The sequence below is a fragment of the Talpa occidentalis genome, unplaced genomic scaffold, assembly GCF_014898055.3.
Source record: "Talpa occidentalis isolate TD23 unplaced genomic scaffold, MPIMG_talOcc4v2.1 talOcc4.17, whole genome shotgun sequence".
Classification (NCBI taxonomy): domain Eukaryota; kingdom Metazoa; phylum Chordata; class Mammalia; order Eulipotyphla; family Talpidae; genus Talpa; species Talpa occidentalis.
Window position 1 is genome coordinate 39,314,087 of NW_023601754.1, and position 55,386 is coordinate 39,369,472.

Below are 55,386 nucleotides of genomic sequence, written 5' to 3' on the forward strand. Positions count from 1 at the left end.
CAGAAATGACCCTACCTGGGACTTTGCTTCTCTGTGCAGTATCCACAGCAGGTCTTTTGCAGCTATTTTCATATTATTCAAAATTGGGAAGTATGCAGTATGCATTTGAATTGGTTAATTAACCTATGCAGTTGTTGGTATGTAAAGTTTACAGCCATAAAATGAGAAAGAGCTCTGCACCATGTATGGAGTCGTTATATAGATATTTAATTATAACTAAGTAATATGCGCAGCTTTATCTCAGGGCCAGTTTTTATTCATGTCCAGTCATCTCGCAATAACCACACTTTTGCTCATTGACTCTGGAATCCAAACATTCATACCTTTATTTTTTAAAGATTATTTTATTTATTTATGTATACAAGAGCTGGGGTGTAGGCCAGAGGTGTGGGGGTGTAAGAGGATTACTAGAGACAGAGTGGGGAGCAGAACAGGCAGATTTACTGAAATACACTGCTGAGGGGAGCAGTGGGCGTGGCAGGAGAGGTTGCTCCCTGGCCAGCTGGGGATAGAACTCAGGCTGCAGTGGCTGGCTATACCTTGATAGCACTGTGTTTAACTCCTCTGACACCAGGGAGGCCCATGCCTAGTTAATTTTACAATCCTTTCATATAAAGAGTTCTTAGCCAATATGAATTCTCTGGTGTTGCATAAGATTTGAGCTATGTCTATATGCTTTTCCATATTCATCACTCTGCTATAATATAGGCCATGAATAAAGGTTATCCCCATCATTGTACTCACAGTGTATTTCTCTTGTTAGAATTCTCTAATATATTGAACAAGGAAGGGCTTGATACTCTCCCTTTTTTATTTGAAATAAAAGTCTGGCATTAACGATTAAGATTTGGGTTGTAGCCAGATATTTGCACACCCATTTTCCTCAACATAATTTACAGAATTTCCCTCTTGCATGAAATTTCTGGTTGAGTCATCACAGTATTGATGATGTTGGGTTGTTTCCCTTCAGGGTGAATTATTCTATGCTGTGACTGTTCTGCGTTTTACCAAAGCTGACTGAGCATACATATATCCAGGATCCAGCAATTCTACTCCTTAATATAGACACAAAGGCGGTGAGCATATGATACCAGAAGACAAATGTGGTCATAGGAGCATTATTTATTCTGACCCAAAGCTGTAAACAATGAACAGGTCCATCAAAAGTAGACTGGATAAATTGTGATATAATAGAATTCTATACAGACTGAAATACATGAACTTCTGCCACATGCACTAATGATGAGCTTTAGACATGATTAATGAAACAAGCCATATAGGAAAGAATACTTGATATATAATCCAATTTATATGAAGATTTATAATATGCAAAAACTAATTCATAATGTTAGAATTCAAAGCTGTGGTTAACTTTGAGGAGGGAGCAACTAATTTGTATTCTATATTTGTAACGAGAAATATAATTCACACCTCCTTTTTGTTTTAAAGCACTTCTGCTCACAGTGTGGCCCTTGGACCATGCCAGCAAGCTGTTTATTATGGGTTTACAAGTATGTACTGAAATTGAAAATAAGCACTTTTACATGTGTGTAACAACCTGACATAGGAAGTTGACGTCTGTTGACTTTAATAATTGTAATCTAGGCTTGTTTTTCCAATGACTTTTGTCATGTCGTTTGTCTAGTAATTCCCCGTGTGTGTTTTATAGGCTAGCAAACAGTGGGTAAATATGTGATATCATACTTGAAGCTGCTGACTACTGTTACACTTATAATCAATATCATATACAGGGTTTACCATGACTTGAAAAGTTTTTACCAAAAAAGTCACATCCTTTACTGAATTATCATGGTTTCTACCTTGTGAGTTTTCTGATGGACAATGACATTTGACTTACAGCTGAAGAACTTCCCACATTCTTTACATTCATAGGGTTTCTCTCCAGTGTGAGTTTTCTGATGACGAATGAGATTTGACTTCCTACTGAAGGCTTTCCCACACTGAGGGCATCCATTGGATTTCTCTCCTGTATGTATTCTCTGATGGACTGTGAGGATTGCCTTCTGGCGGAAGGACTTCCCACATTCGTTACAAATATAGGGCTTTTCTCCTGTATGAATTCTTTGATGGAGAGTGAGGGTTGTCTTTTGGCAGAAGGATTTCCCACATTCATTACAAATGTAAGGTTTCTCTCCTGTGTGAGTTCTCTGATGTACTGTGAGGGTTGTCTTCTGAATAAATGCCTTCCCACATTCATTACATTGATACGGTTTCTCCCCCGTGTGAGTTCTCTGATGATCAATGAGGTATGACTTCTTTCTAAAAGCACTTCCACACTGAGCACATTCATAGGCTTTCTCCCCGGTATGTGTTTTGTGATGTCTAGTGAGGGTTGCCTTTTGGCGGAAGGACTTTCCACAATCCAGACAAATGTAGGGTTTCCCCTCTATATGAGTTTTCTCATGAAGAGTAAGTGCTGTCTTTTGACGGAAAGCCTTCCCACATTGACTGCAGACATAAGGTTTCTCGCCTGTGTGAATTCGCTGATGTTCAACAAGATACGACTTCCTCCTAAAGCTATTCCCACAGTAAGGACACTGAAAAGGTTTCTCTTCTGTTGGAGATGGCTGTTGCATAATAAACATGGACTTCCTGCAGAGGAACTTTTCATATTTGTTGTAAGCATGGGGCTTCTTTTCCATAAGGTTTTGTGGATGAACACTTAGATTTGACTTTTCTATGAAAGCTATTCCATCTTTATTGCATTCAAAAGGTCTTTCTCCTCTAAGTGCTCTTGTGTGTGTAAATAACATTCCCTTCATCAGGAAGGATTTTCCACAGTCAATATGTTCAAATGATTGTTCTGGAGCTTGAAATTTCTGATGCTGGTTAATTTCTTCCCCGTTGTGACTCCTTTCTGTTTGTTTACAGAGATTTCCTGCAGGCTGAATTTTCTCATGCTTGGTATTGAGGAGTGATTTCTCCCATCCATTACACTCACCAAACTTCTCTCTTACGGGACTGATATTTCTAATGACTAATTCTGAAATATTTTTTAAAACCTTTCCATCAGGTTTATACTCACATAGTGTTGCTTTTGATATAATATGGTTGTTGCCTATGGCTAATGCTTTCCCCAAAATATTACTTCTCTCCTTACTTAGTCTTTTGTGGTTAATGAATACAACTGATCCCGAATGCCTGTCTTGGTATTCTTTGAATTTCACTAAAACATCTTCAGTGTCTCCATCTTCTTCTAGAAAAGAATACAATTAACAACATTGTAAGTCTTCACACAGAAAGGCCAAAATAACCTCTTGGAAGGGAAAACACAGAACAAAAACATAAATCCTGCTATTCTATTAAAATTAGGAAAAACTGAGGACTCCCTGGTGGCTTAGCGGTTATAAGTCTCAGCGCTATCACCCATGACAGCCTGAGTTCAATCCCCGGCCTGGGAACTGACCCACAGGGTGCAGCAGACCTCTCCTGTCTCACCTGCTCCCTCAGCAGTGTATTTCAGTACATTCGCCTGTTCTGCTCCCCACTCTGTCTCTGTTGAGTCCTCTAACCGCTCCCCCTCACCTCTGGCCAGCACCCCAGTTCTTGTATGCATAAATAAATGATTCTTTAAAAAAATATAAATTTTTCTGACCATCAGTTCTAACTTCCCTCATTTGAACTTGTTGAGATACTTTTTCAGTTTTAGGGAGCATGGGTTCAGGTTTTCTTCCCAGTGACGTAAGAGACCTTACCCTCACTATTTCCTATTGGGCCGCTAAAGGCTTGGATTCTTCGTTATGTGTATATGGCACTGACTGACCTTGACTGTAATCTTTCTTAGAAAATTCTGACTATAACTTACTGTTGTTACCATATGTGGTAGGGCAATTTTAAAGCTGGATTCATCTTACCATGACTTGCATTTTATGTACAATAGCCCTAAACTGGAATTATCCATCCACAGATAAATAGGTAATACTGTGTCATATATTTAGTGAATGGAGTATTATTCAGAATAAAAAGGAAAAAAGCTCCTGATACACAATGACAAAGGGGGTGAATCTCAAACATTTTTCAGAGTGAAGGCTTTATGCAAAAATGTATATCTTGTGCAGCTCCATTTATATGCACTTCTAGAACATGCAAAACTAATCTGAAGTAAAACTGCCTTCCTGAGAAACTCAACCGCATTTAGGGACATGCCACTATCCAATTTCTCCAAAAGACTTCATGTATCGTTTCTACCCTCTAATCGCTAATGTTTAATTTGATGACATTGGAATATAAATATACTCTGGACCATCCTTTTCAAGAATTCTTTCAACAACCTGTTATTTTACTATAAATATTCCAAGCAAGATACCTGGTAATATATCCTTCTGAACTAAAACATATGTTTCTAGAAGTCAGTCTCTTATTGACTAGCTCCCTTGGAATCTGAATGTGGATTAAAGGACGTGATTTTTTTTTTTAAAGATTTATTTATTTATGCATACAAGAACTGGGGTGTAGACCAGAAAAGCAGGGAGTGAGAGGTTTCACCAGAGACAGAGTAGGGAGCAGAACAGGCAGACTGACTGAAATACACTGCTGAGGGGAACGATGGGGAGACAGGAGAGGTCTGCTGTGACATGTGGGTCAGCTCCCTGGCCAGGGATCAAACTTGTGCTGCAGTGGCTTGTGATAGCTTGATAGCACTGTCTTTAACCCCCTGTGCCATGGGGGAGGCCCCTAAAGGACGTGACCTTGCCATGTGTATCTAGAAGAACTTAACAGTAAGTGAGTTTTGCCAAGTCCAAATTGTAATTACAGCAGTTCACACCAAGATAATAAGGCTCCCATTTTGGAAGATATTATTGGCAAATGAGAATATGAGAGGATAGAAAGATGTCTCTCACAGCGTGAAACAAAATAATGGAGAGATGATTAAGTAAGTATAACAGGGCTTCCCTGGTCCCCTAGGGGTAAAGTCTCAGTGCTATCACCACTAAGGCCTGAGTTCAATCCCCGGCCAGGGTGCTGACCCACATATGGCACAGCAGACCTCTTAACCCCAACCCTAAAAAGAAAGAAAGAAAGAAGGAAAATGAAAACTACCAGGAAGACACATATTAGACAATGACATCTCTTTACTTTTTTTTTTTTAAACTTCCATTTCTTTTTTTTTTAAGATTTATTTATGCATACAATAACTGGGGTATATAGGCCAGAGGTGTGGGGAGGTAAGAGGATTCACCAGAGACAGAGTGGGGAACAGAACAGGCAGAATGACTGAAATACACTGCTGAGGGGAGCAGCGGTCAAGTCAGGAGAGGTCTGCTGCGCCATGTGGGTAGCTCCCTGGCCGGGGATCAAACTTGTGCTGCAGTGGCTGCGGATAGCCCCATAGGTTGTGTCTTAACCCTTTGCGCCACAAGGGAGGACCTCTCTTTACTTTTTGGATAGATTTAAGAATGCCTGTAAGTAGGAGACCAGAACAAAAGCAGGAAGGTAGAGGACTGAAATGTAAAGAAAAAGGATGAAGAACACCAAAAAAGAGCACCATTAGCAGTTTCCCCAGTACTTGTATGGCACCTGAGACCTCAGAGGGGGATCCACAAAATCAAAACTATTTATTAATAATAGCAACACTTCATTTGTCTTTTTTTTCGCCAGAGATATCAAAACATCGTGAAATATAGAAAAATGATTAATACAGTGGGTAAAATGCTGGCACATTAGTATACATCAAAGCACTGCACTAATCTGTAAATCACTGCATTTCTCACTATCATATACTCATAGGAGAAAAAAGGTTTGCTTAAGACTGTTCTTGAGGGGCCTTCCTGGTGGCCTAGGGGTTAAGTCTCAGCACTACCACCATGAAGGCCTGAGTTCTATCCCTGGCCAGGGAGCTAAACCCCATGGCACAGCAGACCTCTCCTGTCTTGCCCGCTGCTCCCCTCAGCAGTGTATTTCAATTGATCCACCTGTTCTGTTCCCCACTCTGTCTCTGGTGAGTCCTCTCACCACCCCTGCACCTCTGGCATATACCCCAGTTCTATAAAAAAAATTAAGAAAAGAAAGAATGAAGTTGCTGTTGATCAACAAAGTGGGTTTGGGTTTTTTTTTCTAAAATATTTTTAATTTTTAATATTTTAAAATATTGTAAATTAATATTTAATTTTTAATATTTATATAAAAATATCTATATAGAAAGGTATCAAAATTTGGAAGATCTATAAGTCAGTAACTGTTACTTTCCAAAAGGTAAATACACAGTATTACCCCAAAATGCATGGCTGAAAACAGGTCCCTAAAATCACTCCAGGGGTCACCTATCTGTATCTAGACGGTACCTGAAGAGACTCACCTAGGTAGAGCTGACTTGGAAATATTCTCTCTGGTGTCCACAGTTCTTCTCCCTGTTCCAACTTGCGGATCATATCAGGTTTAGCCATATGAAACCCTGATAATAAAAAATGAGATTTGGTCTCAGCTGCTTGGGTTTTGAAACTATTGAAGAAGAGAAAGTATCCGTTTTGAGGTGTCAGATGAGGTACACATTCATATTTTACCAATGCTTTGCATTAGCAAGTGAGGACATATTCAGACTTTCTGCTAAAAAAAAAGGGGGGGGGTTCATTACCTCTCATCCCTGAAATTCAAAGTCCCATGTACTCTGGAAGTTCATGCCGGGAGGTGCATGACACTGAAAGGTTCACGAGTCTTCCTTACCCACAGAGATGAGGTGGCAATAGTTTTCTAACATGACGTCCCTGTAGAGGGCCTTCTGAGCAGGGTCCAGGTGCTGCCACTCCTCTTGGGTGAAGTCCACAGTCACATCCTTGAATGACACTGCTCCCTGTAAGGGCACAGTCTAGTTCATCCTAAAGTGATTGGAACCAGTGAGAACTAGATATTGGAGCCCTAGTTCAGACAATGATCAGTGGTCAAACTTGTTTTCCTGCTGTATACTGTAGAAAATTCTCTCTGAGGGCCTCCCCTGGTGGCGCAGTGCTTGAGCGCTGGGCTGCGAGGCTGCCCGCAACCTCTGCAGCGACGCTTCGTTCCCCGGCCGCTGGCGAGGGTCCCACAAAAAAAAAAAGAAAATTCTCTCTGAAAATACTCAACTGTATTGACTTATTATTTCATGCTAAAGATAGGAAGTCATACTATTTGCCTTGAGGTCCTTAATTGCCTGATGGTGCAAAATAAACAGGAACTGGATCCTGCGAGAGAGGCATGCATGTAAATACACATGGTAGGAATTACAGCTGTAAAGGCAGAAATATACACCTGGGAAAGTGCTACAAAGTGAAGAAAAATTTCATTTTGTATTCCAAGGCTGCATTGAAGACAAATGTACTCACAATGAATCTGTTTTGTGGAAATACAGAGTAGCTTTTAAAATTCATGGGGAGAAAGAAACTGGTTGGAAAATTCAGGAAATAGCAAAGGAACAGTATATTAGCAAAGAGCCTTTGAGTTTTAAAAAAAAAAAAACAGGCCTGTAAAAGTAGGCAGTGGGCATGTTTGTTTATGGAATCATTCTGGAATTTTACCTTACAAAGTCGTGGTCTTAAAATGTACTGAGCACATTTCAACATATTTGTATTGACTTATAAACCATCAGCAGGCAGGGTCCTCTGTGGTGGCCTAGGGGTTAAATCTCGGCCAAGGAGCTACCCACATGGCGCGGCAGACCTCTCCTGTCTCACCTGCTGCTCTCCTCAGCAGCTATTTCAGTAGATCTGCCTGTTCTGCTCCCCACTCTGTCTTTGGTGGATCCTTTCACCCCCGCACCTCTGGCCTGTACCCCAGTTCTTCTGTGCATAAATACATACATACATGCATACATACGTACAAACATAAATCTTTAAAAAAAAGTTTTAAACTGTCAGTAGGCATTACTGGTAATCACCGTTAATAAGTACCTTTTCTGAATATAAACTTACTATTTTTCTCCCTTCCTATAAACTGTCTTTATACATTACATTGTAAAGCATACCCCATTTTGGAGCTGCTGCTTAATGGACGATAAAGAACATTAAGGCAGCACATGTATTAGTGATAAAAGTTTTAGTTTAAAAGCCACACGCTTGGAGACTAAAGATTGATTGAGGTGTTTTAGGATGGAAAGACAATCACTATTAGATATGTCTCCTAGATTAAGGTGTTATGAGTGGTCTAGACTGGACAACGGGTTACTACATGATGAATTACAACAGATGGGTCACAAGTTGGTTGCAGAATGGTAAAAAAGGCATAGTTCTTGGGTTATCTACACAGGCAAGTGGGTGGGTGCTGGCAGTAGAAAATGAAAATGGAGAAAGAAAGAACAGACTAAATCAAAGGAGATAATGAAGTAAATCTTGGAAATATACTGGAAAGCCTGTGGAACATATAGGTGGCAATAACTGTTGGAGGCTGGGCATACAGAGGCCAAAGATGGAAAGAGGTATTTGAGAGTCACTAGAATCAGTTTAATGTAGCCCTTACAGTGAGTGTGTTTGTGACGGAGGAAATAAGATAGTGAAGAGAAAAGAACGAATTAGTATCTAGAGAAAGGTAATATTTAAGTATTGATAAATGAAGTGTAATTTTCTGAAAGACTTGAAAAAATTATTTTATATGTAGAAAAAAGGACAAAGTATCAGCTTTGATTGAAGAGTAGAGTATTTCAAGAGGGAAATAACATACACATTTACTTCTTCTGTACCAACATATAAAGATTAGAAGGAACAGAAAAAGATAAGAATAAATATTTAACAACATTGAAACATTGCAAAGGTTTTACTGGCAGGCCAGTTTGTAGGAATTATAGGAGGATCAGATATGAGAAGTGGAAGATCTTACTTTTGTTTGAACTTATAATCAGGGGCCTCCCTGGTGGTATAGGGGTTAAGTCTCAGCACTATCACTACTATGACCTGAGTTCTATCCCCGGTCAGGGAGCTACCCACATGGTGCAGTAGACCTTTCCTCTCTCACCCACTGCTCCCCTCAGAAGTGTATTTCAGTAGATCTGCCTGTTCTGCTCCCTACTCTCTCTCTGGTAAATCTTCTCACTCCCCACATCTCTGGCCTGCACTCCAGTTCTTCTATGCAAAAATAAATAAACAGGTATTTAAAAAAAAAGAAACTTATAATAAAATCCCTATCCTGAAAACCACAAAAGAACATCTCACCACAAATGATTGGTCTATAATTTACTTGATGTGTAAAATCTAGGTCAGTGGACATGATCAAGCTAGTACTTGATCATGCGTCCTCCCAGCTTAGATTTCAAATCAGCATCTAGACAAGGTAGACTCATTCAAGCAAAATATTCCTATCTACATCAAGATAATACATTTCTGTGCTAAGTTGCATTGTGAGAAGACTGACAAAGGAGATGATCCACCCAACCAAGAAGAGAACTAGAAGGTGCACTTGGAGAAGGCTTAAGTTATTCCGACTGGAATAAGAAAAACTGGGAACAGGGCTGAAGCTAGACTGAGAGTATTAGAGGCACAGGGCCTCAGAGCTGAAATTTCACATCATAGGTCACTTGCTTCCCACCCCCTAATCCAGGCCCTGCCACAGACCAGTTCCATGGCAGCAGATCCCAGCATTCAGGAAATTTCAGGACAGGGAAACAAATGCTCAGATAACCCAAAAACAAGTTATTTCAGAAAGAAAAGGAACATCGTCTCACCTGAGGCATGGCTTTGAGATCTGCAAGAGGTGAACTTCCTGTTTAGAGCTCTTCTTTTGAAAAAGGAAAAAATCCTGAGAGGGCAGAGAGGGAAAGGTGCCATGTGAATCCAGTTTGAGATCTCCTAGAATAGCTCAGTTAAGTCTGCATGAGTTACCACTTTCAACGCTTGCCCACTGTGTACCCCACTGAATGCAAATTGGTGATAAAACAGACAAACTGCTCCCTCATCAGCTGCACAAACCAAGTCTGTTAGTGAAGTAGGATGGATTCTGGGAAATCCGTAGCAGCGTGCAGAGGAGGCACATTGTGCCTTCCATCTCCCATGGAGGACAGGCCTATTGCATTTTTCCAGACTGTCACTTCCTAGCAGTTTATCCTGTTATCAATGCGCAGAATACCTCCCACACCTGGCATATGCAGTCAACAGTAACTTTTTAAGCTCTGCTATCAGATTGTATTGTAGTTCTGATGAACACTTTGCTTATTATGAGAATAAGCTCCTTTTAGTAAATTTGAAGTAATTTTTGTTTCTTTTCTGGGAAGGCATCTCCTCTTTTTTGAATTTTTATTTCCTAATTGGTTAATGTTGTCTTCCTTTTTTTTTTTTTAATGTAGTAAAGTTGTTCATGTTTTGCTTGTGAAGTTTTTTTTTCCCCGTATGTTTTTGTTTTTAGCAATACTACATATTTATGGAAATGTAATCCTCACATTGATATGAGGATATCCTCCATTGATATGAAATGCTATCTCTATATAACATGTTCCTAGATGCTTAAGAATATCTGGACTTTCTTTTTAATTTCATTACTTCATCTTTTTACTGACTTACCTGTATCACATTACTTAATAAAGCTAATTACTGAAATTAATTAATAGGTAAGTATTAATTATTGAGTGACACTTTTTAGTAGTCCCTATATGCAAATAGAAAAAAAGATATTTCCACTCTGTAGACTTCTAGGCAGACAGGATAATATTTTTTCTTTTTTTGTAATTTCTTTCACTTGTAGCCATTGACTGCTCCAATGAATATATGAACAAAATAACTATTTAACTGTGAAAGTGAGGCTGGCCTAGTGATTAAAAGTGTTCCAAACACTTTTATTATCTTAGAATGCCTGAAGAAGGTGCTGACCTTGCCGGTGTTGTTATCCAGGAACAGGAAATTTCAATCATACAGCAGTGTAGAAAACACTAGTTATGCCTAGGTCATGTTTACCCAAACATTATTCCTGCATACTACCTGGGAACACTATTTCTCTCAATGCTTGGTTTTGGTTTATGGTGTTGTCCTGTAATGAATCTTCTTACCACGTGGGAATTATGAAAACCTTACCTCTTCCTTTCCAATATTTATACCTCTATTTTATTTGCTAAACTGCTAGTGAGTTACAGCTTTGGCGGCAGGCTTAGCAGCCACTGTCCAGATCATCAGATCTTCCACACCCAAGCAGACGTGGTCATACAGCGCTTCCCAGTCACAAAATCATCCCACATCATAATAGGCGACAAACACATGCAGTTACATTTAATCTAACTTACTTCGGAAACCCACCTCCCACGGCCCCGGGAAGTTCTGCACCCCGGGCGGCAGACTGCACAATCCCATCACACACCCCACTTTCCCTTTCCCCTGGGCACTTACAGTCTCGAACCCGGTTCGAGCCCAATCTAACGAGAGACACATGCAGAAGCGGCCCCGCGCAGCAACGCGACTCCATCCACTGCCCGCACGAGCCGCCGCGGCACCTCGGAGCAGGGGCACGCGGGCGCCCCGCCGGGACTGGGGGCGCAGCGCCCCGCCGCGGAGGCCCTGCCCCGGCACCCGCGCGCCCCCCGCGCCAGCCTCGCCCCCGCCACACCCGGGGCCCCGCGGCCCGGCCCCGCTCCCCGCCCCGGATTACCAGGCCCGCCTCGGACTCCGACTTTCCTCCCCGCTGGGCCCCGCTCCCCGAGTGCGCCCGCCCGGGCCCGAGATCCCGGCTCCCTCCGGCTCCTCAGCCTCCTCCTCTTCCTCTTCCGAGCCCCCGGCCCCGCCGGCCTCATCCCGGGCCCCGCCGCCGTCTGCGCCTGCGCACTGCGCGGGTCGCGGCTCCCAGCAGTCAGCGCGGCCGCGGGTCGCCGGCGGCGGGTCCGGGCTGCGCCCCCGCGGGCGGCCGCGTCTCACAGGCCCTGGGGCGCCCAACGAACGTCGTCTTCTGGCTCATTTTCCCCCAGCCTCGCGGCCGCCGCTCTCTATGTGGTGAGTGGAGGCGGTGCTGGCCCGGGTGCGGGAGGCGCTCGGCGGGCGGGGGCCGGGGTGTCGCCTGGGAGGGGCCCGGGCCGGGCGCGGGCGCGAGGCGGCGTCTGTGAGTGTTAACCTCGGCGATACCAGAGGGTGTGTGAGTGTGTGTGTGTGTCTGTCTGTCTGTCTGTCTCTCTCTCTCTCGGCTGCGGTGTGTGCGCTGGGGAGCCCCTGACCGGTTCCCACTGGGCTCTGGGGTTGTGATTTGGCGCGGCGCCTTTTGTAGGACCGTGTGTGTCAGACGGCGATGGATCCGGTGACAGCCCGCTTGTGACCCACCTGAAATTGACAAAATTGGTCTAGCATAGCTTTTCAATTTTTTTTTTAACTTTAAAGGGTAGAGTTTCGGGCCTCCCTGGTGGCGCAAGGGGTTAAACACAACACTATGAGGCAATTCACAGCCTCGGCAGCACAGATTCCATCCCTGGCCGGCCAGGGAGCTACCCACATGGCGCAGCAGACCTCTCCTGTGTCTCCCACTGCTCCCCTCGGCAGTGTATTTCAGTCACTCTGCCTGTTCTGTTACCCACTCTGTCTCTGGTGAGTACACACACACACACACACACACCCCGCCCCACCTTTGGCCTGTACCCCCCAGCTCTTGTATGCATAAATAAATAAATCTTTAAAAAAAAATGAAAGAACAAAGAAACACAGAACTAAATATTGATAAACCCAACATTGTAATTAAACTGAACAAAAAATGGACTAAAGACTCCAATAAAAAGACTGTGCCAGATTGGATGAAAAGCACAAAATCAACCAACAGCTGACACACATAATGACACAGAAAAGTTGAAAGTAAAAGTATGAAGGAAACAAAATACATATATTAACCAAAAGAAATTTGCTGTCACTATATTAATATGAAAAAGGAAAAAAAAAAAAAGGACTGTATTGTGTTGTTGCCGCTGCCACCACAATCTGCCAGTCTCTTTGGTCTCAGCAAAAGCCTGGTGACCCTGTAGAATGAGAGACAAGGCAACTAGGGAGTAGATGGAATACCACTTCATTCAACATTACTACCAATTATTTGATAACCACAGAAACTAAGACAGAATCGAGGCAGAATTTACGGTGATGCATCATGCCTTACCTGGGAAGGACAGCAGCTCCAGGGGAGAGCTGCTGTTGTGGAAAAGTTGTCTGGGTTTCCATTCCACAAAGTCCTGGATGGTGTCACTACACAGGACCACACTACACAGGCTACACCAGAGAGCTATGTCTTCAACATGGTCACGGCCCACTCAGAAGCTGTGAAGACCCTGTTATGGGGTTCATCAGATGTTGCTATTAAAAGACATCAAGGTTTGCACCAGTTAGTGGACATATGAGTAGTGACCTTACATGTCATTGTGTGGCTTGGCTGAGTTCTGGTACTCACGCCAGTCTGTGAAAAGAATTGGCTCTGGGAAATTAGCTTTCAGAAGGGGATGAGCATTCAGAAGAAAATGAGACACATTAAACATATCTAAACCCAGAGACCCAAGCCACAGCTTAGGCCAGCTGAGTCATAGTCAACCTGCAGAGCGAGCAGTGCGCTGAAATTAAGACTTTGGTGCAGGATTATTGTTGGAATAGTTAGCTAATGGATAATAAAAATGTTCATTAGGTATTTCAGTATGGAAGTTCACTATGTATTTCCATTTCAACTCAAGAATTACTGAAAAGTTTAAAAAATTTTTTTTTTAAAGAGGCACGGTTTTTTTTTTTTATTTATTTGTTTGTTTATTTGTTTATACATGCACTGGGTACAGTCAGAAGCGCGGGAGGGTGAGAGAATTCACCAGAGCCAGAGCGGGGAGCAGAGCAGGCAGAAGGACGGAAGTACACTGCTGAGGGGAGCAGCGGGCGGCAGGCGAGGTCTGCACGCCATGTGGGACCCTCCTCCGGTGGCCGGGGAGCAGCTGGGGATCGAACCAGCGCCGCAGAGGCCCCGGGGAGCTTCACAATCCAGCGCTCAACCGCTGCGCCACCGGGGAGGCCCTTTAAAATATTTTATTGAGGTAAATTTGTGTACAATAAATTGCATGTAATAGTTACTATTTTTATTAAACTTTTTTTTTTTTTTAAGATTTATTTATCTATACAAGCACTGGGGTACAGACCAGAGCATGGGAGGGTGAGAGAATATACCAGAGACAGAGCAGGGAGCAGAACAGGCAGAAGACAGAAAACACTGCTTAGGGGAGCAGTGGGTGAGACAGGAGAGGTCTGCTGTGCCATGTGGGAATCTCCCTGGCTAGTGGGGGAATCGAACCTGTGGCGCAGACAGCTTCACAGCGCTGCGCTCAACCCATTGCGCCACCACGGAGGCCCGATTTTTGTACAATATTTGATTTCTCCAATCATGTGTCATCTCCATAAAGCTCCCACCACCACCTCACCTGTGAAATGCCACCATAGTCTGTTGTACACATAATTGTACAATTCAGTTCACCTGTGACATCATTGCTACAGCCGGGATAGTGAACAGACCCATCACTGCCAAACATGTCTTGTGCCCTGTAGAATCCCATCCTCCTGCCCCTCTCGCTGGGTCTTTTCCCCAGTACCAATCTGCTTTCTGTCACTATCGAATATTTTGTATTTTTCTAGAATTTTATATCAATGAATTCATATAGTATGTATCTTTATTTCATATATGAAATAAGTAAAAGAAGCTTTTACTCTACAAAGTTATTTTGAAATGTATCCATGTTGTTTGATGTGTCATTTGGTTAGTCCTTGCTACTGAATAGTATTCCATGTAAAAGTAATGCCACAATTTGTTTATTTACTATTTGATGAGCATTTGGGTTGTATCCAGTTTCTTGCTAATATAAATAAAACTGCTGTGAACAATTGTGTACAAGTCTTTGGACCTATGTTTTTACTTCTCTCGAGGATAGATATAGGAGTGGACTGTTTGGGGGTTAATTGGAGAAATGTGAATAGGGGAAAGATAGTAGGTGATGATAGGTAACTATTAATAATAAAGTATGATCATTTAAGGAAGGGCTATGACAGTGTCTTTATTCATAGAAGATGAAGTTCTTAAGAATGAAGTCACATGTTTTTCTCTCAAAAGCAGCATAATCACACACCTATCAATCAAATATGTCAGATGAGAACAAAATTTGTTAAATCAAGTGGCATTTAGATGTCATTCATGTAATTTTACATTTCTGCATGATTGAAAATATTCATTAAGTAGGTTAGAATAATATAGAATAGGGGCCTCCCCGGTGGCGCAGCGGTTGAGCGCTGGGTTGCGAAGCTGCGCGCGGCCTCTGCGGCGCCGGCTCGATCCCCGGCTGCTCCCCGGCCACCAGAGGAGGGTCCCACATGGCGCGCAGACCTCTCCTGCCGCCCGCTGCTCCCCTCAGCAGTGTACTTCGGTCCTTCTGCCTGCTCTGCTCCCCGCTCTGGCTCTGGTGAATTCTCTCGCCCTCCCGCGCTTCTGACTGTACCCAGTGCATGCATAAACAAAACAAACAAACAAACCAGCAAACAAATAAATAAAAGCATGCCTCTATAAAAAAAAAAAAAAAAAAAAAAAAGAATAATATAGAATACCTAGTATTAAATTCAACAAAAATTTCTAAAAATGTCAATAAAATGTGATAAGATTTAATGCAAAACAGGGCCTCCTTGGTGGCCCTCGGGGTTAAGTCTCAGCACTATCAAGCTATCTGCAGACTCTGCAGCATGAGTTCAATCCCCAGCTAGGGAGCTACCTACATGGCACAGCTGACCTCTCCTGTCTTGCCCGCTGCTCTCCTTAGCAGTGCATTTCAGTAGATCTGCCTGTTCTGCTCCCCACTCTGTCTCTGGTGAGTCCTCTCAGCCTCCTACACCTCTGGCCTGCACCCCAGCTCTTGTATGCATAAATAAATTAAACTTTAAAAAATATACAAAATAGCTATTGAAACACATTGTACAGCTTTGGAGCAGGAATGGGGTAGAAATCACTGCAGCTTCCCACTCTAGGGTAACTTGCTTTTTACCGCCTCCCAACAATTACTGCTAAGCTTCACAATCTTGTCTCTCTTATCTGGTCAACCACCACATTTCCTCTGCTACTTCCCCATTTCAAAAACGGAGGAAATTTTTAGAAAGAGACTTTCCCCCTTCTTTTGGGAAAGTGGAAACTTCTATTTTTCCACTTTCAGTAAAGTGGAAACTTCTATTTCTTGGCAATATGTGCCATGGGATGGAGGTAGGTAAAGAAATTTATACCATGTCTCCTACAAAGCAATTGCCAGCAGGCGGACTGGTGGTAAAGCACCTAGGGAGTTACTGACTACAAAGGTCCTTGCAAGAGTGTGCCCTCTATTGGGGGGGCTGTGAAGAAACCACCACTACAGGCCCTGTAAGGTGGCAGCCATGAAATGTTATGGGAAGTCCTCTGAACTGATTCCCAAACTTCCTTTCCAGTGTCTGGTGGGAGAAATTGCTTAAGACTTCAAAATAGATCTGTACATCCAGACCTCAGCTATTGATGCTTGGCAGGAGACAAATAAGGACTGGTTGGTCTATTTTAAGACAGCAATCTGTATGCTGTCCATGCCAAATATGTTACAATGATGCTAAAAGACATGTAGCTAGCATGCTGCATGTATGGAGAATGACTTAAGAGTCCACTATGATGAGACACATTTCCTTCTCAAAAAAAGAGAAATCTTCCTTTTACTTTTTTCCCATGGTATCAAAAGCTACCTATGTATATGATCACAAGAGGAAAAATAGGGAAAAATCAGGTATTGGTGGTTTTTACATTTCTATTTGTATGGGAATTTTTAATAAAAATGTGGGGATATAAAGCATTAATCAAGTCGAAATGTTTCTGTGACTAAGCTTCAGCAGTTCAACTTTATTATAAATAAACCTGTCAAGTTTTTTATGGACAATTCCTGCATTTGGACTTTCTAAAAAGAGGTAAAATAACCAAAATGAAAATGTATACATTGTGCAAAAATGAAAACTATGTAAGAATTATATAAAATAAAAAAATAATAAAAGAGGTAAATTTCTTACTGATCTCAACTAAATGGTGTTTGTAGCATTGTTCTCATACAGTAGATTCCATCCATTCACTATAATTTTCTGAGTTGTCCTACATAGTGTTGTCTGTCTTCTGTGCTGTTTCTGAAGTTGAGTATTAAAACATATTAAACTATTTTTAAAAATCACATTATAAATATGTTAATTTACAGATTCAATGTAAACCAGTAAAAATGAACTGAGTTTTGTTATATAGCTTTACTAGATGTATGGAAGCAGAAGAATCCAGAAGAAAGGCAACCTCAAAAATAAAAGTCTAGAAGATTTGATATCACCCTGCATACATCCTGTATCACAGACAAATAAACAAGGAAAGAGTAATGTTATTCAAAGTTTAGACCAAAGAAACAACACGAGGCACATAAAGGACCCTAAATATATACAACTGGTATATAAGAAAGCTGGTTTTGGTTATCAGTAGGAAAATGTGGATTTCTCAATAAATTCTGCTGGGGTCCATATGGGAAAAAAGTTAGAATTTTATCTGATGGGAAAAAAAATACCCAGGTATATTAACTATAATAATATGCAAGATAATAGATGGTAATATTGGTGACTGTCCTCATGAGATTTTCCTTCCTAGGCCCTGGCATCCACCATCCTATTTTATTTTTATGAGCCTGATTACTCTAGAAATTCCATATAAGTGGAATTTTACAGTATTTTTGTTTCACATAGCTTTATGTCTTCAAAGTTTATCCATATTGTAGCATGTGTGAGAATTTTTTCCTTTTTAAAGCTGAATAATATTCCATTGTATGTATACACCACATTTTGCTTATCCATTCATAGACATTTGCATTGCTTATACCTTTTGATTATTGTAAATAATGCTGCTGTGAGTTTCATGTTTTTAATATATATATATATATATATATATTTAACATCTCTCTGAATACTTTTAGCTGCACACTATTTACAATAGGTAAGCTATGGAAACAACCCAAATGCCCCAAAATAGATGACTGGATCAAGAAGATGTGGTGCATACACACAATAGAATAATATTCAGCAATCAAAAAAGACAAACTCATGTCATTTGCAGCAACATGGATGGAGCTGGAAGGGATCATGCTCAGTGAAACAAGCCAGAAAGAAAAAGAAAAATACTGTATGGTCTCACTTATATCAGGAATGTAGAGGAACCAAATAAAGGATCAGGGAAAAAAACTAATTATAACAAAGTAAAAATCAAAATCAACAGGCAGCTATAAACCAGAGACATTCTGCAGGGAGGGAGAAGGGAGTAGGATCAAAACAAGGGTGGGAAGAGCACAAGGGACCATGGTGATGGTTCACTGGTGAATGAGTGGTGGGAATTTCACGGGAACTCTAACCAAGATGAAAATGCATACATTGTACAAAATTGAAGAATGATGTAAAAATATATAAAATAAAAATTAAAATAAACACTTTTAGTTGCATCTGTCAGATTTTCTCCTGTATTATTTCCATTTAGTTTAGAGCATTTTCCAATCCCCCTTATGATTTGTACTTTGACCCATGGGTTATCTGGAGGTATGTTGTTTAATTTCCATGTGTTGGGGGATTTTCTGATTGTTCTAATTAGATTTCTAAATGTTACTGGCTTCTAACTTTTGTCCCTTGTGATTAGATAATATATTCTATATTATTTCAGTGTTTTGAAATTTATTGAGACTTATTTAATGACCAGCACACAGTCTACCTTGGAGAACGTCCATGTACATAAAATGAATCTAACTGTTCAGTTATGGCATGTGGAATCTATAACATCAGTGAAATCATGTTGATTGATTATCTTGAGCTCTATTGCCTGATATTTAATATAGCCATGCCAACTTGCTTATACTTGTGCATATATTTTTTCTGGGCCAGTTTTTAATTTCTTAGTTTAGATATCCTGCATCATATATAAGATTGATTGTTTATGTCCCATATTTCTAGGTGAAGGCTGAGTGTTTGCACATCTCAAGGGTGAGCTCCCCACACCCACCCAATGGGCCAAAGAAACCCCGTTTCTCATCTCTTTAGTCCAGTGAGTAGCATTTTTCTAGACATATTTTATAGGAACTAAGCTAAGTCTTAGTTCTAGATCTTCATCCCCTATTCCTGTATGATTATTAAAACCCCAGGCCTCTTAAGCATTAAATATGGGATCAGAAAATCTTGGGGTGTCTAAGGTTTCACCTCCAGGTTACATTACTGTTTTGATTCAGCTCTTAGTTTCTGATTGCAGAATATTCTTTTCCTTTGAATATGACAAATTATTTTTTTTGAATGTTTATTTATGTATACAGGAGCTGGGGTACAGGCCAGAGATGTGAGGGATGAGAGGATTCACCAGAGACAGACTGGGGAACAGAACAGGCAGACTGACTGTAGTACACTGCTGAGGGGAGCAGCGGGTGAGACAGGAGAGGTCTGCTGCGCCATTTGGGTTGCTCCCTTGCCAGCCGGGGATCGAACTCGTGCTGCAGTGGCTGCAGATAGCTGCATAGCAGCATCTTAGGCAAATTGCTCAACTTTGCTCTGTCTTTGTTTCCTCATCTGTAAAATTTAAACAGGGTATAAAGATAAAAAGCCGTAAGTTTGTTTCAAAAACTAAATATGTTATTACAAAGTCCTTATAAAAGTTTTTTAAAATGTTGAGATCGAGTCCTATTCAAAAGCAATTAAAATTCTAGGTATGAAACCTGGGTATCCTTATATTTTTAATACACTCTAACACCAGTTGATATAGAGTTAGGAATGAACCAGTTTTAAAGGGTTTTGAATTACCAAAAGAGGTATCATTTTGTAAATTGGTTAGGACTAGAAAATGGTCTAGCAAGATATTATATCTTTTCACCTTTCTGTGCTAATGCCTCTTGTTTTCCTGAGTCAGAATAAAGAAACATCTAGTTTCTTCCATTTCTTTCTTTTTTTTTTAAATTTTTTTTAAGATTTATTTATTTATTTATTTATACAAGACTGGGTAGAGTCAGAAGCGCGGGAGGGTGAGAGGATTCACCAGAGACAGAGTGGGGAGCAGAACAGGCAGAAGGACCGAAGCACACTGCTGAGGGGAGCAGCAGGCTAGACAGGAGAGGTCTGCTGCGCCATGTGGGTTTCTCCCCAGCTGGCTGGGATCGAACCCGCGCTGCAGGAGCTGAGAACAGCTTCACAGTTCACAGTGCATTGTTCTGCTCGCTCAACTGCCTGCGCCACCAGGGGAGGCCCTCAAGTTTTAACACTATTGCTAACTAGCACTACAATAACAGAGTCATTACACGGTTGTTGGAACTTGACTGTCAGATTTGGGTATAGTGGGTGGCACTACACAACACTGATGAGCTGAAGGAGGCGTGGAATTGTAGAAACACTAAACTAAATTTTGGGGACACACATCAGAACCGGGGCTGGCTCTGATCCACCAGGGAAGGGACACACACTTGTGCCAAGTGCCGCGTGCCAGATGCCGCTGCGGATGCTGGGGCTTTGCCAGGGAGCAAAACTGATAAACTCAACAGCAAAAACAAAATGCATCACCCTCCGGCCACGACCGTGACCCTGGAGTGTCCCACGTGCAGGCTGGAGAGACGAGCACCCTCGGAGGCAAGTCGTCGCCTCCGCCCAGAGCTACGGTACCAGCTTCAGCTCGTCGTGGCCCGCATCCCTCCCTCCCCGGCAGGCTCCCCAATTCCCTCTTCCCTCCTCCGGCCCGGAGCCCGGTGGGGCTTCCGCTTCGCAGCGCGTCCTCCCCGAAGCCGGCGTCCAGCCTTTCCCTGGGCGGCCGGCTCCGGGGGGCTTCCGGTTCCCTTTTCTGCCCCCCTCTCCGGCGTTTCCGACTCCCCCTCGCCGGGCTGGGCTCCTCCCCAGCGGCCCCCAGCCCTGCCCCCGCGCACCGCCGCGACCCTCCGCGAGCCGAGCGCGCGACCTGCGCGTCCTGGAAAATTCCCGGGCGCGTCTCGGCGCGCGCACCCCGCGGGCTCCGCTGCCTGGTGGGGGGTCTGGGCGCGGGACTGCGTTTCCCACAGGGCCGGGGAGCGCGCGTTCGCTGCGACCTTCGGTCCCCCCCGCCTCTGCGGCCGGGGTTCTGGGGGTGTCCGCCTGCTGAGTGGAGCCGCCCCGGCCGGGCTGGGGCGCGCGGAGAGGAGCCCCCCCGGGAAGCCGGCGCCTGCAGCCTGTCGCGACGGGCGGCGCTCGTTCCCGCGCGTCTGTGTCTGCGGGAGACCCGGACGGAGGCAGTGAGTGTGGCGGGCCTGGGGCGCCCGGGCTGGTGTCTGATGGGGCTCCTGGGCCTGCGGGTGGGGCCGCCCCTGGGTGGCCCTAGTAAAGAGGCGCGTCCGACACCGCGACCGCTCTGCTGAGACTGGCAGGGTGAGCGGGGTGGCAGGTGGAGTGTCTGATGCACACGCGTACGGGTGTGTGTGTGTGTGTGGTCACATGTAGTTAATGTCTCCCCTGTGATTATGTGTCCAGGACTCCATGCCTGTGTAACTGGGGACACCCACCCAACCCCCCAACCTCCCCCACTCCCCCCACCCCTCCCCTCCTGCCTTCACATCTGGGCACTCTCTCCCCACGCCCAGCCTAAAGCTTAGCACAGACCCTGGTGGAGTGAGTTGCCCACCCAAGGTCCAACTGTAGGTTCTATAGGTTGGTTTGCTTTTTTTTTTTTGGAGCTTGTTTCCCTTGGATTCTCCCATTTTTACTTCTTGTAGCCAGTTCAGTTCGATCTAGCGACAGAGAAATGCTCATCAGTCATTAATTTTAGCCATATAGTGACAGTTCCAGAGGAAAAATACATCTTAAGTCATGAGATGTGGAATTTAGGCGTGCGCTTACCCTCAAGACAAGCTTCCGAGAGGACACGGGGCAAGGCACCCGTGTGGCTTCCTACCTGGGTGAACCACCCTGCCCTGCGCTTCGGAGGCTGCTTACACTTTTCAGAACGACCCTGAACGTGGTCCCTTAAAACTGCGGTAACCTTTCCATCTCTGGGCATAGGTGATGTTGAACTTTTGCCTGACACTATAAAAGTCGGTAATATTCTAGTTTCTCCTCTTAAGTTCATCTGAACGTATTTGAGGTGGGTGGCGGGCCACGTCTGATAGTGCGTCGTGTGTTTGTATTTAACCCGTCCAGGTTCTCCTAAGTCCCTTGTTGGTCCTGCAGTTATGCCAGAAAAGGCCTCTGAAGTGGAGGAGCGCATTGCTGCTTAATGGCCCATTCAAGGTCAGTTCACTTGACTTTTTGCTCTGTCACAGAGCAGAGACTATTTGCTTTCCTTCTCCTAAATTGCCTCACCTAACTGTGACTTGTGCATTTACCTGGTGCCTAGCCCTTTCCTTCCTAGTTAGTAATGGGACCAAGCAGTGGACCTGCTTTATTTCCTTCTCTGCCTCTTCCAAATACCCTTAATCCACTATTGGGTGAATCACTCAATTTCCCTATGTGCTCTTTCGTCCCAAAGAATGATAGGGAGGGCCTCCCAGGTGGCCCCCATTGAGCACAGTGCTGTGAAGCCATCAGCAGCCTCTGCAGTGGCCGCCTGGCCAGGGAGCTACCCACATGGCGCAGCAGACCTTTCCTATCTCGCCCGCTGCTCCCCTCAGCAGTGTTTTCGGTCAGTCTGCCTTTTCTGCTCCCCACTCTGTCTCTGGTGAATCCTCTCACACTCCCGTGCCTCTGGCCTGTAACCCAGTTGTTATATAAAAATAAATCTTAGGGCCTCCCCGGTGGCACAGCGGTTGAGCGCTGGGTTGCGAAGCTGCCTGCGGCCTCTGCGGCGCCAGTTCGATCCCCGGCTGCTCCCCGGCCACCGGAGGAGGATCCCACATGGCGCGCAGACCTCTCCTGCCGCCCGCTGCTCCCCTCAGCAGTGTACTTCGGTCCTCCTGCCTGCTCTGCTCCCCACTCTGGCTCTGGTGAATTCTCTCACCCTCCCGCGCTTCTGACTGTACCCAGTGCATGTATGAACAAAACAAACAAATAAAATAAATAAATTTAAAAAAAATAAAAATAAAAATAAATCTTAAAAAAAAAACTTTCTCCATCGTATGGTCATGGCATGGTACTGCAGCTGAGGGAATCCGTAGCCTGCCTTTCCAAGCATGGAACACCTGCCACCCCAGCTAAGGCAAAGATAATGGGGTGCCTGGGGTTCTGAGCAGTGCCACACCTAATATCCAGCCTGCATTTTGTGTGAAAACCCTCCCTCCTTTCACTCAATTTAGCCACGCAACAGGTAGCTGGCAGCAGGAGGGGAGATACTTATTCCCTGGAAATGTAAACAGCCAGGAATGCAGCCATCTGACTGGGAACAGGGGCTGAGTAGTGGTGTGGAAGCCTCTGTCCTTGGTTACTAGTTTGGAATGGAGTCTTTTTCTTACCAGTATGGGATGGGCAATAACAAGGAGAAGGTTTGATTCATAGTTCTTAGCGAGTTTTAGATGTTCTTGCGCAGTATTTCTTCATTTGCTGTCTGTTCTTCATCTGTTACATGCTCTATGTTCATTTGCTGTATGGGGGCAGCAGGCATGTTCATGGGGGACCTTAAAATGGCTGTTTTTGTTTCCTATATAGAATTCTCACCAGTTTCACTTGGGAGTGTGTCTGTGGAGCAACTCCTGCTATGCCAGCAGAATTTGCAGACCGATTCCTCGCAGATCTAACCATGGGCCACGTGAGTTGCTTGTTTTGTTGTTGTTTTTTTTTTAAGACTTATTTATTTATGCATACAAGAACTGGGGTACAGGACAGAGATGTGGGGGGTGAGAGGATTCACCAGATACAGAGCGGGGAACAGAACAGGCGGGTTGACTGAAATACACTGCTGAGGGGAGCAACGGGCAAGTCAGGAGAGGTCTGCTGCACCATGGGGGTAGCTCCCTGGCCAGGGGTTGAACTCGTGCTGCAATGACTGTGGATAGCTTCATAGGTTGCATCTTAACTCTTTGCACCACCAGGGAGGCCCATGAGTTGCTAGTTCTGTGTCCTTTGTGAACATCTCCTTTCTCTGAATATTCCTGCCAAAAAGCTGGTCAAACTTCTGCAGTTTTTCACTTTCCAGAGGGTGCGAACCAAACTGCACACACTCTCTGCCTGTCTCGTTTCTAGGTAATGTTCAATATGCATGTGCTCAGTGTTTAGTCAAGAACAACTCTGTAACAGCGATATAACCTGAATAGAGATGTTTACCATCCTTTTTACATTCTTGGATAGAGAAAAAGAACAGATGGGTCATTTGATGACATATAGGCAAAGTACTTTTCCTGAGCAAACATGAGTTTCTAGGTAGATCAAATTTGCTGTTGGGGCCTCCTCTGGTGGCGCAGGCGCAGTGCTGTGAAGCTGTCCACTGCCTCTGCAGCACAGGTTCAATCCTGGCTGGTAAGGGTCCCACATGGCATGGCAGACCTCTCCTGTCACACCCGCTGCTGCTCCCCTCAGCAGTGTATTTCGTCAGTCTGCCTGTTCTGTTCCCCGCTCTGTCTCTGGTGAATCCTCTCACCCTCCTGCGCATCTGGCCTGTACCCTTGTATAAAGAAATTTATTTAAATATATATATTTAAAAAAATTTGCTGTGGACTGATCTGTTATCTGTGAGTGACATATTATTATAACCTGTCAGAATTGTAGAAGACATTATATTCAGTGTGTCTAAGTATAATTCAGGCTATGTTTTCACCTAGTAAACTAATATGTAGATTAAAAAGTATTTACTAAATAATGGAATTATGATTAACAATTTTTATGTAATGTGATATTATGAAACTTAATACAATAATAAACTTGGGGCTGTAGGAAATTTTAAAATATTTCTATCCAGTCTCTGAGTTAGATTTCCTGTATAGGGGAGCAAAATGTAGAACTCACTTTCATTGATAAATTCATGTGGTAGATATATTTGTGCAATGTGTATGTACACATTACTATTATTTTATTTCCAGATATGCTTAACTAATTTAGAAATCCCAGAGTAGGGGCCTCCCTGGTGTGGCAAGGGATTAAGATGCAGCACTATGAACTACTGTAGCTATTGTAGCATGGGTTCGATCCATGGCCAGGGAGGTGACCCACATGGTGCAGCTGACAGAGACAGAGTTCTGCTGCTCCCTGACACTCCCCTCAGCAGTGTATTTCAGTAGATCTATCTGTTCTGCTCCCTACTCTGTCTCTGGTGAATCCTCTCACCCACCGCATCTCTGGCCTGCACCCTAGCTCTTGTATGCATAAAGAAATAAATGTTAAAAAAAAAAAAAAAAAGAAATCCCAGAGTATACTAGAAGGCTTCTCTGAACCAAATCATCTAGTCTGGTTTGGAAGCACTAATTTCCTTAATTCCCATTCCATAGGCTTTTACCCCTGACCTTGTTTACTATTTAGTCTCTTTCTGTAATGCAAATCTTTATTTCTTGTTTTTTTTTTTTTTTTTTTTAAAGATTTATTTATTTATTTATACAAGCACTGGGTACAGTCAGAAGTGCGGGAGGATGAGAGAATTCACCAGAGCCAGAGTGGGGAACAGAACAGGCAGACTGACGATATACACTGCTGAGGGGAGCAGCGGGCATGGCAGGAGAGGTCTGTTGCGCCATGTCGGACCCTCACTGGCGGCCAGGGATAGAACCGGTGCTGCAGAGGCTGCGGGCAGCTTTGCAGCCAAGCGCTCAACTGCTGCGCCACCAGGGGAGGCCCCTATTTCTTGTGTTTTTCACAAAAAACTTTTTTATCTTCAATTTCATCTATAATGTGTGCTTTACTATTTCAGGAATTGGTAACATTCAGGGATGTGGTCATCAGCTTCTCTCAAGAGGAATGGGAATACCTGGACTCTGCTCAGAGGGACTTATACTGGGATGTGATGATGGAGAACTACAGCAACTTGGTCTCGCTGGGTAAATTATCTGCCTCACAAAATTTAGAATATGCTGTCTAGATGGTGACTTAATACTCAAATCATTGACGTTACTTGATGTTAATACTTGAATTGAAGGCTATCTTTGGTAAACCAGATAAATCTCTTCTCCCTCTTTCCAAAGGGATGGGTTGAACATTGTGCTACAGGTGGCACTTCCATCATTCTTCTTCTTTTTTTTTTTTAAGTTATTTATTTATTTATTATTTATACAAGCACTGGGTACAGTCAGAAGCGCGGGAGGGTGAGAAAATTCACCAGAGCCAGAGCAGGGAGCAGAGCAGGCAGAAGGACTGAGGTACACTGCTGAGGGGAGCAGCGGGCGGCAGGAGAGGTCTGCACGCCATGTGGGACCCTCCTCCAGTGGCCGGGGAGCAGCCGAGGATTGAAGCTGTGCTGCAGAGGCTGCAGGCAGCTTCAAAACCCAGTGCTCAACCGCTGCGCCACTGGGGAGGCCCCTTCTTTTTTTTTTTAAGATTTATTCATGCATACAAGAATGGGGCACAGGCAAGATATGCAGGATGGTGAGAGGATTCACCAGAGACAGAGTGGGGAGCAGAACAGACAGATCTACTGAAATATACTGCTGAGGGGAGCAGCGGGCAAGACAGGAAAGGTCTGCTGCACCATGTGGGTATCTCCCCTGCTGGCCAGGCTCGAACCAGCGCTGCAGAGGCTGCGGACAGCTTCACAGTGCTGTGCTCAACCACCTTCACCACCAGGCAGGCCCCATCATTCTTCTTGATTTTAGTCCCTTCATATAGTTCATATCTTCCTTGACACCCAGGGACCTGCATTTGACTTGTAAGATACGTACAGCCTATCCTTTGAGATATCTACTTTTTTTTAGCTCTTCTCTTCTTTAGTGTAGTTATTTTCATGCTTTCACCTTTATTAATATAAGCACTTAATTATTCCTTCTGTGAGTAACGTTGAGATCCATAGATTTTATTTATTTATTTATTTATTTATTTTTTTGAGATCCATAGATTTTAATGTAATGTTTTCAGTACCATTGTGCTCTAAAAACTGTAATTTCAGGGGCCTCCCTTGTGGCCTAGGGGTTGAGTCTCAGCGCTATCACCCCTACAGCCTAAGTTCGATCCCCAGCCAGGGAGATACCTACATGGTGTAGCAGACCTCTCCTGTCTTTCCCACTGCTCCCCTCAGCAGTGTATTTCAGTAGATCTGCCTTTTCTGCTCCCCACTCTGTCTTTGGTGAATCTTCATACCCCCTGCATTTCTGGTCTACACCTCAATTCTTCTATGCAGAAAATAAATATTTTTGAAAAATCATCCTTTTAAAAAAACCTGTAATTTCAATGCCATTTTCATACTGACTATACATTTATTTGCTAGTGAGCTTCATTTCTAAGTTTTCTAATAATTAGAATTCATTTCTGATTTTATTGCTTCAGTTAAATAATGATGTTTGTATTTTTTGACCTCTGTATACATAATTCAATTACAGGGAATTTCTTTTTTTTTCCTTTTACCACACTGTTTATCAGCCACTTTGGATTTCCTTAGGTTGTTCCCTCATTTTTTTTTAAAGATTTATTTATGTTTGCATAGAAGAATAGGGATGCAGGACAGAGGTGTGGGGGTGAGAGGATTCACCAGAGACAGAGTGGGAAGCAGAACAGGCAGATGTACTGAAATACACTGCTGAGGGGAGCAGTGGGTGAGACAGGAGAGGTCTGCTGTGCCCAGGGGGTCATCTCCCTGGCCAGGGATTGAATTCGTGCTGCAGTGGCTGCAGAGAGCTTCATAGGTTGCATCTTAATCCCTTCCACCACAGGGAGGCCCCTGTTTCCTCATTTGATTGCTTATCTTCAGCTAATGCCCACCCCATCCTTTGTTGGAAAGCACCTAACATTCTTACCCAAGTCTATCTCCTTTCTATACCATTCTGTAGCACAGTCTTCTTTTCATTCCAAGCTTTGCTCAGAATTGCATGAGTGTTAAATATGGTATGCAACATACTTTGTTTTGTTTTGTCTGCTTGTTGCACTTAGCAGATATTGTTTATTACAGAACCCTCCATCAGTAATTTGACTGCAACTCATTAAACGTAATGATGATCATTTTTTAGTAGTAAAGTGTTTTTAATTTAAGGTATGTACATAATGCTAATGTAATAGCATTAGACGTAATGCTATTGCACACTGAATAAACAACTTTCTGGTGTAAACATAACTTTTATATGCACCGGGAAGCCAGAAAATTCATGTGTTTCATTTCACTGAGATAATAATTTTATGGTGGTAGTCTGGAACTAAACTTGCAATATCTCCAAGTATGCATGTGTACCTATTCTGAAATTGTAAATACTTTGACACTTTTTTTTTTTTTAAGTATAGTGGGGCCTCCCTGGTGGTGCAGGGGTTAAAGTCAGCACAATCAAGCTATTAGCAGCCACCACAACACAGGTTTGATCCCCTGCCAGGGAGCTGCTTACATGGCGCAGCAGACCTTGCCTTTCTCCCCTGCTGATCCTCTCAGCAGTGTCTTTCAGTCAGTCTGCCTGTTCTGTTCCTCACTCTGTCTCTGGTGAATCCTCTCACTCTCATCCCCATACCTCTGACCTATATCCCAGTTCCTGTATGCATAAATAAAAAATAAAACTTAAAATATATAGCAATGTCTGGCTTTGGATAGAAAAATGGAAAGGAGTATCTTCCTGGGAAACAGCAAAAAGGAAAACATTTGAACACAGACTGGTGTTTCAGCAAGAGAGAAGAGTAATGGAGAAGTGGGGCTGAAGAAAATCATGACGCTGCATAGGAGGGATGAACATCAGGAGACAGTACGTATAACTGGAAAGGTGATTACAGAACAGACATAAACACTATTTTTATAAATACATGTGTGGGGCCACCCTGGTGGCGCAGTGGGTTGAGCGCAGCACTGTGAAGCTGTCCGCAGCCTCTGCAGCGTGGGTTCAATTTCCACCCGGCCAGGGAGCTACCCACATGGTGCAGCAGACCTCTCCTGTCTCACCCGCTGCTCCCCTCAGCAGTGTTTTCGGTCATTCTGTTCTGTTTCCCGCTCTATGTCTGATGAGTTATCTCACCCCCTGCAGTTCTGGCCTATTCCCCAGTTCTTGTATAAATAAATAAATCTTTAAAAATAAATGAATACATGTGTAATCACAATGGTATGAGGAACAGAAGGCCCAGAGATTTGCTATAACTGTTGCACTATTGAAAAAAATGAATATGATGGCAAGAAACTAGATTCTGGAATAGATATAGATTTGAACTCAGGGAATCTGCTACTATATCCTTTCTGAGGGTTGTAACTTTTAAACCTGGACAATGAAAAGCAGGTGACACATGAGGAACCCATGTGTAGGAGATGAAACATTGTGTGGGATGCTCTAAATGACAGGAAATGTATTTTGATTTAGGACTTGAAAAAAAGTTTAGATGAAAGAGGGCAATGGATTAACATAAGGTCTGGTTATTCATAGCAAAGAGTTGGGCTTTTAGTTTCAGAGAGACAAAATTGTCAGCAATCTAACATTTTGATCTGCATTAGCAGTATTACTGCATGTGCTATCCAGTTCTACATATGTACATATCTGTGTAGTTTATCTGGATTCATTTCTAAACATCAGTACTTTCCAGCAAGCTTACTAGATGATCAAGTAAATCTGAGGCCCACTGACTGAATCTTTTTTTTTTTTTTTAACATTTATTTATTTATTTATATAAGCACTGGGTACAGCCACTGACTGAATCTTATTCTTACATTATGCACTTACATTTTCTGAGCTTCTGACTTTTCTTCAAACTTCCTAACAGAATTTTAATCATTCACTTAAATTGTGAATTATTTTCAATTTTTTCTACTTTACATTCTATAACTCTCATTTTTGTGCCACCAGAAAGAACATTGTTTTTCACCTCTTTTTTCAGATTTGGAATCCAAGTATGAGATAAAGACTTTATCGGTAGGAAAGGGCATTATTGAAAACATTGGTTCTCAGTGTGAGAAAGTAAAAGAAAGTACTGATTTCATTGGTCTTGAGAGCACCATTTGCAGAAATGACAGGCAAAGCACAAACAAGATTGAAGTACAAGTATCTGCAATGGCATGTTTCCATCAAAAGAAAACCACCACAGAAAAAGTACCCAATTGCAAAAATCAGGTGTCTCTTACAATGCATCAGAGAAATCATGACAGCAAGAAACCTTGTGAGTATAAGGGATGTAGTAAGGTCCTGAACTGTGACTTAAAGTTTGATGACTATGAGAAAATATACAGTGGTGAGAAATTCAATGAATGTGATAGATGTTGGAAAACCTTTGGAGTTGATGACCCACATAACCTACAACTAAATATTCATACTGATGTGAAACCCTGTCTGTATATGAAATATGGGAATGCATTTAGTTTTTATGAAGACCTTAGAGCACACCATAAAATTCATGATGATCGGAAGTGCTATAAATATAAGGAGTACAAAAGGACCTTTAGGAGAAATGAAGAAACTACTCCACTTGAAAGAATTCACAGTGGTGAGAAACCTTATGAATGCACTTTCTGTGGGAAGTCCTTTAGAGTTCACGCACAACTTAATCGACATCAGAAAATCCATACTGATGAGAAACCTTACAAATGCATGGAATGTGGAAAGGACTTTAGATTTCACTCACAGCTAACTGAACATCACAGAATTCATACTGGTGAGAAACCATACAAATGTGAACAGTGTGAGAAGTTCTTTAGAATTAGTTCACAGCTTATTGAACATCAGAGAATTCATACTGGTGAGAAACCTTATGAATGTAAAGAATGTGGAAAGGCTTTCGGAGTCTGTAGAGAACTTGCCCGACATCAGCGAATTCATACTGGTAAGAAACCTTACAAATGCAAGGCATGTGGAAAGGTCTTTAGAAATAGTTCATCCCTGACCAGACATCAGAGAATTCATACTGGTGAGAAACCCTACAAATGTAAAGATTGTGGGAAAGCTTTTGGAGTAGGTAGTGAACTTACAAGACATCAGAGAATTCACAGTGGTCAGAAACCTTATGAATGTAAAGTATGTGGAAAATTCTTTAGACTTACTTCAGCCCTTATTCAACACCAGAGAATTCACAGTGGTGCGAAACCCTACGAATGCAAGGTTTGTGGGAAGCTCTTTAGACACAGTTCAGCCCTTACTGAACATCAGAGAATTCATACTGGAGAGAAACCTTATGAGTGCAAGTCATGTGGGAAGGCCTTTAGACATAGTTCATCCTTTACAAAACATCAGAGAATTCATACAGGTAAGACATCCTATGAATGTAAGGAATGTGATAATGCCTTTACTTAATATCAAAAAGTTACATTGGTGAGAAGTCTTTGGAACAAAAGGTATGTATAGACAGGCCTTTTGTTTCAGTTTATGTGGGGAAAAAAAGGGTGCATTTAATAAGAAATAATCAGGGGAATACAGTATCTCTCTCATTAAGTCCGTTGCCAGACTTTATGGACAGTCTAGAAGTAGAGTTGCTCCATCAGAGGTGATACTTATACTTTCTGCTCCTTTAGATAGCGCCAACTGTTTCTTTTTATATCAACATTCTTATCCATTTATGTAAGATACCTATTAATTCATTTCTGAAATGCATGGGAAATGTGTTTCCCTAATTATTATTTGTTATTTTCTTTTTTCTAGAAACAACCTAAATAATTATTAATGAATATTGTTATTTTCATAAGACTCTCTTATCCAGCATCATTTGCTTACACTTACACTTACATTTGATGTTCTTTTGTCTATTCCTTGTTTTGGCTTACTGATTTAAAATATTACTCAAAGACAACTTTCCCACTCTCATTTCTTGTCATAGATGTAATAAGTTTATCTTCTTCCAGGGAGTTAAAACTCCTAGGTAGATACCATGACTTTTAAAGACTTGAGCCCTGCATGGCGTTTGTATATTCTTGTTTAATTTACTATTGTTTTGTTTCACTGGTAGCTATGAAAGTTCTTTTCCATGGTCATTGAAAGGTTTACTTCTTTTTATAGTTCTGTTTTGTTTTGACATGACGAACTTCCCTAAATACCTCTTACAATTCCTTTAATGAATCTTTCCACCTCTAGGCAGTAACCAGCCAGGATGGAGAAGTCATTTGGAGTAACCAGCTCCAAATGGAAAGAGCACTTTTAAATATTTGATAAAAAGGATTACTCTAGTTTATCAGTCTCTTTATAAAAAAAAAGGAACAAATATACAACTATTATAATGATTATAAACAAATCAGTGAACTTATGATAAAAGTTTTTATTATATTACCATGGCTTCAACAGGGTTTTTTTAAGATCTATTTTTATTACAATTTTCCTCTATACTCCAAGTGTTAACTTACTGGGTTTTGGCAGTTGAATATTCAGTAGACCTTTGATTTTAGTAATCTTACCTGACTCCAAAACAAAGAAATGAGACAGTCACAGAGATAATATTGCAAACCTTACCTGTTTTATCATCCCTTTCTTAGTCAGGACAATTGACACTAGTTATACACTAAATATGATCAAAAAGCACTGGTTATTATAATTTTTTAAGAAAATGTACCTATTACCTTAAGTACCTATTATGTTACATTTATGTCAGAATTATTCACTAGATTTTAATTGCTGAAATTCATCTTTCCCAGAAACTTGACACTAACAACAGTAGTAAGGAAGCCATTTTCTTGCTGGGTATACTGAACTATGTTTTTTTAAATATTCCTTGTTAGTATTTTATTTAACTTAGCAGTTACTCAAAACATGTTATTGGCAGATATTTCCTATCTTACATAGCAAGAGACTGAGTCCTTGTTATTACCCTTTTAACGAGGATGTTTGCTATTTCATACCTTTGAAATTGAGATTAGCACTGTTCACTGAGCTACCCTATGATCACATTGCTGATTCTCTCTTGAAGGGCACTCTGTGAGGTTATTTTTTTTTAATTTATTTATTTATACAAGAACTGGGGTACAGGCCAGATGCGTGGGAGGGTGAGAGGACTCACCAGAGATAGAGCGGGGAACAGAACAGGCTGACTGACAAAATACACTGCTGAGGGGATCAGCAGGTGAGACAGGAGAGGTCTGCTGTGCCATGTGGGTATCTCCCTGGGCAGCAGGGATCGAACCTGTGCTGCAGAGGCTGTGGACAACTTCACAGTGTGGCGCTCAGGCGCCTTCATCACCAGGGAGGCCCTCTGTGTGGTTATTTTAAGTTACTAACAACACTAATTAATTTCCTTCTTCTCCACAACTACCAGCCCTCCACTTCTTTGTGAGTTTTTTCCTTGCCTGCATATGCAAATTAGAATAAGCTATCTAAACCTCCTATACCATGAAATTAAGGCAAACAAAATAACAGTATATCTTGGCACTTACTTTCTTGAGCATCACTAGTGAATAAATGAAAAATTAATTAATATAACATTTCTTTGTTATGTCTCCCTTATTTGTAACTGCAGATACATTTTGCTCATATTAATTTTCCCTGAACTTTGTCATGAACTCTTGTCATTTTATATACTGTTACTCCAATAAACCATAATTATATTGTTAACTCCTATAATGTGTTGCTTAAGTATAGGAATACAAATGTGTAATTAAGACTATTTCATTGTTGTGAGAATGTCACAAGAGTGTACTCACACAAACCTACAAGGTATAGCCTGCTACACGCCTAAGCCATATGGTGTAGCCTCTCCTGTAGCCTAGGCCACAAACCTGTACTAAGTACTGATTGTATCACGATGTTATTTCTATATGTAAACATCCAGACATTTTAAAAGACACAATAAGAATACAACATTAAGACTAGAAATGGAGGGCCTCCCTGGTTGCCTAAGGGGTAAGTCTTATCACTATCACTGCTATGGCCTGAGTTCGATCCCCAGCTAGCGAGCTATCCACATGGCACAACAGACCTCTCCTGTCTCACCTGCTGCTTCCCTCAGCAGTGTATTTCAGTGGATCTGACTATTCTGCTCCCCACTCTGACTCTGGTGAATCCTCTCACCCCGCCACACCTCTGGCCTATACCCCAGTTCTATGCAAGAATAAATAAATAAAATCTTAAAAAAGTAAACAAAAATAAAAAGATTACAAATAGAACACTAACCAGAAATGTGCATGCAGTTGAGTGTCAGAGAGTGATTGGTGAGTGAAAGAGAAGGCCTAGAACATTACACACTACTCAAGGCTTTCTAAACACTGTAATCTTAAGCTACCCTAAATTTGTTTTAGAAAAAATACTTTTCAATATTAAATTAACCTTAGTTTACTGTATATAAACTTTTTGATTAACTCTGACTCCTGTGTAGTGACTCTTAGCTTATAAACACATTGTATAGCTACACAAGACTATTTTCCTTAAGATTCATTTTTATTTATTTATGCATACAAAATCTGGGGTATATATTGCCAGAGGTGCAGGGGGTGGAGGATTCACCAGAGACAGAGTGGGAAGCAGAACAGGCGGATCGACTGACATACACTGCTGAGGGGATCAACGGGTGAGACAGGAGAGGTCTGCTGCGCCATGTGGGTCACCTCCCTGGCCAGGGATTGAATTCGCGTTGAAGTGGCTACAGATAGCTTCATAGTGCCGACGCCTAACTCCTTGTGCCACCAGGAAGGCCCTCCCTCACTGTTCTTGATTATAGCTGGAATGGGACATGCCTGAGGAGCTGTAATCATCACTGACTGTCCTCTGTATTCCTTAATCATATTTGTTTCCAGGTAAATCGCTCAATGTGACCTCTTACTGGCAACATTAGCAGCTTTTGTGCATTTAGAGCACATGTGGAAGAAGAAAAATCAAGAACACAGGGAAATGATGCTATCAAGAGATGTGGTAAACACAAGATGTATGAGGCTACCACGGGTGTAAAATGCTATGGTGTTACCATGGCAACATTACTAGGAGATCACTGTGGTATAGGAGTTGTGTGATTCACTAAAATGTCATGCAGCACATGAATATGTTGGTTTTGCTACTTCTGTTTGGTGCTCCAGCTGATAAAACTTCATTCCTTTCCCATTTCCATTTGTTGGTTATCCTTTCCACATTTCCCCTAGCCCACATGGCTTTTTTTTTTCTACATACAACTGGAATATTCCATACTTATACTGTTATTACTGCACGAAATCATTAAGTGGGCTACCTACAATGACAGGAATCTGGTTCTATTTCTTTAAGATTTTATTTATTTTTGCATAGAAGAATTGGGGTGCAGGGCAGAGGTATGGGGGTGAGAAGATTCACCAGAGACAGAGTGGGGAGCAGAACAGGCAGATCTACTGAAATACACTGCTGAGCGGAGCAGCGGGCGAGACAGGAGAGGTCTGTTGCGCCATGTGCGTCAGCAACCTGGCCAGGGATGGAATTCAGGCTGTCATAGGTAGTAGCGCTTTGTGGTATTAGCACTGAGACTTAACTCCTAGGCCACCAGGGAGGCACTGGTTCTATTTAATGGTAAAGAATTCTAATTGATAAATGTAAAAGGAATGAGAGAAGCAGGAATTCACCATGATAACAACAGCAATTATATACAAAATCCACTGATAGATGCTAAAATCTGATGGCAAAAGGTTGAAGAAAAACAGGATATTGGAATTATCTTACTGTTTTTAGTTACAAAGAGAAAATACCACATATGTCACCTTAGCCAACTACTAACCAGTAATAAGACACTGGCAGCCTCCCTGGTGGCGCAGGGGTTAAAGTCTCAGCTCTGTCAAGCTATTGCCTGCCACTGCAGCCTGAGTTCCATCCCCGGCTAGGGAGCAACCCACATGGTGCAGCAGACCTCTCCTGGCTCTCCCGTTGCTCCCCTCAGCAGTGTACTTTGGTCAATCTGCCTGTTCTGTCCCTCACTCTATCTCTGGTGAATCCTCTCATCCTCCGCACCTCTGGCTTGTACCCCAGCTCTTATATGCATAAATAAATACATCTTTTAAAAAAGACACTACACAAAGAGATGTATTAGAAGGGCACATCACTTGGGTAGTAGTCTCACCAGAAAAAAATACATACCCATGATCTAATAACTAGGTAAAACTGCAGCAAACCCAAAACGAAGGCGGCTCTATAAATGTATCCAATACTCCAAAGTCTCATTACCTCTCGAGGTATGAAAGGCAAGGGAAGAGACTGCGAAACTCTCAACGATAGGAGAGGACTAAGGAAACTTGATGGAAAAAAACACATAATTCTGGATTGAATCTTTGGAACATTAGCCAAGAAAATTTGGCGACATCCAAATAAAGAGTGTTGTTTAACTGATGAGATTATATCAACGTTAAGGTCCTAGTTTTAGTCATCGCACTATGCTTCTGTAAGATGTTAATATAACACCAACCGTCCAAAGCCCTGCCATTTAACTGGCCAACAGCCTCGGGGCTGCGCCTGTTTCCCACCAGCCTCCCTCCTCACTGTTCATACCTTCCAACCCTCTCACCATTTGTTTGGGTCCTTGGCAGCCTGCCCAGACTGATGGTGCCTAAGGGCTTTCCGAAACCACCTCCTAACAAGTCATAATCAAACATCCTGGGACACAGTCACAGAACAGACTTAATACTCAATCTCCGTCCCCGCCCCACACTCTGGACTTTTCACCTGGGGTGTCCCCGAAAGCAGTCAGTCCCTAGCGACCCAGCTATGCCGCTCAGCGAGCAGCACTGGGGAGCGGACAGCAAACCTCAGCAACGTCATCCTCGCCGCGCGCAGAGGCGCGCGCGGCGCCTTCTGGGAAATGTAGTTCAGCGCCACGAGCAAGATGGCGGCCCGCTGGATCCCAGCCAGAGCGTCCCCGGCTTCCATCTCCCAGACTCGAACAGCGCCTCGCAGTCTTCTGCGCCTGGCGCAGCCTCGCACAGTCGCCCTACTTGGAGTCAGCGCGGGGTGCTTTGGTGCTGAAAGGTGACTGGAATTACTGAAACTTCCGGGGAATGTAGGCCACAGTCCTAAAAGAGAAGGACCAGCCAGCAGCGGCCGACCCCGAGGTCACCGAGTCCCGCTCGGCGGAGCCCGGAGGCCTCTGGGAGTGCGCGCCCGCCCGAGGAGTGCGCAGGCGCACACGCCCCGGCTCGCCATCGTCCTCTTTGTCTGCTGGTGAGTTTGGTTTTGGGTCCGCGAACCGCGATCTGGGTGTGGGACCTAGGTTTTGGGGTTCCAAACCCGGGCAGGAAGGCTGAAGGGGAGGATTGGTGGCGCCCGCGACGGCACCCGGGAGATGGAAGGGGAGGAATCGCCTCCGGAGGCGAGCCGCGCTCGGAGCTCGGCGTGGATGGGGGCAGGGGCGCGGGAGGCGCCTGGGGCGGGCGGCGGCGTCCAGAGGTGGGCGAGGGGTGCGCGGTTGCCACCTGTGTGGGGAGCCGTGGTTGCACCTTTGTGGCCGTGAGTGGATGGCATTGTGCGCTTTGGGGGGTAGTAACCGCTAAGCCTCATGTTTCTCATTTCTAAAATAATAAAGATGCATTTTTTTGTGGAACAGGCATTTTTCTGACAGAAAGGGCAAAGGCTAAGGAATTGAGCAGTCCGTGATTTTAAAAGCGGTTTTTATGCAAAAGTGGGCTGATGGTGAAGTCGAAAAAGAAGTCAGCGTTCATTTTTTTAGGAGGAAGGATTTCTGGAAAACTTGTTGGGTGTCTAGACTCCCAACTTGAGTTTTCTTAATTCTTTGGAGGAACTATGGTTGCACCGCTTTGAGAAGCCCTGGACTAAGAAATAGCAGTAAGAGGTAGTTACTACTAGTGCAGACAGCAGCCAGTTAAGCAGTTTGTCCTGCACAGAGATCAAGTTGGCAATTTAAGACGCTCTGGTTTTTCGGTGAGTTTTGTAATCTGACTTCTGGCTACAAAGACAGGTCTATCTGTAAAAACATTAAAGTTTTTTTTTTTTAAGATTTATTTTTATTTAATTATACAAGCACTGGGTACAGCCAGAAGCGCAGGAGGGTGAGAGAACTCACCAGAGCCAGAGCGGGGAGCAGAGCAGGCAGAAGGACCAAAGCACACTGCTGAGGGGAGCAGCGGGCGGCAGGAGAGGTCTGCACGCCTTGTGGGACCCTCCTCCAGTGGCCGGGGAGCAGCCGGGGATCGAACCGGCGCTGCAGAGGCCGCGGGCAGCTTCGCAACCCAGCGCTCAACCGCTGCGCCCCCGGGGAGGCCCCATTCAAGTATTTTATCACGCTTAACTAGGGAATGAAAAAGTAGTCAGTGATAGTTATTTTTTTCATTTTTAAGAGGACATGCTTATTATGAAAAAGATGATAGTTATTTAAGAGACTTTTATTTACAATGACAACACATCAGATAAAATACCTAGGGATAAACAAATCTTTAAAGCCTATATGAAGTTTTTTTTAATGTTTTTGAAGGACCCAAAAAAAGCTTAAACAAATGGACATACATATCTTAGACTTTAAAGGTATTTTGTTATGTGAAGAAAGCAGAGTGTACAATGTTAGATATAATACTTTTTTTGAGTAAAGAGGGGATAAGAATGGGTATTTGTGGGCCTCCCCGGTGGCGCAGCGGTTGAGGGCTGGGCTGCGAAGCTTCCCGCAGCCTCTGCAGTGCTGGTTCGATACCCGGCCACTGGTGAGGGTCCCACATGGCTGCAGACCTCTCCTGCCACCTGCTGCTCCCCTCAGCAATGTCTGCCTGCTCTGCTCTCTGCTCTGCTCTCTGCTCTGACTCTGGTGAATTCTCTCACCCTCCTGCGCTTCTGACTGTACCCAGTGCTTGTATAAATAAATAAATCTTTTTTTTTAAGAAAGGGTATTTGTAATTGCATGAAGAAAGTTTAAGTTTATATAGAAAATAAAGTTTGTGGGCAGAGGATGCCTCCCATTCCACCACCTGTTTCCTTGAAGGATATTTCAATTAATCCTTTTCTGCTCCCCCCACCCCCCAAAAAAGAAAGTAAACATTGTGGAGGAAGATGTAGCACCTGGGGCAGGGGTTAGAATCACATTTTACTGTTTCAACGTTTTGTGCATTTTCATTTTTTTTTTTAAAGATTTATTTATTTACTTATATAAGCACTGGGTACAGTCAGAAAAGCAGGAGGGTGAGAGAATTCTCCAGAGCTAGAGCAGGGAACAGAACAGGCAGACTGATGAAATACACCGCTGAGGGGAGCAGCAGGCATGGCAGGAGAGGTCTGTTGCGCCATGTGAGACCCTCCCCGGTGGCCGGGGATCGAACCGGCGCTGCAGAGGCTGTGGGCAGCTTCGCAGCCCAGCGCTCAACCGCTGCGCCACCAGGGGAGGCCCTGCATTTCCATTTTTTAACTGGGGTGGAGGAATTAGATTTCTATGTTTGTTCTATTCCATTTCGGATGTCTATCACCCCATCATTCTGGAATGTTTTCTTGACTTCTGTGATACTCTAATTCCAGTGAAAACCAATCCTCCCCCAAAGTTCATTAGTGACTTCCATTTCTGTTTGTCCTTTAACTATTAGGGTTCCGAGGTTTCTTTCTTTGTCTTGTCTTTCCTTCCTTCCTGCTTTCCTCCCTCCCTCCCTCCCTCTCTCCACCCCCCCTTTCTCTTTTCCTCTTTCTTCCTTCCCTTTCTTTCTTTCTTTTTCTTTTTCTTTTCTTTTTGCGTAGATCTGGGATGCGTGCCAGAGGTGAAGGGGAAAGAGGTTTGAGAGGACTCACCAGAGGCAGAGTGGGGAGCAGAACAGGCAGACTGACTGAAATACTTTGCTGAGGGGAGCAGCAGGTGAATCAGAAGTCTGCTGTACTATGTGGGTCAGCTCCCTGGTGGTGGATCGAACTCACGCCCTTGAGGTGATAGTGTGACAAAACCTCCAAGAGTGTTCCTAGGTTTCTGGCTTTGATCATCCTTTTTCACCTGGAAGCTCTTTATGAGAAGCATCATTTCATTGCTGTGACTTCACCTGACACAGTGACTAAGAGGCGTGCATTGGTGTTTGAGGCTTGTCCTGAGCTCCGGGTCCGTATAGATGGCTGCACCCGGCTGTTTAGGATAGTACACTGATTTCCTTCCTCCCATGATTTCCCTCTATCCATTCCCACGTTGACATTACCTGTTTCACCAATTCATAGCTCTGTCAGCCTGATTATAAGCCTCATCTGAGTAAGGAAAAAGCTAAGTTTGTTACCTGTCACACCCATTTATACATTGGAGGCTATGATCTCTTCAGTTACACATAATAAATGATAAATATATATTTACTGGATCAAGAGGGCATTGATACTAATTAACTTCTTCTAGAGTAATGTAACCTAGGGAAACCATTAAGCTTCTAAAATTTTACGAATTCTGATACATGAATAATACCAGAATAATTACCTTTACATTTGAGCCATATCACTCAATGTCACTGAGTTGACATTTGTGAGTAATGTTATGGTGGAAACTGATATTCAGACTATTCCGTCAGGAGCCAGGTTACCAAAGATGGTACTTGTGCAAGTGCTGATTCTGGAGAACTGTAGCAAGTTAGTCTTACAGTTTCTCTTATTCTGAAAACAGGGTGTCTACTGTTTCTCATTTCTGAAATGTGTGGAGGCTTTAGATGGTGTAACGGGTTTGGCCTCGGATGCAAAATGTAAATACACTGCTTCTGAGTGCTCCCGTGTGTACATCTGTGTTCCAGCTTCTAGGCAAAGGGTCATATTACTTTTGTTCTTTTTACAGACCAGTTTCTTTGTGTACCCTGAGGAGCTCCAGTTACTTCTTCAACACCTCTGTCAGTTCAAGGGCTCAGCCTGAATTCTGGGTGCTGCTTTCACCCCTAACTGTAACATCCAAGTCCCTAGTCACTATTTAGAAGTTTGAAATCACCAGTTCAAAGAAGAACAGCAATGGATTGAGAAAGAAATACTCTCGCAGGTGAGTAAGAATCCAGTAGGTATGAATAGATCAAAGGGTCATTTCAGTTATTTAGTAACCTCTCTAATTATTTATTTATTTATCTATTTATTTACTTATTTTAGATTTTTTGGCAGTTGCTAAGAATTCTTTAGATTCCCAAATAGCATTCACAGAGACCAATGCTCTTCTTTCCTCAGGTTCTGAAGGACTGGTTACCCTTCTTTTTTTTTTTTTTTTTAAGATTTATATATTTATACAAGAACCGGGGGGTACAGAGCAGATGTGCAGGAGGGTGAGAGGATTCACCAGAGACAGAGTGGGGAACAGAACAGGCAGACTGACGAAATACACTGCTCGGGGGAGCAGCGGGCATGACAGGAGAGGTCTGCAGTGCCATATGGGATTCTCACCTGCTGGCCGGGATCGAATCTGCGCTGCAGAGGCTGCAGACAGCTTCACAGCGCGGCACTCAACCGCCTGCGCCACCAGGGAGGGATGCCAACCTTTCTACCTCATTTGTATTCTCAGTTTTATGATTTTTACATCCTGAGTTTCATGTTCTCTCTTTCGCTAATATTCTACATTTTTCATTTCTGCGTACATGTTGAGACTCTTTTCCTTAAGCCTTCGCTTCTTGGAAAGGGTTACCGATGTGTACTCTAAAAACTAGCAAGTAGATTCTCTTTTTAAAGATGTCACTTTTCTATCATTTCTCCCACCTTTCCTTATTATAAACCAGAGTTGAATTTTGCCCCCTCCCCTTTTTTTTTTTTTTTAAAGATTTATTTATTTATTTATTTATTTATTTATTTATTTATTTATGCAAACGCTGGGTACAGTTAGAAACGCAGGAGGGAGAAAGGATTCACCAGAGCCAGAGCGGGGAACAGAACAGGCAGACTGATGAAATGCACTGCTGAGGGGAGCAGCGGGCGGCAGGAGAGGTCTGCCCGCCATGTGGGACCCTGTCGGGGGGCTGGGGATGGAACCGGTGCTGCAGAGGCTCCAGGCAGCTTCGCAGCCCAGCGCTCAACCGCTGCGCCACTGGAGAGGCTCATTGCCCCCTTATTTACTGTGGTCTTCTTACCTCCAATTGTCATAATTCAAAATTTCTCCACTCCCCTGCTTTTTAATGCTTGGGAGTTAATACTGACTTCCTATTTGCTCACCTCCCCATTGCTTTTTAAAAAGAAATAATACTATTATTCTTAAAATTTAGTACAGAGCCTCTCTGGTGGCGCAGGGGTAAAGTCTCAGCGCTGTCAAGCCATCACCTGCTACTGCAACCTGAGTTTGATCCCCAGCCAGGGAGCTACCCACATGGTGCAGCAGACCTATCCTTTCTCACCTGCTGTTCCCTTCAGTAGTGTATTTCAATAGATCTGCCTGTTCTGTTCCCCACTCTGTCCCTGGTGAATCCTCTAACCCCCTGCACCTCTGGCCTATATCCCAGTTCTTGTATGCATAAATAAATAAAATAAATCTTTTAAAAAATTAGTACATATACTTTATAGAAAATTAAAAGAGTGACTTTTTTCATCATTCCTGGCCCTCAGGTCTTCATTTCTGTCCCCAGAGGCAGCCACTATTAGCGGTGTGTACTTCTGAGTGTCTGTATGAGGACATGGGAGGCTTTGAGACAGAGCAGTGACATGATTGGATTGTGACTGGCTAGTGTATTGAGAAGAGCTGTAAAGTGGCAAAGACAAAAGTAGGAACAAAATGCATAGCCTGTTACAGTCATCCAGGGAGACGGGATGGCCAAGGCTTTTGGTAGTCCCAGAGAGATGTGTGGGAATAACAACATCAGAGCATACTTTGAAGATGAAACCAATATGATGTGAAGATATTTCTGTGTGACCTGAGATAGTGTGTCATGGCTTGAGCAACTGAGAGAATGAGGTTGCTACTTAGAGAGATGAGAAGAATTTGGGAGGAGTGGCTTTGGGAGAGCAAGAGTTGGGGTTTGGGTGGACTTCATTACATCCTCATGAGACATCCAAGTGGAGATCTCAAGTAGCCAGTTGGATATATGAATCCAGATTGCTAAGGAGACATGTCCAGGCTGCTGACGAAATATTTTCAAATATAAATTATAAATCAGAATGCTCAAATGTCAAGTAAACTCTTAAGCATATTCTATATAAATGGTGATCTGTCAGAGAGGATGTTGGCAAACTACAGACCGTCATGTGTTTTTTTTTAAAGATTTCTTATACAAGCACTGGGTACAGTCAGAAGTGCGGGAGGGTGAGAGAATTCACCAGAGCCAGAGTGGGGAGCAGAGCAGGCAGAAGGACCGAAGTACACTGCTGAGGGGAGCAGTGGGCATAGCAGGAGAGATGTGTTGCGCCATGTGGGACCCTCTCCGGGAGCCAGGGATCGAACTGGCGCTGCAGAGGCTACGGGCAGCTTCGCAGCCCAATGCTCAACCGCTGCGCAACCAGGCGAGGCCCCATCATGTGTTATTTTTTTTGTCAGTGACTGTTTTCATGGTAGAGCACCTTAGTTGATTAAGCATCTGCAGGACTGAAAAGTGTATCAATGATGATAAAATAAAATTACTATAACAGACCTCAAAATGTACTGGTTTAAGGAACAGAAATTGTATTTTTTTTTTTTCAATTTTTTTAAAAGATTTATTTATTTATATAAGCACTGGGGTACATGCCAGAGGCAGGGGAGGGTGAGAAAATCCACCAGAGACAGAGCAGGGAGCAGAACAGGCAGAAGGACAGAAATACACTCCTGAGGGGAGCACTGGGTGAGTCAGGAGAGGTCTGCCACGCCATGTTGGTTTCTCCCTGGCTGGCCGGGAATCGAACTGCGGAGGCTTCGGACAGCTTCACAGCGCTGCACTTAAGCTGCTGCGCCACCCGGGAGGCCTAGAAATTGTTTTCTTGGTCACATAACAGTTAGGTAGTGAGTAATTAAGAGTAGTGAGTAATCAAGCTACCAAGTAATCATGGTGGCTTGGATCTTTGTGACTATTAAGGAACCAGATTTCTTCCATGTTGTCTCCACATTGCGAGTTCGAGCTAGATCAGCAATGCATCCTGGTTCCAGCAGGTGGAGGAAGCACAATCACCTCTCCAGGGCAAGAGATGAGAAAACTTTTTGTTAAGGGCCCGCTAATAAATATTTTAGGCTTGTATACCATACAGCCCCTGTTAGAACTATTCCATTCAGGTATTAAAGCACAAAAATAATTTGCTTGACATTAGGCCATTCATATTTATATATATATTTTTTTTTTGGTAAAGATTTATTTTGTTTATGCATACAAGAGCTGAGATATAGGACAGAAATGTGGAGGTGAGAGGATTCACTAGAGACAGTGGGGAGCAGAACAGGTGATCTACTGAAACACTGCTGAAAGGAGCAGCGGGCAAGACAGGAGAGGTCTGCTGGGCCATGTGGGTCAGCTCCCTGGCTGGGGATCAAACTCATGCTGCAGTGACTGCCTTAGCTTCATAGTGCTGACACTTAACCCATTGCACCACCAGTGAGGCCCTCATATTTATATTTTGAAATTGTTTTTTAAATCATAAGATAAATGCTGTTAAAAATGATCATTTTGCCTAATAGTCCGATGATTTTGCTTAATCATTTTATAATATGGTTTATTCTGATAAGTGTGTATTAAGGATGTTGATGTAACCCTTATAAAAATATAAGGGACAGGGGCCTCACTGGTGGAGAAAGGGCTTAAAGTCTCAGCACTCTGAAGCTACAGGAAGCCACTGTAGCAGGAGTTAGATTCCAGCCAGAGATCTGCCCCACATGGCGCAGCAGACCTCTCCTGCCTCACCCGCTGCTCCCCTCAGCAGTGTGGATTTTCCTGTTTTGCTCTGCACTCTATCTCTGGTGAATCCTTTCACCCCCACACCTGTGGCCTACACCCCAATTCTTCTACGCAAAATAAATAAGTAAATAAAATCAGCATGTAAAGCTGTCTATGCCCTGGGCTTTGGAATGAGGAAACACATTAACAATTGTCTCTGTTTTTATTCTCTGTTTAAATTTTATTTCTGTTTAGATTTTTTGTCTTTCCTGGTCTTAGTTTTCATTAGTTGTATTTGCTAGGTTTTCATATTACTTTGCATAGGGTTGAACAAAATAGTGTCCACAATGCTTATTTTCTGTTTACAGTTATTTCCAAATAATACATTTTTATTTTTGTAATTTTTCTCATGTTCTTCTATTTTTTCCCTAAAAATCAGCTTGTGAATTTCTTATTCAATTTTTCTGTTAGCAGTACATTGATTTCTTTTCATATCTTTGCTAAATTTTGTTTTTCTTATGTTTGCTTCATTGTAATTCCTTAATTTCAATGTTTATTATCATTACTATTCCTTTTTAAAATAATATAAATATTTATGCTAAAATTTCTTCCTATATTTTTTCCATGTGTGTTCTATGGGTGCTGATAGGTACTTTTTCTAAATAATATATTTAAATATTTAGCAGTTTAATTTTCTCTTTGACCAAGGAATTTGTTCAAATCAGTAGATTTCTTATTTTGAAATTTACATATGAAAGTTTTTGTTTTTCTAATTTATGTCCTTTTTTAAGTCAGAGTTTCTTATCTGCCCTTGGCTTAGTTTTACATTTCTGAGATTAATTCATGAATATGTAAGTATTTGATTCCTTTTAAAATGCTAATTATTACTACATAGTATGGACATAATGTTTCTATTCCCCAGTTGATAGACATTTTATAATTTCAGTTTTCTGGCTTTATGAGTAATATTATGCACATTCAAATACTAGTATGTGTATGAACATATGCATTCATTTTTCTTAAAGGCCTAGGAGTGGAATTGCTAGGTAGAATAATATTAAGTACACATTTAGCTTTTTAAATTTTTTTTAAAGATTTATTCATTTATGTATGTAAGAACTGGCGTACAGGACAGAGTGCGGGGGGGTAAGACGACTCACCAGAGACAGAGTGGGGAACAGAACAGCAGACTGACTGAAATACACTGCTGAGGGGAACAGCGGGCGAGGCAGGAGAGGTCTGATGCGCCATGTGGGTCAGCTCCCTGGCCGGGGATCGAACTCAGGTTGCAGTGGCTGCGGATAGCTTCATAGGTCTCATCCCAACCCCTTGAGCCACCAGGGAGGCCCCCATTTTTCTTTTCTTAATAGTTTCATTGCATATGTTGAGATCGGTGTTCCATTTGAAGTAAATTTTACTTATGATATGCAGTGTGTTGTGCTATATTTTTTCTAATTATGGAAATTATAGTGTATATTTCATGACATTGTATTACAGAATCAGTTCTTGCAATGATTTGTAAGAAAGTGAGGATAAAGGAGCCCCTGGTGGCACACGGGGTTAAGACTCAGCACTATGAAGCCACTGCAGCATGAGTTCAATCCCCAGCCAGGGAGCTACCCACATGGCGCAGCAGACCTCTCCTGTCTTGCCTGCTGCTCCCCTCAGCAGTGTACTTCATTCGATCTGCCTGTTCTGCTCCCCACTCTTGTCTCTGGGGAATCCTCTCACCACCACCGCCCCCACCCCTGCACCTCTGGCCTACACCCCAGTTCTTCCATGCAAAGATATAGAAATAAAATCTAAACAATTAAAAAAATAACCCCAGTAGAATGGGTTTAGGACTCTTTTCTGCATGTAACTTTTTACTCATCTTTTTCTTTCCAGTATGGTACTGTCATTCGTTTCACCTGTCATCACTAAGTATGGAACCTCTTGGTTATACCTTGTCTGTACAGTAAATTTTTATTTCCTTCTGGCTAGGAGAGTTGGACACATTACCTACTCCTTTTGTAATTATATAATAAGCCCACCTTCCATTCTCTCTCAGTTGCTCCAGTTACAGAGCTTTTCTGTGACATCTATGAGACATATTATCTTGCTTCTAGTTAGTATTCTCACCTGCTCACTTGTCATGTAAGCCCCTCACTTCTACTATTAATTTGCAGTCTTTTATTTGCTTTCCTTTCAGAATTTCATAGCAGTTTTTATACATTACTTAATCTCCTCAACCTTTCAGTTTTTGTGAGTACATGCCCTGCTACACCCCCTTACTGTTTAAAGATTTATTTATGTATAGAAGAACTGGGGTACAGGCCAGAGGTGGGGTGTGTGTGTGTGAGAGAGGATTCATCAGGGACAGAGTGGGGAGCAGAACAGGAAGACTGACTGAAATACACTGCTGAGGGTAGCAGCGGGTGAGACAGGTGAGATCTGCTCCACCAGTGGGTAGCTCCCTGGCTGGGGAACGACCTCGTGCTTCAGAGGCTGCGGATAGATTCTCAGTGCTGTGCTTATTAACCCCTTGCGCCACCAGGGAGGCTCCCCTTACTGTCATTTTAATGGAGTTTCACAAAGCCGTAGAAATACCTTATTTAATCACATATCCTGTTTAATTATCTTTCAGTTCATTATTTTTCATTCATCATAAGTGGCTGGTTTACCAAGTTTTATTTTTGTTCTTATTTTGTTTATTACCTCTTTTTTTTTCTCTTAGGTTACATTTTTTTTCTCTTAAGGTACATTTAAAAGCTGGGCCTCCCCGGTGGCACAGTGGTTGAGTGCTGGGTTGCGAAGCTACCCACAGCCTCTGCAGCGCTGGTTCGATCCCCGGCCACCGGGCGAGGGTCCCACATGGCGCGCAGACCTCTCCTGCCGCCCACTGCTCCCTCATCAGTGTACTTCGTCAGTCTGCCTGTTCTGTTCCCCGCTCTGGCTCTGGTGAATTCTGTCACCCTCCCGCTCTTCTGACTGTACCCACTGCTTGTATGAATAAATAAATAAATCTTTAAAAAAAAAAAAAAGAAGTGTAGTAGGGAACAATAAAGAATTTGAAAAAAGAAAAATAAAAGTTGCTTAAACTATGTGAGCCTATAAATGTTATTCGTAGCCCAGCTTTCTTTCATATTGATAGAATCAGTCTGAGTATTTCATAATAGCACATTTCTGCATTTTATTAATAGCAGAAAAGTCTCAAATGTTGACGTGATAATGATATTGACAATAACTACTTTATCTTGATATTTTCTGCATGTCAGGCACCAAATATTTTACAGTTATTCTTTTCAATGGTTTGTTGTGTTTTTGCTTTTTTTTTTAATTCCTTTTAGAGAAGACCTGGGGATTTATAAGTAGATGAAGACACAACATGAAAGATTTGTCAATTTAGTTTCATCCTCCTCTGTGAAAATACAGCTAAGGAAAAACATAGACAGCCTAGTAAACAGAAAAGTATTTTCTCTGATCACCAACACTGATTCTTTAAAAGTACACCTACATACGTGTGACTACGTTTTAAAGTGTTGGGAACATAATTTGTACTTAAATTAGAGAAGATGTCTAAGAAAGGATCCTTAAGAATTAAATGAGGATGCTGTATTTCTCCATCTTTTAATAGTCTAATCTGCAAATAACCAGTGTGAAAAGTCTTTCATCATAAATTCATCATTACTAGATACCCAAGAGCTAATATTGGAGACGATTCCTATAATTTAGTGAATGTGGAAAAGCTTTCTTCCATGTTTCATATCAAGAGATACTAAGGAATTCTTGTTGGAGAAAATACCTTTGCATGATAAAAATGTTGGAAAGCCTTCAGCCTGAATCAGATCTCCTTCAGCATGATCAAATTCAGACTAGAGAGATACCATTTGAGTGTAATGAATGTGGAAAAACCTTTAGCTTGAAGCAAAATCTTACAGAACATAAGAAAATGCATACTGAAGAGCATTCACACAAATGTCCCGAATGTGGTAAGGTGTTCTCCCGAGTCTCATCCCTTACTCTGCATTTGAGAAGTCATACAGGAAAGAAACCATATAAATGTAATAAATGCGGAAAAGCCTTCAGCCAGAAAGGAAACTTACTTTCTCATCAGAAACATCACACTGGAGAAAAATCTTATGAATGTGGGAAGGCCTCTATTCAGATGCCAGGTCTCATTAAACGTCAGAGAAATTGTACTGGGAACAAACCCTATTCATGTAAAGAATGTGGGAAAGCCTTCAATGGCAAATCATATCTCACTGAGCATGAGAAAATTCATACAGGAGAGAAACCATTTGAATGTAATCAGTGTGGAAGAGCCTTCAGCCAGAAGCAGTACCTCATTAAACATCAAAATATCCATAGTGGAAAGAAACCCTTTAAATGTAATGAGTGTGGAAAAGCCTTTAGCCAGAAGGAAAACCTAATTATCCATCAAAGAATACATACTGGAGAGAAACCTTATGAATGCAAAGGGTGCGGGAAAGCCTTCATTCAGAAGTCGAGTCTCATTAGACACCAGAGAAGTCACACAGGAGAGAAACCCTATATATGTAAGGAATGTGGGAAAGCCTTCAGTGGCAAGTCAAATCTCACTGAGCATGAGAAAATTCATATTGGAGAGAAACCCTATAAATGTAATGAGTGTGGAACAATCTTTAGGCAGAAGCAGTACCTCATTAAACATCACAACATTCATACAGGAGAGAAACCCTACGAATGTAATAAATGTGGAAAAGCCTTCTCTCGAATCACGTCACTTATTGTACACGTGAGAATCCATACAGGTGATAAACCTTATGAATGTAAAATCTGTGGGAAAGCGTTCTGCCAGAGTTCATCTCTCACTGTGCATATGAGAAGCCATACAGGTGAGAAGCCCTATGGTTGTAACGAATGTGGGAAAGCCTTCTCGCAGTTCTCGACGCTTGCTCTACATATGCGAATCCATACTGGAGAAAAACCTTACCAGTGTACTGAATGTGGGAAAGCTTTTAGCCAGAAGTCACATCACATCAGACACCAGAGAATTCATACTCATTAAAGCTCTGTGAATCCCTTGAAGTTAGGAAAACCTTCAACAGAATTCATGCTAATAGTATTTCAGAAAATTCATTTTACAGTAAAGTGTTATGAATGTGGCAAGTTCTTCAACAGTGCAAAACTTAAAGCACTGAGAATTTGAGTAAGCATACTGTCATGAAAACCCAGCTCCCCATGACTCCCAGCACAAACATTATTTATGCTGTAGTTTCGGGAACGTTTTCATTGAAATAAGGATTCAGTCATGGACACTAATCAACATGGTTCTGAAAGACCCACCTGATGCATTAAGACAAAGATATGAGGTATTTGTAATTAGAGGAACCAAAATTGTCCCTTTTTTGGTCATGTTTTCTATAAATATATCATCAAATTTAGTTGCTTTTGATGCAGCCATAGGGAAGACTGTGACAGAATATTGTATCCAGAAACATGCATGCCTTTATAGGAAATTGGTAATTAACAAAGGTGGCATCATACGTTGGTAGGGAAATCATGGATTATTTTCAAAAATGGTCTCAGGGTAACTGACTCTTCATATAGAAAGAGAATAGATTTTTGCTGTTGTCTTAAAATACTGACTCTGAAATCCAAAAATATTGCAGGCTAATGCAAACAGCAAAACATAGGAATTTTGCAGGAAAATGATATTAAAACCTTGGGATAGGGCAAAATTTCTATAATAGATTCCAGAATACCCACTCTTGAATATATACACACACACATATAAAACATCCGTTGAGTGTGTGTATATATACACACATCCATATACTCAATAAAATGAATTTTATACCTTTATCTTATTTGTAGCATGAATTATTAAAAAATTGGAAACAAATATATGTTGCTTGTGAAATGGTTAAATAAAATGTGATGTAGTCACACAGAGTATTCTATAGTAGTTAAGTACAACAAATTATATTAACAAAGATCTAAACCATGTAAAGAAAGGTGATTACAGTGATAACTGAATTAAATCAACACTAGTATTCAATGTTGGTTATGTTACATATTTTCATGTAAAACTGAATAATGGATTAAAAGGATACACATTCAGTTCATAAAAGTTTTTGTCTAGGAATTAAAGTGATGGAAGGGAAGTGGGACCAAGCATGGTAATTAAAAAGAAATAAAGTTTCCAAGTAAATATAACAATGTTAGTTAATTCTGGGCTGTAGTATGATATATGTGTTTTATTGTTTTTGCTATTTCTTTAAAACTTCTGTAAAACAAAAAAAAAAAGATAGGCATATATAAGTTGTACATGGAGTCACACTCCCAGTCAGATGCTAATATGGAAAGATTTCTAAAATCCTATCATTACTATAAAATGAAATAACTTTTTAATTGAGGTTGTAGCTTACTAAAATCAGGTGTTTACTCATGGCACATCACTAAGTTAAAGCTTGGTTTTGCAACAGGTTGGATGATGTAACAGTCATATCATTTAATAATACATGCACAGATTTGGTAGAGAGAATTCATTTTACTGAAACACTAGAAATTTTAACGGGTCACATAACCAGTTGGCATTACAAATTGTTGAAATGAAGGAAGCATGTTACTTTTTTCTTTTTAATATGCCACTGAGTAAAACATTAACTCTTGCATTTCAGCTTCAGTTTTGGCTTTAGGTTTATAATTTTTTTCTCAGTTCTGCCAAACACAGATAGCCCCTCTCTCTTTTTCCCCTCTCCCTGTTTGTTTCTTGGGGGCAAATGGTGCTTTAAAAAGGAGACAGTGAACATAAATAACATTTCATTTAAAGGAAATCTTTCTAAGAATTTCTATTTACTTGACTTCCCTTTTCACAGTAACCTGACAGAGAATATTATGGTTACTAGCATTTTGAAGGTTGGCCTTGAGACAAGATTCTAAGTTATTTGAGGGGAATGGCTTCGATTATATTCAGTCTCTCTGTCCTAAAACATAGTGGGCGTTTGCATTTGTTCAAACTGTGACTCCTTCAACATGAGGATTCTGAACAGAGTAATTTGAAGCCCATCCCTGCTTCATGGCTAGTAATGTTGCCAAATAATATACCTGTATATCTGTATGTATCTTAAGTTATCCTCTTGTTTTATTCCATTCCTTATTGAACATTCTTTCATAGTCTTTAAGTATTTGTCCTGTGCTTGTGCAGCTTTGAAGTGACAAGAGCGCCAAGGAACTAATTCAGACCAAACTTAGGAGGATTCCCCTTCCTCTGGTGACTGTTGGCACAGCAAAAAGAATGACTATGATGGTCAGGTAATGTAAGATGGATAGTCTGCTCAGTAGCCTGTGATACTATAGACCGTATATGCATTCAGCCACCCCTATGGATTCAACTTGTTGCTGGTTATTTGCCACCGTAAGCAAAATTATAATTAACAGCCTTCTAATTGACCCTTCCATTTCAGATATTTTTATTTCTGGGGTAGAGAATATAGGTGAGAGATTGCTAGGTCAAAAAATACATGCTACTTGTAAGTTTTAATAGAGGCTGCCATTATCAGAATGACAAGTTTCTTCTACCCCTGCAATAAATATACCAAAATTCATGCTTGTCTGATGACTATAAACCTCACCTGCTCCTAGATTTGCTTCTCTGTAAATTTTCATATCATTAGCCCATTTTCTATAGAATTACTATCTTTTTGTCAATTTTGAAGACCTCGAAATATGTTAGAGCATAGGAATTTGTCATAAAATCCTTTTATTCATACAAATATTGTTAAATGTCTATGTAACCAAATATATTAATTTTTTCTAAGTTTATAGATTAAGATTTTCATCTGCATTGTATATGTTGTTAGGTTCTCTTGCACGTTGCTTATTGTTTCCTTATTCGATATGTAAATATTTACTCCATCTAGAATTTAATGTCATAAGGTAGGAGAATTATTTTCTTCAAGATGGGTTTCTGGTTGTACAAATGATTTGTTCCTCTGTTCAGCAGCTCTGATACCATCTTCCTGTACACCAGCAGCAATCACATATTTGAAATGATAATAAAAAAGAAAAATTGGTTTTAGTCCTGCATTGTTTATCATTAGCCTTGTTCTGACAAGAAAATGACTTCCCAGCTTGCTCATCATCAGTGCTATAACTGTTGGAGCAAGTACTGATAGCCTCGGTCCTGCACAGCGGAGAAGAGGTTAGAAAGGTGTGGTTCACCTCAGCACTGGGCAGCGCTAACATTCTTTTTTTTTTTTTTTAAAAGATTTATTTTATTGGGCCTCCCCGGTGGCGCAGCGGTTGAACGTTGGGTTGCGAAGCTGCCCGCAGCCTCTGCAGCACCGGTTCGATCCCTGGCTGCTCCCCGGCTGCTCCAGCCACCGGAGGAGGGCCCCACATGGCACGCAGACCTCTCCTACCACCTGCTGCTCCCCTCAGCAGTTTGCTTCTGTGCTTCTGTCCTTCTGCCTGCTCTGCTCCCCGCTCTGGCTCTGGTGAATTCTCTCACCCTCCCGTGCTTCTGACTGTACCCACTGCTTGTATGAATGAATGAATCAATCAATCAATCAATCAATCAATCAATCTTTTTTAAAAAAGATTTATTGGGCCTCCCCGGTGGCGCAGCGGTTGAGCGCTGGGTTGCGAAGCTGCCCCGCAGCCTCTGCAGCGCCGGTTCGATTCCCGGCTGCTCCCTGGCCACTGGAGGAGGGTCCCACATGGCGCACAGACCTCTCCTGCCGCCCGCTGCTCCCCTCAGCAGTGTACTTCAGTCCTTCTGCCTGCTCTGCTCCCCGCTCTGGCTCTGGTGAATTCTCTCGCCCTCCCGCACTTCTGACTGTACCCAGTGCTTGTATAAATAAATAAATGTTTAAAAAAAAAATAAAATAAAAAAAAGATTTATTTTATTTATGCATACAAGAGCTGGGGTACAGACCAGAGGTGCGGGGGAGTGAGAGGATTCACCAGAAACAGTGTGGGGAACAGAACAGGCAGACTGACTGAAACACACTGCTGAGGGGAGCAGCGGGCGTGATAGGAAAGGTCTGCTGAGCCAAGTGAGTAGTAGCTCCCTGGCCAGCGGAACTCATGCTGCAATGGCTATGGATTGCTTTATAGTGCGGTGCTTAACTCCTTGCGCCACCAGGAAGGCCCCAGCGCTAACATTCTTATTCAGGACGTTTTGACAATGATCTGTCACTGCGTCTGGATGGTGCACCACCATCATACGGGACACAGTTACAAGGCGGATACCCACTTAAGCAAAAGGAAAGACACAGCCTTAGTTTCCCATGATTTAGTCATAAAGGCTGTCAATGTCTGCATGTCAGTTCACACCCCTCCCCATCCAGGAACAGATGCAGATGAGCGTTACAGCCATCTTTCTTTAGAGAAACTGGTAGAAACTCAAGTGTAAAGTCATCTTTCCATAATATGGAAAAGTGAGAAAGGTCTGTTTTGTTTTTTAAATATTTATTTATTTATTTATACAAGCACTGGGTACAGTCAGAAGCACGGCAGGGTGAGATAATTCACCAGAGCCAGAGCGGGGTGCAGAACAGGCAGATGGACCGAAAACACTGCTGAGGGGAGCAGCAGGAGGCAGGAGAGGTCTGTGCCATGTGGGACCCTCGCCGGTGGCCGGGGATCGAACCAGCACAGCAGAGGCTGCAGGCAGCTTCGCAGCCCAGCACTCAACCGCTGCACTACCGGGGAGGCCCAGGTCTGTTAATATTTATTAATACTATCCTTTTCAGCAGAAATTTTGCTATGTAATCCTTTAACCAAATGACGTTTTCCTCATTCAGCTGAAACTACCTTATATTTTTCATGTCTACCAAGACCTATTTTTTTCACTAGTCATTTTTTGCTGTTTCTACATTAAACCATAAATTGATAACATTAATAGCTTCACTGTATGTTAATACTACATAATACAAGGCCCCCTGACTTTTTCCGAGTTTTATTGGCTAATCTAAGTGAATTTCCTTTCTATATATTTATATTTTTAAAAGATTTATTTATTTTTATACAAGAGCTGGGGTACATGCTAGAGGCATGGGAGGGTGAGAGGATTCACCAGATACACTGCTGAGGGGAACAGCAGGTTGGACAGGAGAGAGCTGCTGCGCAATGTGGGAATCTCCCTGGCTGGCCAGGAATCGAACCCGTACTGCAGAGGCTGCAGACAGCTTCAGAGTGCTGTGCTCAACCCACCGGTGAGGGCCTCCTTTCTATATTAATGAAGATTTCTCAGATTACAAAACTATCATTTGGGGGCCTCCCCGGTGGCGCAGCGGTTGAGCGCTGGGTTGTGAACCTGCCCGCGGCCTCTGCGGCGCCGGTTCGATCCCCGGCTGCTCCCCGGCCACCGGAGGAGGGTCCCGCATGGCGCGCAGACCTCTCCTGCCGCCCGCTGCTCCCCTCAGCAGTGTAGTCCTTCTGCCTGCTGCTCCCCGCTCTGGCTCTGGTGAATTCTCTCACCCTCCCGCGCTTCTGACTGTACCCAGTGCATGTATAAACAAAAACAAACAAACAGATAAATAAATAAATAAACATGCCTCTATTAAAAAAAAAAATAAATAAATAAAATAAATAAATAAACAAAACTATCATTTGGTTATTCTAATAGGCATTGCCCTGAAACATAGCAAGCCTTTGCATTTGTACAAATTGTCCTTCAGGGTGAGGACTGAATAATTTGAAGTACATCCCCATTTAATACCATTATATTTGAGAAAGCTTTGTTAATGGGTGAATAAGAAAATTCCTGTTAATGGGCTGAAAATGTATTCCCTCAAAGTTCCTATGTTGAACCACTAATCCCCAATGTGATGGTGTTTGGGGATGGGTAATTAGGTTTCAGTTAGGTGGTGAGGGTAGGACATTTAGGATGGGAATGGTGCCCTTTTAAGA

General features: G+C 42.3%; 3 protein-coding genes across 10 annotated transcripts; 2 read left to right on the forward strand and 1 right to left on the reverse strand.

The window, feature by feature from the left end:
• Window positions 1-235: 235 nt before the first annotated feature.
• Window positions 236-11,659, reverse strand: ZNF382 (zinc finger protein 382). 3 transcript variants are annotated; one of them, XM_037517921.2, is made up of 5 exons: window positions 11,551-11,659; window positions 9,644-9,717; window positions 6,682-6,808; window positions 6,317-6,412; window positions 236-3,217 (listed from the first exon to the last, which is right to left on the reverse strand). In XM_037517921.2, exons 2-5 carry the CDS (start codon window positions 9,650-9,652, stop codon window positions 1,797-1,799), a joined length of 1,653 nt encoding a protein of 550 aa, XP_037373818.1. In that variant the 5' UTR covers window positions 9,653-9,717; window positions 11,551-11,659; the 3' UTR covers window positions 236-1,796. The 3 variants fall into 3 exon arrangements, with proteins under 3 accessions (XP_037373818.1, XP_037373819.1, XP_054553083.1); XM_037517922.2 differs by lacking the exon at window positions 11,551-11,659 and adding an exon at window positions 11,292-11,370; XM_054697108.1 differs by lacking the exon at window positions 11,551-11,659 and having other exon boundaries at window positions 9,644-11,281.
• Window positions 11,660-11,808: 149 nt separating this feature from the next.
• ZNF529 (zinc finger protein 529) lies at window positions 11,809-35,042 on the forward strand. Of its 6 annotated transcripts, none has more exons than XM_037517925.1 (6): window positions 11,809-11,888; window positions 22,086-22,175; window positions 23,526-23,625; window positions 25,714-25,840; window positions 29,784-31,142; window positions 34,609-35,042. In XM_037517925.1, the coding sequence occupies exons 2-6, from the start codon at window positions 22,162-22,164 to the stop codon at window positions 34,644-34,646; spliced, it is 1,638 nt and encodes a 545-aa protein (XP_037373822.1). In that variant the 5' UTR covers window positions 11,809-11,888; window positions 22,086-22,161; the 3' UTR covers window positions 34,647-35,042. The 6 variants fall into 6 exon arrangements, with proteins under 6 accessions (XP_037373822.1, XP_054553086.1, XP_054553085.1 ...); XM_054697111.1 differs by having other exon boundaries at window positions 29,784-30,722; XM_054697110.1 differs by having other exon boundaries at window positions 31,964-34,651.
• Window positions 35,043-36,661: 1,619 nt separating this feature from the next.
• On the forward strand, window positions 36,662-52,716 carry ZNF260 (zinc finger protein 260). The gene is made up of 3 exons (XM_037517953.2): window positions 36,662-36,982; window positions 40,545-40,739; window positions 47,835-52,716. The coding sequence occupies exon 3, from the start codon at window positions 48,296-48,298 to the stop codon at window positions 49,532-49,534; it is 1,239 nt and encodes a 412-aa protein (XP_037373850.1). The 5' UTR covers window positions 36,662-36,982; window positions 40,545-40,739; window positions 47,835-48,295; the 3' UTR covers window positions 49,535-52,716.
• The last annotated feature ends 2,670 nt before the right edge of the window (window positions 52,717-55,386 follow it).

Coding starts and splice junctions, on each gene's coding strand:
- ZNF260 (XM_037517953.2), top strand. CDS start 48,296: ATGATAAAAATGTTGGAAAGCCTTCAGCCTGAATCAGATCTCCTTCAG.
- ZNF382 (XM_037517921.2), bottom strand. Junction 6,413..6,681: donor TTGCCACCTCATCTCTGTGG/GTAAGGAAGACT, acceptor TTTTATTATCAG/GGTTTCATATGGCTAAACCT. Junction 3,218..6,316: donor TCCAAGTCAGCTCTACCTAG/GTGAGTCTCTTC, acceptor ATTCTTTTCTAG/AAGAAGATGGAGACACTGAA.
- ZNF529 (XM_037517923.2), top strand. Junction 23,626..25,713: donor CAGATCTAACCATGGGCCAC/GTGAGTTGCTTG, acceptor TTACTATTTCAG/GAATTGGTAACATTCAGGGA. Junction 25,841..29,783: donor CAGCAACTTGGTCTCGCTGG/GTAAATTATCTG, acceptor CTCTTTTTTCAG/ATTTGGAATCCAAGTATGAG.